Here is a 72,089-nt window from a genome sequence, read left to right on the forward strand (position 1 = left end):
TAACCCCTGGATAGACCAGGGGTCCCCACACTCTCAGACACTGAATTCCAGACCCTAACTTCTGGATTAATCCGGCCTATCCCACACTCTCAGGCGCTGTATTCCAAACTCTAACCTTTGGATTAATCTGACCTATCCCACTCTGTCAAGCACTGCGTTCCAGACCCTAACACCTGGAATATTCCGGTTTATCCCACGCTCAAAGAATGTGTTCCAGACCCGAACCCCTGGATTGAACCGCCCTCCACACACTCTCAGACACTGTGTTCCAGACCCTAATCCCGAGATTAATCCGGCCTCCCGCACACTCTCGTACACTGTGTTCCAGACCCTATCCCCTAGATTAATCCGGCCTACCCCACACTCTCAGACACTGTGTTCCAGACCCTACCCCCTGGATTTATCCGGCCTATCAAACACTCTCAGACACTGTGTTCTTGAACCTAACCCCTCGAGTAATCCAGCCTCACCCACACTCTCAGACACTGTGTTCCAGACACTAACCCCTGCATTAAACCGACCGCCACTATACTCCCGGGCACTGTGTACCAAACATAACCCCTGGATGAATCCGGCCTATCCTACACTCTCAGGCACTGTTTTCCAGACCCTAACCCCTGGTTTAATCCGGCCGCTCCCAGTCTTTCAGGCACCGTGTTCTAGACCCTGAACACTGGATTAATCCGGCCTAGCCCAAACTCTCAGACACTGTGTTCCAGACCCTAATCCCTGGATTAATCCGGCCTCCCGCACACTCTCGTACACTGTGTTACAGACCTAAACCCCTGGATTGACCGGGGCTATCCCACGCTCTCAGACACTGTGTTCCAGACCCAATCCCCTAGATTAGTCCGGCCTATCCCATACTCTCAGACACTGTGTTCCAGACCCCATCCCCTGGATTAGTCCGGCCTATCCCACACTCTCAGACACTGTGTTCTTGAACCTAACCCCTCGAGTAATCCGGCCTCACCCACACTCTCAGACACTCTGTTCCAGACCCAATCCCCTGGATTAATCCGGCCTATCCCACACTCTCACTCACTGTGTTCCCGACTCTAACCCCTGGATTAATCCGGCCTATCCCACGCTCTCAGGCACTGTGTTCCCGACCCTAACCCCTGGATTAATCCGGCCTATCCCACACTCTCAGGCACTGTGTTCCAGACCCTAACCTCTGGATTAATCCGGCCAAGCCCACATTCTCAGAAACTGTATTCAAGACCAAAACCCCTGGATTAATCCGCCCTATCCAACACTCTCAGACACTGTGTTCCAGACACAAACCCCTGGATTAATCTGCCCTATCCCACACTCTCAGACACTGTGTTCCAGAATGTAACCCCTGGATTAATCCGGCCTATCCCACACTCTCAGGCACTCTGTTCCAGACGCTAACCCCTGGATTATTCCGGCCTATCCCACTCTCTCAGACACTGTTTTCCAGACCCTAACCCCTGGATTAATCCAGCCTCCCCACACTGTCAGACACTGTGTTCCAGACACTAACCCCTGCATTAAACAGATCGCCACTATACTCCCGGGCACTGTGTTCCAAACATAACCCCTGGATGAATCCAGCCTATCCCACACTCTCAGGCACAGTTTTCCAGACCCTACCTCCTGGATTAATCCGGCCTATCCCACACTCTCAAACACTGTAGTCCAGACCCTATCCCCTGGATTATTCCGGCCTATCCCACACTCTCAGAGACAGTGTTCCAGACACTAACCAGTGGATTAATCCGGCCTATCCCACGCCCTCAGGCACTGTGTTCCTGACCCTAACCCCTGGATTAATCCGGCCTATCTGGACAGTGTTCCAGACACTAACCAGTGGATTGACCCAGCCTATTCCACACTCCCAGGTACTTTGTTCCAGACTCTTACCCCGGGATTGAATCGGCCTTCCTCACACTTTCCGGGACTTTGTACCAGACCCTAACCCCTGGATTAATCCCGCCTATCCTACTCCCGCAGACACTTTATTCCAGTCCCAAACCCCTGGATTAATCCGGCCTATCCTACACTCTCAGATACTGTGTTCCAGACCCTAACCCATGGGTTATTCCAGCCTATCCCACACTCTCAGACGCTGTGTTCCAGACCCTAACCCGTGGATTGACCCGGCCTATCCTACACTCTCAGATACTGTGTTCGAGACACTAACACCTGGATAAATCCGGCCTATCCCTCACGATCAGACACTGTATTCCAGACACTAACCCCTGGATTAATCCGACCTATCCCACTCTCTCAAGCACTGCGTTCCAGACCCTAACTCCTGGAATATTCCAGCCTATCCCACACTCACACACTGTGTTCCAGACCCTAACCCCTGGATTGACCCGGCCTCCCCAAACTCTCTGACACTGTGATCCAGACCCTAACCCCTGGATTAATCTGGCCTATCCCACACTCTCAGACATTGCGTTCCAGACCCTAACCTCTGGATTAATCCGGCCTAACCCACACTCTCAGACACTGCATTCCAGACTCTAACCTCTGGATTGACCCGGCCTCTATCACCCTCTCAGACACTGTGTTCCAGACCCTAACCCCTAGATTATTCAGGCCTCGCCCAGACTCTCAGGCACTGTGTTCGAGACCCTAAGGCCTGGTTTAATCCGGCCCATTTCACACTCTGAGGCACTGTGATGCAGACCCGAACCCCTGGATTAATCGGGCTTGTACCACAGTCTCAGGGACTGTGTTCCAAACACTAACCATTGGATTGCCCCGGCCTATCCCACACTCTCAGACACTGTGTTCCAGAACCTAACCCCTGGAATATTCCGGCCTATCCCACACTCTCAGATGCTGTGTTCCAGACCATACCCCTGGACTATTCCGGCCTACCCCACACTCTCAGACACTGTGTTCCAGATCCTAACCTATGGATTATTCTGGCCTACCCTACATTCGCAGACACTCTGTTCCAGACCCTAACCCCAGGATTAATCCGGTTTATCCCACACTCTCAGACACTGTGTTCTGGACCCTAACACCTGGAACATTCCGGCCTACCCCCAACCTCTCAGACACTGTGTCCTAGACCCTAACCCCTGGATTAATCCGGCCTACCCCACACGCTCAGACACTGAGTTCCTAATCTAAATCCCAGGTTCTTCCGGCTTCCCCACACTCTCATGCACTTTGTTCCAGACCCTAACCCCTGGATTAATCCGGCCTATCCCACACTCTCAGACACCCTTTGTTCCAGACCCTAATGCCTGCATTAATCCGGCATATCCCACACTCCCAGATACCTTATTCCAGACTCTAACCCTGGGATTGAATCGGCCTTCCCCATACTCTCCGGCACTTTGTTCCAGACCCTAACCCCTGGATTAATACGGACTATCCTACTCCCGCAGAAACTGCATTCCAGACCCACACTGCTGGATTAATCCGGTCTCTCCCACACTCTCAGACACTGTGTTCCGGACCCAAACCCCTGGATTGACCCGACCTATCCTGCACTTTCAGGCACAGTGTTCCAGACCATAACTCCTGCATTAATCCGGCCTATCCCACACTCTCAAATGCTGTGTCCCAGACCATAACACCTGGATTAATCCGACCGATTCCACACTCTCAGAAATTTTGTTCCAGATCCTAACCCCAGGATTGACCGGGACTATCCTACACTCTTAGACACTTTGTTCCAGACCCTAACCCCTGGATTAATCCGGACTATCACACACTCACTGACACTTTGTTCCACACTGTATCCCCTGGATTCATCCGGCCTATCCCAACTTCTCAGACACTGTGCTCTAGAACCTAACCCCTGGAGTATTCCGGCCTTTCCCATACACTTAGACACTGTGTTCCAGACCCTAATCCCTGGAGTATTCCGGCCTATCCCACACTCTCAGACACTGTCTTCCAGACCCTAACCCCTGAATTAATCCGGCCTATCCCACACTTTCAGACACTGTGTTCCAGACCCTAACCCCTGGAGTATTCCGGCCTATCCCACTCTCTCAGACACTGTGTTCCAAACACTAACCCCTGGATTAATCCGCTCTATCGCAGATTCTCAGGCACTGTGTTCGAGACCCTAAACACAGGATTAATCCAGCCTATTCCACACTCTGAGGCATTGTGACGCAGACCCTAACCCCTACTTTAATCCGGCCTATCCCACACTCTCCCGCACTTTGTGCCAGACCCTAACCCCTGGATGAATCGAGTCTATCCCACACACTCATACACTGCGTTCCAGACCCTAATGCCTGGATTAATCCGGCCTATCCCACATTTTCAGCTACTGTGTTCCAGACACTAACTCCTGCATTGACACGGCCTATTCCACACTCTCAGACACTGAGTTCCAGACCCTAAATCCTGGGTTATTCCGTTCTCCCCACACTCTCAGGCACTTTGTTCCAAACCCGAACCACTGGATTAATCCGGCCTATTCCACACTCACCGACACTTTGTGCCAGACCCTAACCCCTGGATTAATCCGGCCTACCCCACACGCTCAGACACTGTGTTCCAGACCCTATCCCCTGGATTATTCCAGCCTCCCCACACTCTCATGCACTTTGTTCCAGACCCTATTCCCTGGATTAATCTGGCCTATCCCACACTCTCAGACACCCTGTGTTCCAGACCCTAATGCCTGGATTAATCCGGCCTATCCCACACTCCCAGATACATTGTTCCAGACTCTAATCCCGGAATTGAATAGGCTTTCCCCACACTTTCCGGCACTTTGTACCAGACCCTAACCCCTGGATTAATCCGGCCTATCCTACTCCCGCAGACACTGCATTCTAGACCCACGCTGCTGGATTAATCCGGCCTATCCCACACTCTCAGACACTGTGTTCCAGACCCGAAACCCTGGATTGAACTGGCCTATCTTACACTCTCAGGCACTGTGTACCAGACCATAACTCCTGCATTAATCCAGCCTATCCCACACTCTCAAACGCTGTGTCTCAGACCTTAACACCTGGATTAATCCGGCCTATCCCTCACATTCAGATACTGTTATCCAGACCCTAATGCCTGGTTTAATCTGGCCTACCCCACACTTTCAGCCACTGTGTTCCAGACACGAACCATTGGATTGAACCGACATATTCCACACTCTCAGACAGTGAGTTCCAATTCCTAAATCCTGGGTTATTCCAGCCTCCCCACACTCTCAGGCACTTTGTTCCAGACCCTAACCCCTGGATTAATCCAGCCTATCGCACACTTACCAGCACTTTGGGCCAAACCCTAACCCCTGGAATAATCCGGTCTCCCCACACTCTCATGCACTTTGTTCCAGTCGCTAACCCCTGGATTAAGCCGGACAATCCCACACTCCCAGATACTTTATTCCAGTCTCTAACCCCGGGATTGAATCGGCTTTCCCCACACTTCCCGGCACTTTGTACCAGACCATAATGCCTGGATTAATCCGGGCTATCCTACTCCCGCAGTCACTGTATTCCAGACCGAAAACGCTGGATTAATCCGGCCTATCCCAAACTCTCAAAAACTGTGTCCCAGACTTTAAAACCTGGATTAATCCGGCCTATCCCTCACGCTAAGACACTGTGTTCCAGACCCTAACCCCTGGATCGACCAGGTGTCCCCACACTCTCAGACACTGAATTCCAGACCCTAACTTCTGGATTAATCCGGCCTATCCCACACTCTCAGGCGCTGTATTCCAAACTCTAACTTTTGGATTAATTTGACCTATCCCACTCTGTCAAGCACTGCGTTCCAGACCCTAACTCCTGGAATATTCCGGTTTATCCCACGCTCAAAGAATGTGTTCCAGACCCTAACCCCTGGATTGACCCGCCCTCCACACACTCTCAGACACTGTGTTCCAGACCCTAATCCCTGGATTAATCCGGCCTCCCGCACACTCTTGTACACTGTGTTACAGACCCGAACCCCTGGATTGACCGGGCCTATCCCACGCTCTCAGACACTGTGTTCCAGACCCTATCCCCTAGATTAATTCGGCCTGTCCCATACTCTCAGACACTGTGTTCCAGACCCTACCCCCTGGATTAATCCGGCCTATCCCTCACTCTCAGACATTGCGTTCCAGACCCTACCCCCTGGATTAATCCGGCCTATCCCACACTCTCACTCACTGTGTACCCGACTCTAATCCCAGGATGAATCCGGCCCATCCCACACTCTCAGGCACTGTGTTCCAGACCAAACCCCTGGATTAATCCGCCCTATCCCACACTCTCAGACAATGTGTTCAAGACCCTAACCCCAGGATTAATCCGCCCTATCCCACACTCTCAGACACTGTGTTCCAGACCCTAACCGCTGGATTAATCCAGCCTCCCCACACTGTCAGACACTGTGTTCCTGACACTAATCCCTGCATTAAACCGACCGCCACTATACTCTCCGGCACTGTGTTCCAAACATAACCCCTGGATGAATCCGGCCTATTCCACACTCTCAGGCACTGTATTCTAGACACTAACCCCTGGATTAATCCAGCCTATCCCACACATTCAGTTACTGTGTTCCAGACCCTAACCCCTGGATTAATCCAGCCTATCCCACACATTCAGGTACTGTGTTCCAGACCCTAACGCCTGGATTAATCCGAACTATTTCATGCTCTCAGGCTCTGTATTCCAGACCCTAACCCCTGGATTAATCCAGCCTATCCCACACCTTCAGGTACTGTGTTCCAGACCCTCACCCCTGGATTGTCCTAGCCTATCCCCAACTCTCAGACACTGTATTCTAGACCCTAACGCCTGGAATATTCCGGCCTATCCCACACTCTCAGACACTGTATTCCAAACCCTAAACCCTGGATTAATGTGGTCTCCCCCTACATTCTCAGATTTTGTATACCAGAACCTAACCCCTCGATTATTCCGGCCTATCCCACACTCTCAGGCACTGTGTTCCACACCCTAACCCCTGGATTAATCCGGCATATCCCACACTCTCACGCACCGTGTTCCAGACCGTAACACCTGGATTAATCCAGCCTATCCCACAGTCTCAACCACTGTGTTCCAGACTCGAAATCCTGGATTAATCCGGACATCTGACACTGCCAGATACTGTGTGCCAGACCCTAATCCCTGGATTAACCGGCCTCCCGCACACTCTCGTACACTGTGTTACAGACCCGAACCCCTGGATTGACCGGGCCTATCCCACGCTCTCAGACATTGTGTTCCAGACCCAATCACCTGGATTAGTCCGGCCTATCCCACACTCTCAGACACTGTGTTCTTGAACCTAACCCCTCGAGTAATCCGGCCTCACCCACGCTCTCAGACACTGTGTTCCAGACCCTATCCCCTGGATTAATCCGGCCTATCCCATACTCTCAGACAATGTGTTCCAGACCCCATCCCCTGGATTAATCCGGCCTATCCCTCACTCTCAGACATTCCGTTCCAGACCCTACCCCCTGGATTAATCCGGCCTATCCCACACTCTCACTCACTGTGTTCCCGACTCTAACCCCTGGATTAATCCGGCCTATCCCACACTCACAGACACTGTGTTCCAGACCCTGACCACTGGACTAATCCGGCCTTCCCCACACTCTCTGGCACTGTTTTCCAGACCCTAATCCCTGTATTAATCCTGCCTATCCCACACTCTCAGGCACTGTGTTCCAGACCCTACCCCCTGGATTAATCCACCCTATCCCACACTCTCAAATGTTGTGTTCCAGACCCTAACCCCTGCATTAATACAGCCTATCCCACACTCTCAGACACTGTGTTCCAGACGCTAACCCCTGGATTAATCCAGCCTATCCCACACATTCAGGTACTGTGTTCCAGATCCTAACCCCTGGATTAATCCGAACTATTTCATGCTCTCAGGCTCTGTATTCCAGACCCTAACCCCTGGATTAATCCAGCCTATCCCACACCTTCAGGTACTGTGTTCCAGACCCTCACCCCTGGATTGTCCTAGCCTATCCCCAACTCTCAGACACTGTATTCTAGACCCTAACGCCTGGAATGTTCCGGCCTATCCCACACTCTCAGACACTGTATTCCAAACCCTAAACCCTGGATTAATCTGGCCTCCCCCCACATTCTCAGATTTTGTATACCAGAACCTAACCCCTCGATTAATCCGGCCTATCCCACACTCTCAGGCACTGTGTTCCAGACCCTAACCCCTGGATTAATCCGGCATATCCCACACTCTCACCCACCGTATTCCAGACCGTAACACCTGGATTAATCCAGCCTATCCCACAATCTCAGGGACAGTGTTCCAGACTCTAAAGCCTGGATTAATCCGGCCTCCCCCACATTCTTAGACACTGTGTTCCTGACCCTAACCCCTGGATTAATCCGCTTTATCCCACACTCTCAACCACTGTGTTCCAGACTCGAAATCCTGGATTAATCCGGCCTATCTGACACTGCCAGATACTGTGTGCCAGACCCTAATCCCTGGATTAACCGCCCTCCCGCACAATTTCGTACACTGTTTTACAGACCCGAACCCCTGGATTGACCGGGCCTATCCCACGCTCTCAGACATTGTGTTCCAGACCCAATCCCCTGGATTAGTCCGGCCAATTCCACACTCTCAGACACTGTGTTCTTGAACCTAACCCCTCGAGTAATCCGGCCTCACCCACACTCTCAGACACTGTGTTCCAGACGCTATCCCCTGGATTAATCCGGCCTATCCCATACTCTCAGACACTGTGTTCCAGACCCAATCCCCTGGATTAATCCGGCCTATCCCTCACTCTCAGACATTCCGTTCCAGACCCTACCCCCTGGATTAATCCGGCCTATCCCACACTCTCACTCACTGTGTTCCCGACTCTAACCCCTGGATTAATCCGGCCTATACCACACTCACAGACACTGTGTTCCAGACCCTGACCACTGGACTAATCCGGCCTTCCCCACACTCTCTGGCACTGTTTTCCAGACCCTAATCCCTGTATTAATCCTGCCTATCCCACACTCTCAGGCACTGTGTTCCAGACCCTACCCCCTGGATTAATCCACCCTATCCCACACTCTCAAATGTTGTGTTCCAGACCCTAACCCCTGCATTAATACAGCCTATCCCTCATGCTCAAACATTCTGTTCCAGACCCTAACCCCTGAATTGACCCAGTGACCCCACACCCTCAGACACTGTATTCCAGACACTAACCCCTGGATTAATCCGACCTATCCCACATTCTCAAGCACTGCGTTTCAAATCCTAACTCCTGGAATATTCCAGGCTATCCCACACTCACACTCTGTGGTCCAGACCCGAACCCCTGAATTGAATCGGCCTTCTACACACTCTCGGGCACTTTGTTCCAGTCTCTAACACCTGGATTATTCTGGCCTATCCCACGTTATCAGGCACTGTGTTCCAGACCATAACACATGGATTAATCCGGCCTACCTCACGCTATCAGACACTGTACTCCAAACCCTAAACCCTGGATAAATCTGGCCTCCCCCATACTTTCAGATATCGTATACCAGAGCCTAACCCCTGGATTAATCTGGCCAACCCCTCTCTCTCAGGCACTGTGTTCGAGACTCTAATCCCTGTATTAATCTGGCCTATCCGACACTGTCAGGCACTGTGTTCCAGACCCTAACCCCTGGATTAATCCAGCCTATCCCACACTCTCAGACACTGTGTTCCAGACCCTAACCCCTGGAATATTCCAGCCTATCCCACACTCTCACGCACTGTGTTCCAGACACTAACCCCTGGATTAATCTGGTCTATCCCATAACCTCAGACAACGTATTCCAGACCCTAACCCCTGGATTGACCCAGCCACCCCAAACTCTCTGACACTGTGTTCCAGACTCTAACCCATGGATTAATCCGGCCAATACACACTCTCAGGCACTTTGTTCCAGACCATAACGTCTGGATTAATCTCGCCTATCCCACACTCTCAGACACTGCATTCCAGAACCTACGTCCTGGATTAATCTGGCCTATCACACACTCTTAGACACTATGTTCCAGACCCTAACCCCTGGATTAATCCGGCCTATCCCACACTCTCAGACACTGTGTTCCAGACCCTAACCAGTGGATTGACCCGGCCACCCCAAACTCTCTGACACTGTGTTCGAGACCCTAACCCATGGATTAATCCGGCCAATACACGCTCTCAGGCACTTTGTTCCAGACCATAACGTCTGGATTAATCTCGCCTATCCCACACTCTCAGACACTGCATTCCAGAACCTACGTCCTGGATTAATCTGGCCTATCCCACACTCTTAGACACTATGTTCCAGACGCTAAGCCCTGGATTAATCCAGCCTATCCCACACTATCAGGCACTGTGTTGCAGACCCTAACCCCTGGATTAATCTAGTCTATCCCACAATCTCCTGCACTTTGTTCCAGACCCTAACCCATGGATTAATCCGGCCAATACACATTCTCAGGCACTGTGTTCCAGACCATAACGTCTGGAGTAATCCGGCCTATCCCACACTCCCAGACACTGTGTTCCAGACCCTAACCCCTGGATTAATCCGGACGACGCCACACTCTCAGACACTGTGTTCCAGACCCTAACCACTAGATAGACCCGGCCTATCCCACAGTCTCAAATGCTCTGTTCCAGACTTTAACACCTGGATTAATCCAGCCTATCCCACACGTTCAGACATTCTGTTCCAGACCCTAACCCATGGATTGACCCAGCCTATTCCACACTCTCAGACACTGTGTTCCAGACCATAACTCCTGGAATATTCTGGCCTATCCCACACTCACACACTGTATTCCAGACCCTAACCCCTGGATTGACCCGGCCACCCCTAACTCTCTGACATTTTGTTCCAGACCCTAACCCATGGATTAATCCGGTCAAGACACACTCTCGGACACTGTATTCCAGACACTAACTCCTGGATCAATCCATCCTATCCCACATTCTCAGACACTGTGTTCTAGAACCTAACCCCTGGATTAATCCAGCCTATCCTATACTCCCAGACACTTTGTTCCAGACTCTAACCCTGGGATTGAATCGGCCTTTCCCACATTTTCCGGCACTTTATACCAGACTCTAACCCCTAGATTAATCCGGTTTATCCGACTTCCGCACACACTGTATTCCAGAGCCTAACGTCTGGATTAATCCGGCCTATCCCACACTCTCAGGCTCTGTGTTCCGGATCCTAACCCCTGGATTAATCCGGTCTATCCCATAAACTCAGATAATGTATTCCAGACACTAACCCCTGGATTGACCCGGCCACCCCAAACTCTCTGACACTGTGTTCCAGACCCTAACCCCTGGATTAATCTGGCCTACTCCACACTCTCAGACACTGTGTTCCAGACCCTAACCCCTGGATTAATCTGGCCTACTCCACACTCTCAGACACTGTGTTCCAGACTCTAACCCCTGGATTGAATCGCCATTCCCCACACTTTCCGGCACTTTGTACCAGACCCTAACTCCTGGATTAATCCAGCCTATCCTACTCCCGCAGACATTGTATTCCAGACCCAAATCGCTGTATTAATCCAGCCTATCCCACACTCTCAAATGCTGTGTTCCAGACCTTAACACCTGGATTAATCCGGCCTATCCCTCACGCTCAGACATTGTGTTCCAGACCCTAATCCCTGGATTGACCCGGTGTCCCCACACTCTCAAAAAATGTATTCCAGACCCTAACCCATGGATTAATCCGGCCTATCCCATATTCTCAGGCACTGTATTCCAGACACTTACCACTAGGTCAATCCGACCTATCCTACTCTCTACGCCACTGCATTCCAGACCCTCACTCATGGAATATTCCGGCCTATCCCACACTCACACACTGTGTTCCAGACACTAACCCCTGGATTAATCCGGTCTATCCAACAAACTCAGACAATGTAATTCCAGACCCTAACCCCTGGATTGAACTAGCAACCCCAAACTCTCTGACACTGTTCCAGACCCTAACCCCTGGATTAATCCGGCCTATCCCACAGTCTCAGGGACTGTGTTCCAGACACTAACCATTGGATTAACCCGGCCTATCCCACACTCTCAGACACTGTGTTCCAGACACTAAATCCTGGATTATTCCGGCCACCCCACACTCTCAGGCACATTGTTCCAGGCCCTAACCCCTGGATTAATCCGGCCTATCCCACACTCTCAGACACTGTGTTCCAGACCCTAACCACTGGACTCATCCGACCTCTCACACAGTCTCAGACACGCCGTTCCAGACTCTAACCCCTGGATTCACCCGGCCTCTATCACCCTCTCAGACACTGTGTTTCATATCCTAACCCCTGGATTATTCTGGCCTCCCCCAGACTCTAAGGCACTGTGTTCGAGACCCTAAACCCAGGATTAATTCGTTTCATTACACACTCTGAGGCACTGTGATGCAGACCCTAACCACTGGATTAATCCAGACTCCCCCACACACTCTGGCCCTGTGTTCCAGACCCTAACCCCTGGATTAATCGGGACTACTCCACACACTCTGGCCCTGTGTTCCAGACCCTAACCACTGGATTAATCCAGCTGATCCCACATTCTCAGGCACTTTGTGCCAGTCTCTAACCCCTGGATTAATCCGGCCTATCCCTCACTCTCAGACACTGTGTTCCAGACCCCAACCCCTGGATTTTTCCAGCCTATCCCACACTCTTAGACACTGTGTTCGAGACCCTAAATCCAGGATTAATCCGGCCCATTCCACACTCTGAGGCACTGTGATCCAGACCCTAACCCCTGGATTAATCCGGCCTATCCCACACTCTTAGACACTGTGTTCCAGACCCTAACGCCTGCATTATTCCGGCCTGTCCTATACTCCCAGACACTTTGTTCCAGACTCTAATCCCGGGATTGAATCTGCCTTCCCCATATTTTCCAGCACTTTGTAACAGACCCTAACCCCTCGATTAATCCAGCCTCTCCTATTCCCGCAGACACTGTATTCCAGACCCTAACCACTGCATTGACCCGGCCTATCCCACACTCTTAGGCACTTTGTTCCAGATCCGAACCCTTGGATTAATCTGGCCAATACACACTCCCAGGCTCTGTGTTCCAGACCCTAATTCCTGGAGTAATCTGGCCTAAACCACTCTCTCAGGCTCTGTGTTCCAGTCCCTAACCCCTGGATTAATCTGGCCTACTCAACACTCTCAGACACTGTGTTCCCGACATTAACCCCTGGACTAATCCGACCTATCACACAGTCTCAGACACTGCGTTCAAGACTCTAACCCCTGGATTGACCCGGCCTCCATCACACTCTCAGACACTGTGTTTCAGACCCTAACCCCTGGATTATTCCGGCCTCCCCCAGTCTCTAAGGCACTGTGTTTGAGACCCTAAACCCAGGATTAATTCGACACATTACACACTCTGAGGCACTGTGATGCAGACCCTAACCACTGGATTAACCCAGACTCCCCCACACACTCTGGCCCTGTGTTCCAGACCCTAACCCCTGGATTAATCGGGACTACTCCACACACTCTGGCCCTGTGTTCCAGACCCTAACCCCTGGATTAATCCGGCCTTTCCCACAGTCTCAGGGACTGTGTTCCAGACTCTAACTCCTGGATTAATCCGACCTATCCCACTCTCTCAAGCACTGCGTTCCAGACCCTAACTCCTGGAATATTCCGGCCTACCCCAAACTCTCAGGCACTGCGTTCCAGATACTAACCATTGGCAGGGCCTGGCCTATCCCACACTCTCAGACACTGTGTTCCAGACCCTAGCCCCTGGATTAATCCAGCCTATCCCACACTCTCAGACACTGTGTTCCAGACCCGAACCACTGGATTAATCCTGCCAATCCCACACTCCCAGACACTTTGTTCCAGACTCTAACCCTGGGATTGAATCGGCCTTCCCTACACTTTCTGGCACTTTGTACCAGACCCTAACCCCTGGATTAATCCGGCCGATCCTACTCCCGCAGACACTGTATTCCGGACACAAACCACTGGATTAATCTGGCCTATCCCACACTCAGGCATTTTGTTCCAGACCCTAACCACTGGATTGACCCGGCCTATCTCACATTCTCAGGCACTGTGTTCCAGACCCTAACCCCTGGATTTTTATGGCCTATCCCTCACTCTCAGACACTATGTTCCAGACCCTAACCCCTGGATCTTTCCAGCCTATCCCACACTCTTCGACACTGTATTCGAGACCCTAACCCATGGATAGAACTGGCCTATCCACACTCTCAGGCTCTGTGTTCCAGACCCTAATTCCTGGAGTAATCCGGCCTATCCCACACTCTCAGGCACTTTGTTCCAGACCCGAACCCCTGGATTAATCTGGGCCATCCCACACTCTCAGACATTGCGTTCCTGACCCTAACCCCTGGATTAATCAGACCTTTCCCACACTCTCAGACACTGTGTACCTGACCCTAACCCCTGGATTATTCCGGCCTCCCCCAGACTCTCAGGCACTGTGTTCGAGACTCTAAATCTAGGTTTAATCCGGCTCATTCCACACTCTGAGGCACTGCATTCCAGACCCTAACCACTGGATTAATCCTGCCTGTCCCACATTCCCAGATACTTTGTTCCAGTCTCTAACCCTGGAATTTAATCGGCCTTCCCCACACTTTCTGGCACTTAGTACCAGTCCCTAACGCCTGGATTAATCCGGCCTATCCTACTCCCGCAGATACTGTATTCCGGACCCAACCGCTGGATTAATCCAGCCTATCCCACACTTTCAAACACTGTGTTCCACTCCCTAACCCCTGGATTGACCCAGCCTATCCCACTCTCTCAGACATTGTGTTCCAGACCCTAACCACTGGATTAATCCAGCGTATCCCACTCTCTCTGACACTGTATTCCTGACCCTAAACCCTGGATTTTTCCAGACTATCCCACACTGTCAGACACAGCGTTCCAGAGATTAACCATTGGATGGACCTGGTCTATACAACACTCTCAGGCACTGTCTTCCAGACCCTAACCCCTGGATTAATCCTGCCTATTCCACTCTCCCAGACACTTTATTCCAGACTCTAACCCTGGGATTGAATCGGCCTTCCCTACACTTTCTGGCACTTTGTACCAGTCCCTAACGCCTGGATTAATCCGGCCGATCCTACTCCCGCAGACACTGTATTCCGGACCCAAACCGCTGGATTAATTCAGCCTTTCCCACACTCTCAGACATTGTTTTTCATACCCTGACCCCTGGATTAATCCGGCCACCCCACACTTTCTGACACTGTGTTCCAGACCCTAACCCCTGGTTTAATCCGCCCTCCCCCACACACTCTGTCCCTGTGTTCCAGACACTAACCACTGGATTAATCCAGCCTATCCCACACTCTCAGACACTGTATTCCTGACACTAAACCCTGGACTTTTCCAGACTATCCCACACCGTCAGACACTGTTCCAGACCCTAACCCCTGGATGAATCTGGCCTACCCCACACTCTCAGGAACTTTGTTCCAGATCCTAACCCCTGGATTAATCCGGCCTATCTCACATCCTCAGGCAGTGTGTGCCAGACCCTAATCCCTGGATTTGTATGGTCTATCCCTCACTCTCAGACACTATGTTCCAGACCCTAACCCCTGGATTTTTCCAGCCTATCTCACACTCTTTGACACTGCATTCCAGACCCTAACCATTGAATTGAACCGGACTACCCCACACTCCCAGACACTTTGTTCCAGACCCTAAAACCTGGATTAATCTGACCTATCCCACTCTCTCAAGCACTGCATTCCAGACCCTATCTCCTGGAATATTCCGGCCTATCCCACACTCACATACTGTTCCAGACCCTAACCCCTAGATTAATCTGGTCTATCCCATAAACCCAGACAATGTATTCCAGATCCTAACCCCTGGATTGACCCGGCCACCCCAAACTCTCTGACACTGTGTTCCAGACCCTAATCCCTGGATTGACCCGGCCACCCCAAACTCTCTGACACTGTGTTCCAGACCCTAATCCCTGGATTGACCCGGCCACCCCAAACTCTCTGACACTGTGTTCCAGACCCTAACCCATGGATTAATCCGGCCAATACACACTCTCAGGTTCTGTGTTCCAGACCATAATTCCTGGAGTAATCCGGCCTATCCCACCCTCTCAGACACTGTGTTTCAGACCCTAACCCCTGTATTATTCCGGCCTCCCCCAGACTCTCAGGCACTGTGTTCGAGACCCTAAACCCAGGATTAATCCGGCCCATTCCACACTCTGAGGCACTGTGATGCAGACCCTAACCCCTGGATTAATCCGACCTATCCCACAGTCTCAGGGACTGTGTTCCAGACACTAACCATTGGATTGATCTGGCCTATCGCACGCTCTCAGGCACTTTGTTCCAGAGACTAAATCCGGCATTATTCTGGCCAACCCACACTCTCAGGCACTGGATTGACCCGGCCATCCCAAACACTCTGACACTGTGTTCCGGTCCCTAACCCATGGATAAAACTGGCCTATCCCACAGTCTCAGGCTCTGTGTTCCAGACCCTAATTCCTGGAGTAATCCGGCCTATCCCACACTCTCAGGCACTTTGTTCCAGACCCGAACCGCTGGATTAATCTGGGCCATCCCACACTCTCAGACATTGCGTTCCAGACCCTAACCCCTGGATTATTCCGGCCTCCCCCAGACTCTCAGGCACTGTGCTGGAGACCCTAAACCCAGCATTAATCTGACCCATTCCACACTCTGAGGCACTGTGATGCAGACCCTAACCCCTGGATTAATCCGACCTATCCCAGTCTCAGGAACTGTGTTCCAGACACTAACTATTGGATTGACCTGGCCTATCCCACAGTCTCAGGGACTGTGTTCCAGACACTAACCCCTGGATTAATCTGACCTATCCCACTCTCTCAAGCACTGCGTTCCAGACCCTAACTCCTGGAATATTCCGGCCTATTCCACACTCACACACTGCGTTCCAGACACTAACCATTGGATGGACACTGTATTCTGGACCCAAACCGCTGGATTAATCCGGCCGATCCCACACTCTCAGACATTGTGTTTCAGACCCTAACCCCTGGATTAATCCGGCCTTCCCCAGACTTTCTGAAACTGTGTTCCAGACCCTAACCCCTGGATTGACCGGTTTATCCCACACTCTCAGACATTGTGCTCCAGACCCTAACCCCTGGATTAATCGGGACTACCCCACACACTCTGGCCTTGTGTTCCAGACCCTAACCCCTGGTTTAATCCGGCCTCCCACACACTCTCAGGCAATTTGTACCAGACCTTATCCCCTGGATTAATCCGGCCACCATCACACTCTCAGACACTGTGTTTCAGACCATAACCACTGGATTGACCCAGCCTACCCCACGCTCTCAGGCACTTTGTTCCAGATCCTAACCCCTGAATTAATCCGGCCTACCCCACACTCTCAGACACAGTGTTCCAGACCCTAAGCACAGTATTAATCCGGCCTCCCCCACACTCTCAAGCCCTGTGTTCCAGAGCCTAAACCCTGGATTAATCCAGCCTTTCCCACATGCTCAGACACTGTGTTCCAGGCCCTAAATGCTAGATTATTCCAATTTCCCCAGATTCTCAGGCACTTTGTTCCAGAATCTAACCCCTGAATTAATCCAGCCTATCCCACACTCACAGGCACTGTGTTCCAGACACGAACCCCTGGATTAATTCGGCCTATCCCACATTCTCAGACATTGCGTTCTAGACCCTAACCCCTGGATTAATCCGGCCTGTCCCACACTCTTAAACACTGTGTTCCAGACCCGAACCATTGAATTGACCCGGACTACCCCACACTCTCAGACACTTTGTTCCAGATCCTAACCTCTGGATTAATCCGGCCTATCCCACACTCTCAAGCACTGCATTCCAGACCCTAACTCCTGGAATATTCCGGCCTATTCCACACTCACACACTGCGTTCCAGACACTAACCATTGGATGGACCTGGCCTATCCCACACTCTCAGACACTGTGTTCCTGACCCTAACCACTGGATTAATCCGGCCTAACCCACACTCTCAGACACTGTGTTTCAGACCCTAAACCCTGCATTATTCTAGCCTTTTCCAGACTCTCAGGCACCGTGTTCGAGACCCTAAACCCAGGATTAATTGGGCGCCCATTCCACACTCTGAGGCACTGTAATGCAGACCCTAACCCCTGGATTATTACGGCCTGTACCACAGTCTCATGGACTTTGTTTCAGACACTAACCATTGGATTGACCAGGCCTATCCCACACTCTCAGGCACTTTGTTCCAGACACTAACCCTTGGATTGATCCGCCCTATCCCACTCTCTCAAGCACTGCGTTCTAGACCCTAACTCCTGGAATATCCGGGCTATCCCACACTCTCAGGCACTGTCTTCTAGACCCTAAACCCTGGATTAATCCTGCCTATCCCACACTCCCAGACACTTTGTTCCAGACTCTAACCCTGGGATTGAATCAGCCTTCCCTACTCTTTCTGGCACTTCGTACCAGTCCCTAACGCCTGGATTAATCCGGCCTATCCTACTCCCGCAGACAATGTATTCCGGACCAAACTGCTGGATTAATCCGGCCTATCCCACGCTATCAGACATTGTGTTCCAGACCCTAACCACTGGATTAATCCGGTCTCCCCCCCCACTTTCTGACACTGTGTTCCTGACCCTAAACCCTGGATTTTTCCAGACTATCCCACACCGTCAGACACTGTATTCCAGACCCTAACCACTGAATTAAACCGGCCTATCCCACACTCTCAGGCACTCTCTTCCAGACGCTAATGCCTGGATTAATCCTGCCTATCCCACACTCCGAGACATTTTGTTCCAGACTCTAATCCCGTGATTGAATCGGCTTTACCTACACTTCTGGCACTTTGTACCAGTCCCTAATTCCTGGATTAATCGGCCTATCCTACTCCCGCAGACACTGTATTCTGGACCCAAACCGCTGGATTAATCCGGCCGATCCCACACTCTCAGACATTGTGTTTCAGACCCTAACCCCTGGATTAATCCGGCCTTCCCCAGACTTTCTGAAACTGTGTTCCAGACCCTAACCCCTGGATTGACCGGTTTATCCCACACTCTCAGACATTGTGCTCCAGACCCTAACCCCTGGATTAATCGGGACTACCCCACACACTCTGGCCTTGTGTTCCAGACCCTAACCCCTGGTTTAATCCGGCCTCCCACACACTCTCAGGCAATTTGTACCAGACCTTATCCCCTGGATTAATCCGGCCACCATCACACTCTCAGACACTGTGTTTCAGATCATAACCACTGGATTGACCCAGCCTACCCCACGCTCTCAGGCACTTTGTTCCAGATCCTAACCCCTGAATTAATCCGGCCTACCCCACACTCTCAGACACAGTGTTCCAGACCCTAAGCACAGGATTAATCCGGCCTCCCCCACACTCTCAGGCCCTGTGTTCCAGAGCCTAAACCCTGGATTAATCCAGCCTTTCCCACATGCTCAGACACTGTGTTCCAGGCCCTAAATGCTAGATTATTCCAATTTCCCCAGATTCTCAGGCACTTTGTTCCAGAATCTAACCCCTGAATTAATCCAGCCTATCCCACACTCACAGGCACTGTGTTCCAGACACGAACCCCTGGATGAATCCGGCCTATCCCACATTCTCAGACATTGCGTTCTAGACCCTAACCCCTGGATTAATCCGGCCTGTCCCACACTCTTAAACACTGTGTTCCAGACCCGAACCATTGAATTGACCCGGACTACCCCACACTCTCAGACACTTTGTTCCAGATCCTAACCCCTGGATTAATCCGGCCTGTCCCACACTCTTAAACACTGTGTTCCAGACCCGAACCATTGAATTGACCCGGACTACCCCACACTCTCAGACACTTTGTTCCAGATCCTAACCTCTGGATTAATCCGGCCTATCCCACACTCTCAAGCACTGCATTCCAGACCCTAACTCCTGGAATATTCCGGCCTATTCCACACTCACACACTGCGTTCCAGACACTAACCATTGGATGGACCTGGCCTATCCCACACTCTCAGACACTGTGTTCCTGACCCTAACCACTGGATTAATCCGGCCTAACCCACACTCTCAGACACTGTGTTTCAGACCCTAAACCCTGCATTATTCTAGCCTTTTCCAGACTCTCAGGCACCGTGTTCGAGACCCTAAACCCAGGATTAATTGGGCGCCCATTCCACACTCTGAGGCACTGTGATGCAGACCCTAACCCCTGGATTATTACGGCCTGTACCACAGTCTCATGGACTTTGTTTCAGACACTAACCATTGGATTGACCAGGCCTATCCCACACTCTCAGGCACTTTGTTCCAGACACTAACCCTTGGATTGATCCGCCCTATCCCACTCTCTCAAGCACTGCGTTCTAGACCCTAACTCCTGGAATATCCGGGCTATCCCACACTCTCAGGCACTGTCTTCTAGACCCTAAACCCTGGATTAATCCTGCCTATCCCACACTCCCAGACACTTTGTTCCAGACTCTAACCCTGGGATTGAATCAGCCTTCCCTACTCTTTCTGGCACTTCGTACCAGTCCCTAACGCCTGGATTAATCCGGCCTATCCTACTCCCGCAGACAATGTATTCCGGACCAAACTGCTGGATTAATCCGGCCTATCCCACGCTATCAGACATTGTGTTCCAGACCCTAACCACTGGATTAATCCGGTCTCCCCCCCCACTTTCTGACACTGTGTTCCTGACCCTAAACCCTGGATTTTTCCAGACTATCCCACACCGTCAGACACTGTGTTCCAGACAATAACCCCTGGATTAATACGGCCTAACCCACAATTTCAGACACTGTTCCAGACCCTAACCACTTGATTGACCTGGCCTCCCTCACACTCTCAGGCACTTTCTCCCAGATCCCAACCCCTGGATTAATCTGGCCTATCTCAAATTCTCAGGCACTGTGTTCCAGACCGTAATCCCTGGATTTTTCCAGCCTATCCCACACTCTTAGACACTGTATTCCAGACCCTAACCACTGAATTAAACCGGCCTATCCCACACTCTCAGGCACTCTCTTCCAGACGCTAATGCCTGGATTAATCCTGCCTATCCCACACTCCGAGACATTTTGTTCCAGACTCTAATCCCGTGATTGAATCGGCTTTACCTACACTTCTGGCACTTTGTACCAGTCCCTAATTCCTGGATTAATCGGCCTATCCTACTCCCGCAGACACTGTATTCTGGACCCAAACCGCTGGATTAATCCGGCCGATCCCACACTCTCAGACATTGTGTTTCAGACCCTAACCCCTGGATTAATCCGGCCTTCCCCAGACTTTCTGAAACTGTGTTCCAGACCCTAACCCCTGGATTGACAGGTTTATCCCACTCTCAGACATTGTGCTCCAGACCCTAACCCCTGGATTAATCGGGACTACCCCACACACTCTGGCCTTGTGTTCCAGACCCTAACCCCTGGTTTAATCCGGCCTCCCACACACTCTCAGGCAATTTGTACCAGACCTTATCCCCTGGATTAATCCGGCCACCATCACACTCTCAGACACTGTGTTTCAGACCATAACCACTGGATTGACCCAGCCTACCCCACGCTCTCAGGCACTTTGTTCCAGATCCTAACCCCTGAATTAATCCGGCCTACCCCACACTCTCAGACACAGTGTTCCAGACCCTAAGCACAGGATTAATCCGGCCTCCCCCACACTCTCAGGCCCTGTGTTCCAGAGCCTAAACCCTGGATTAATCCAGCCTTTCCCACATGCTCAGACACTGTGTTCCAGGCCCTAAATGCTAGATTATTCCAATTTCCCCAGATTCTCAGGCACTTTGTTCCAGAATCTAACTCCTGGAATATTCCGGCCTATCCCACACTCACACATTGCGTTCCAGACGCTCACCCCTGGATTAATCTGGCCTATCCCACACTCTCAGACACTGTATTCCAGACCCTAAACCCAGGATTAATCCGGCCTCTCCCACACTCTCAGGCACAATGTTCCAGACTCGAATGCCTGAATCAATCCGGCCTATTCCACACTCTAACGCACTGTGTTCCAGACCCAAACTCCTGGATTGACCCGGCCACCCTAAACTCTCTGACACTTTGTTCCAATCCCTAACCCATGGATTAATCCGGCCAATACACACTCTCAGGCTCTGTGTTCCAGACACTAACCATTGGATTGATCCGGCCTATTCCACACACTCAGACAGTTTATTCCAGACCCTAACCCCTGGATTATACCGGCCTCCTCACACTCTCATGCACTTTGTTCAAGACCTTAACCCCTGTATTAATCCGGCCTCTCTCAAACTCTCAGACACTGTGTTCCAGACCCTAATGCCTGGATTAATCCGGCCTATCACACAATCCCAGACACTTCGTTCCAGACTTTAGCCCCGGGATTGAATCGGCCTTCCCCACACTTTCCGGCACTGTGTTCCAGACCCTAACCCCTGGATTAATCCAACCTCTCCCACGCTCTCAAGCACTGCGTTCCAGACCCAACTCCTGGAATATTCTGGCCGATCCCACACTCTCAGGCTCTGTATTCCAGACCCTAAATCCTGGAGTAATCTGGCCTATCCCACACTCTCAGACACTTTGTACCAGACCCGAACACCTGGATAAATCTGGCCTATCCTACTCCCGCAGACATTGTATTCCAGACCCAAACTGCTGGAATAATCCGGCCTATCCCACTCTCTCAGACACTGTGTTCCAGCACGTAACCCCTGGATTAATCTGGCCTTCCCCACACTCTCAAACACTGTGTTCCAGACCTTCACACTGGATTAATCCGGCCTATGTCACTCTCTCAGGCACTGTGTTCCAGACCCTAAACCCTGGATTAATCCAGCCTATCCCACACTCTCAACCACTGTGTTCCAAACACTAACCCTTGGATTGACCCGGCCTATTCCACATACTCAGACACTGAGTTCCAGACCCTAAAACTTGGATTATTCCGGCCTCCCACACACTCTTAGACACTGTGTTCCAGATCCTAACCACTGGATTAATCTGGCCTAACCCACTCTCTCAGACACTGTGTTCCAGACCCTAACCCATGGATTATTCCGGCCTACCCCACAATCTCAGACACTGAGTTCCAGACCCTAAAACCTGGATTAATCCGGCCTAACCCAGTCTCTCAGACATTGTGTTCCAGACCCTAACCCCTGGATTAATCCGGCCTAACCCATTCTCTCAGACACTGTGTTCCAGACCCTAACCCATGGATTATTCCGGCCTAACCCACTCTCTCAGACACTGTGTTCCAGACCCAAACCCCTGGATTGACCCGGCCACCCTAAACTCTCTGACACTGTGTTCCAATCCCTAACCCATGGATCAATCCGGCCAATACACACTCCCAGGCTCTGTGTTCCAGATCCTAATTCCTGGAGTAATTCGGTTTATCCCACACTCTGTAACACTGGATTGACCCGGCCACCCCAAACTCTCTGACACTGTGTTCCAGTCTAACCATGGATTAATCCGGCCAATACACACTCTCAGACATTGTGTTCCAGACCGTAACCCCTGGATTAATCTGGCCTTCTACTCACTCTCAAACACTGCATTCCAGACACTAATCCCGGGATTAATCCGACCTATCACACACTCTCAGACACTGCGTTCCAGACACTAACCCCTGGAATGACCCGGCCTCCATCACACTCTCAGAGACTGTGTTTCAGACCCTAACCTCTAGATTATTCCGGCCTCCCCCAGACTCTCAGGCACTGTGTTCGAGACCCTAACCCCAGGATTATTCTGGTCTAGTCTACTCCCGCAGACACTATATTCCAGACCCAAACCGATGTATTACATGGCCTATCCCACACTCTCAGACACTGTGTTCCAGACCTTATCACCTGCACTAATCCAGCCTATCGCACATTCTCAAATGCTGTGTTCCAGTTCTTAACACGTGGATTAATCCGGCCTGTCCCTCACGCTCAGACATTGTGTTCCAGACCCTAACCCCTGGATTATTCCGGCCTATCCCACACTATCAGGCACTGTGTTCCAGACCCTAACCCCTGGATTAATCCAGCCTACCCCACACTCTCAGCCACTGTGTTCCAGACACTAACCCTTGGATTGACTCGGCCTATTCCACACTCTCAGACACTGAGTTCCAGACCCTAAATCCAGGATTATTCCGGGCTCCCTCACACTCTAAGACACTGTGTTCCAGACCCTAACCCCTGGATTAATCTGGCCTTTCCCACACTCTCAGACATTGCGTTCCAGACCCTAACCCCTGGATTAATCCGTCCTAACCCACTCTCTCAGATACTGTGTTCCAGACCGTAACCCCTGGATTAATCTGGCCTACTCTACACTCTCTGGCAGTTTGTGCCAGACCCTAACCCCTGGATTAATGCGATTTATCACACACTCTCAGACACTGCGTTCCAGACCTTAGAGTCTGAATATTCTGGCCTACCCCACACTCTCAGACACTGTGTTCCAGACCCTAACCCCTGCATTACTCCGGCCTCCTCATACTCTCATGCACTTTGTTCTAGACCTTAACCCCTGGATTAATCCGTCCTATCCCACACTCTCAGGCACTGTGTTCTAGACCCTAACCCCTGGATTGACCCGGCCTACCGCACACTCTCACCCACTGTGTTCCAGACACTAACCATTGGATTGACCCGGCCTATTCCACACACCCAGACACTGAGTTCCAGACACTAAATCCTGGATTATTCTGGCCTCCCAAACACTCGAAGACACTGTGTTCCAGACCCTAACCACTGGATTAATCCGGCCTATCCCACTCTCTCAGGCACTGTGTTCCAGACCCTAACCCCTGGATTATTCCAGCCTACCCCACACTCTCAGACACTGTGTTCCAGACCGTAACCCCTCGATTATTCCAGCCTACCCCACACTCTCAGCCACTGAGTTCCAGACCCTAACACCTGGATTAATCCGGCCTATCACACACTCTCAGACACTGCGTTCCAGACCTTAACTTCTGGAATGTTCAGGCCTACCCCACACTCTGAGAAACTGTGTTCCAGACCATACCCCTGGATTATTCCGGCCTAACCCACTCTCTCAGACACTGTGTTCCAGACCCTAACCCCTGGATTAATCTGGCCTACCCCATACTGTCAGACACTGAGTTCCAGACCCTAACACCTGGATTATTCCGGCCTCCGCACACTCTCAGGCACTTTGTTCCAGACCCTAACCCCTGGCCGATCCCTCACGCTCAGACATTGTGTTCCAGACCCTAACCCTGGGATTGACCCGGTGTCCCTACACTCTCAGACATTGTATTCTAGACACTTACTCCTGGATTATTCCGGCCTATCCCACACTCACACACTGTGTTCCAGACCCTAATTCCTGGATTGACCCGGCCACCCCAAATTCTCAGACACTGTGTTCCAGACCCTAACCCCCGGATTAATCCGGCCTATCCCACAGTCTCAGACACTGTGTTCCAGACCCTAACCCCTGGATTAGTCCGACCTATCACACACTGTCCGACACTGCGTTCCAGACCCTAACAACTGGATTGACCCGGCCTCAATCACACTCTCAGACACTGTGTTCCAGACCCTAACCCTTGGATTAATCCGGCCTATCCCACACTCTCAGGCACTGTGTTCCAGACCCTAACCCCTGGATTAGTCCGACCTATCACACACTGTCCGACACTGCGTTCCAGACCCTAACAACTGGATTGACCCGGCCTCAATCACACTCTCAGACACCGTATTCCAGACCCTAACCCCTGGATTAATCCGGCCTATCCCACACTCTGAGGCACTGTGATGCAGACCCTAATTCCCGGATTAATCCAGCCTATCCCAGAGTCTCAGGGACTGTGTTCCAGACACTAACAATTAGATTGACATGGCCTATCCCACACTCTCATGCACTTTGTTCCAGACCCGAACCCCTGGTTTAATCCGGCCTATCCCACACTCTCAGGCACTGTATTCCAGATACTTACCCTGGGATTTTTCCAACCTATCCCACTCTCTCAAGCACTGCATTCCAGACCCTAACTCCTGGAATATTTCAGCCTATCCCACACTCACACACTGTATTCCAGACCCTAACCCATGGATTAATCTGGTCTATCCCATAAACTCAGACAATGTATTCCAGACCCTAATCCCTGGATTGACCCGGCCACCCCAAACTCTCTGACACTGTGTTCCAGACCCTAATCCCTGGATTGACCCGGCCACCCCAAACTCTCTGACACTGTGTTCCAGACCCTAACCCCTCGATTGACCCGGCCACCCCAAACTCTCTGACACTGTGTTCCAGACCCTAACCCATGGATTAATCCGGCCAATACACACTCTCAGGTTCTGTATTTCAGACCCGAATTCCTGGATTAATCCGGCCTATCCCACACTTTCAGACATTGCGTTCCAGACCCTAACCCCTGGATTAATCCGGCCTATCCCACAGTCTCAGGGACTGTGTTCCAGACACTAACCATTGGATTAACCCGGCCTATCCCACACTCTCAGACACTGAGTTACAGACACTAAATCCTGGATTATTCCGGCCTCCCCACACTCTCAGGCACTTTGTACCAGACCCTAACCCCTGGATTAATCCAGTCTATCCCACGCTCTCAGACACTCTGTTCCAGATACTTACCCCGGGATTAATCCAACCTATCCCACTCTCTCAAGCAATGCATTCCAGACCCTAACCCCTGGATTAATCAGGTCTATACCATAAACTCAGACAATGTATTACAAACCTTAACCCCTGGATTGACCCGGCCTCCCCACACTCTCACACACTGTATTCCAGATCCTAACCCCTGGATTAATCCGGCCTATCCCACACTCTCAGGCACTGTATTCCAGACACTTACCTCTAGATTAATCCGACATATCCCACTCTCTCAAGCACTGTGTTCCAGACCCTAACAACTGAAATATTCCAGCCTATCCCAAAATCTCACACACTGTGTTCCAGAACCTAACCCGGGATTAATCCGGTGTATCCCATAAACCCAGACATTGTATTCCAGACCATAACACCTGGATTGGCCCGGACACCAGGACATCTGTTGGGTCATCTGCTCTTGCCTGTGTGAGTTAGTTTGTCACAGTACTATCAGTCTGCTCTTGTTTGGTTGGGTTACATTGACAGAGTGAAGGTCAGTCTACTCCTCCCTGGGTGTATTGCATTCCCAGAGAGGGGTCAGTCCACACTTCCAAGGTTGAGTTACATTGACAGAGTGGGGTCAGTCTGCTCTTCACTGGGTGTGTTACATTGACAGAGTGGGGTCAGTCTGCTCTTCCCTGGGTGTGTTACAGAGACAGAGTGGGGTCAGTCTGCACTTCCCTGGGTGTGTTACAATGACAGAGTGGGGTCGGTCTGCTCTGGCCTGTGTATGTTTGTTTGACAGAGTGGGGTCAGTCTGCTCTTCCCTGGGTGTGTTACATTGACAGAGTGGGGTCAGTCTGCTCTTCCCTGGGTGTGTTACATTGACAGAGTGAGGTCAGTCTGCTCATCCCTGGGTGTGTTACATTGACAAAGTGTGGTAATTCTGCCCTTCCCTGGGGGAGCTACATTGACGGAGTGTGGTCAGTCTGCTCTTCCCTGGGAGTGTTACATTGACAGAGTGTGGTCAGTCTGCTCTTCCCTGGGTGAGCTAAATTGACAGAGTGGGGTCCATCCGCTCTTCCCTGGGTGGGTTACATTGACAGAGTGAGGTCAGTCTGCTCTTCCCTGGGTGTGTTATATTGACAGAGTGGGGTCAGTCTGATCTTCCCTGGGTGTGTTACGTTGACAGAGTGGGGTCAGTCTGATCTTCCTGGTTGTGTTACATTGACAGAGTGGGGTCAGTTTGATCTTCCCTGAGTGTGTTACATTGACAGAGTGGGGTCAGTCTGATCTTCCCTGAGTGTGTTACATTGACAGAGTGGGGTCCGTCTGATCTTCCCTGGGTGTGTTACATTGACAGAGTGGGGTCAGTCTGATCTTCCCTGGGTGTGTTACTTTGACAGAGTGGGGTCAGTCTGATCTTCCCTGGGTGTGTTACTTTGACAGAGCGGGGTCAGTCTGATCTTCCCTGGGTGTGTTACATTGACAGAGTGGGGTCAGTCGGATCTTCCCTGGGTGTGTTACATTGACAGAGTGAGGTCAGTCTGCTCTTCCCTGGGTTGGTTACATTGACAGAGTGGGGTCAGTCTGCTCTTCACTGGGTGTGTTACGTTGACAGAGTGAGGTCAGTCTGCTCTTCCCTGGGTAGGTTACATTGAAACAGTGAGGTCAGTCTGCTCTTCCCTGGGTGTGTTACATTGACAGAGTGAGGTCAGTCTGATCTTCCCTGGGTGTGTTACATTGACAGAGTGAGGTCAGTCTGCTCTTCCCTGGGTGGGTTACATTGACAGAGTGGGGTCAGTCCGCTCTTCCCTGGGTGTGTTACATTGACAGAGTGAGGTCAGTCTGCTCTTCCCTGGGTGGGTTACATTGAAAGAGTGAGGTCAGTCTGCTCTTCCCTGGGTGTGTTACATTGACAGAGTGAGGTCAGTCTACTCTTTCCTGGTTCTGACACATTGACAGAGTGGGTTAAGCCTTCTCTTCCCTGGTTGTGTTACATTGACAGAGTGGATTCAGTCTGCTCTTCCCTGGGTGTGTAACATAGACAGAGTGGGGTCAGTCTGCTCTTCCCTGGGTGGGATACATTGACAGAGTGGTGTCAGTCTGCTCTTCCCTGTGTGTGTGACATTGACAGGGTGGAGTAAGTCTGCTCTTCCCTGGGTGTGTTACATTGACAGAGTGGGGTCAGTCTGCTCTTCCCTGGGCTTGTGACATTGACAGAGTGAGGTCAGCCTGATCTTCCCTGGATGTGTTGCATTGACAGAGTGGGGACAGTCTGCTCTTCCTTGTGTGTGTAACATTGACAGAGTGGGGTCAGTCTGATCTTTCCTGGGTGAGTTACATTGACAGAGTGGGGGCAGTCTGATCTTCCCTGGGTGTGTAACATTGACAGAGTGGGGGCAGTCTGCTCTTCCCTGAGTGTGCTACATGCACAGAGTGGGGTCAGTTTGCTCTTCCCAGGGTTTGTTACATTGACAGAGTGGAGTCAGTGTTATCTTCCAAGGCTGTGTTACATTGACAGAGTGGGGTCAGTCGGCGCTTCCCTGGGTGTGTTGCATTGACAGAGTGAGGACCGTCTGATCTTCCCTGGGTGTGTGACATTGACACAGTGGGGGCAGACTGATGTTCCCTGGGTGAGTTACATTGACAAAGTGAGGTCAGTCTGCTCTTCCCTGGGTGTGTTACATTGACAGGGTGGGGTCAGTCTGCTCTTCCCTGGGTGCGTTGCATTGGCAGAGTGGGGTCAGTCTGCTCTTCCCTGGGTGTGTTACATTGATACAGTGGGGGCAGACTGATGTTCCCTGGTTGAGTTACATTGACAAAGTGAGGTCAGTCTGCTCTTCCCTGGGTGTGTTACATTGACAGAGTGGGGTCAGTCTGCTCTTCCCTGGGTGCGTTGCATTGGCTGAGTGGGTTCAGTCTGCTCTTCCCTGGGGATGTTACATTGACAGGGTGGGGTCAGCCTGCTCTTCCCTGGGTGCGTTATATTTACAGAGTGGGGTAAGTCTGCTCTTCCCTGGGTGTGTTACATTAACAGAGTGGGGTCAGTCTGCTCTTCAATGGTTGTGTTACATTGACAGAGTGGATTCAGTCGGCTCTTCCCTGGGTGTGTTACATTGACAGAGTGGTGTCAGTCTGCTCTTCACTGGGTGTGTTACATTAACAGAGTGGGGTCAGTCTGCTCTTCAATGGTTGTGTTACATTGACAGAGTGGATTCAGTCGGCTCTTCCCTGGGTGTGTTACATTGACAGAGTGGTGTCAGTCTGCTCTTCACTGGGTGTGTTACATTGACAGAGTGGGGTCAGTCTGCTCTTCGCTGTGTGTGTGACATTGACAGGGTGGAGTAAGTCTGCTCTTCCCTGGGTGAGTTACATTAACAGAGTGGGGTCAGTCTGTTCTTCCCTGGGTGTGTTACATTGACAGAGTGGGGTCAGTCTGCTCTTCCCTGGGCTTGTGACATTGACAGAGTGGGGGCAGTCTGATCTTCCCTGGGTGTGTTACATTGACAGAGTGGGGGCAGTCTGCTCTTCCCTGAGTGTGCTACATAGACAGAGTGAGGTCAGTTTGCTCTTCCCAGGGTTTGTTACATTGACAGAGTGGAGTCAGTGTTATCTTCCAAGGCTGTGTTACATTGACAGAGTGGGGTCAGTCTGCGCTTCCCTGGGTGTGTTGCATTGACAGAGTGAGGACCGTCTGATCTTCCCTGGGTGTGTGACATTGACCCAGTGGGGGCAGACTGATGTTCCCTGGGTGAGTTACATTGACAAAGTGAGGTCAGTCTGCTCTTCCCTGGGTGTTTTACATTGACAGGGTGGGGTCAGTCTGCTCTTCCCTGGGTGCGTTGCATTGGCTGAGTGGGGTCAGTCTGCTCTTCCCTGGGTGTGTTACATTGACACAGTGGGGGCAGACTGATGTTCCCTGGTTGAGTTACATTGACAAAGTGAGGTCAGTCTGCTCTTCCCTGGGTGTGTTACATTGACAGAGTGGGGTCAGTCTGCTCTTCCCTGGGTGCGTTGCATTGGCTGAGTGGGTTCAGTCTGCTCTTCCCTGGGGATGTTACATTGACAGGGTGGGATCAGCCTGCTCTTCCCTGGGTGCGTTACATTTACAGAGTGGGGTAAGTCTGCTCTTCCCTGGGTGTGTTACATTAACAGAGTGGGGTCAGTCTGCTCTTCAATGGTTGGGTTACATTGACAGAGTGGGGTCAGTCTGCTCTTCCCTGGGTGTGTTACATTGACAGAGTGAGGTCAGTCTGCTCTTCCCTGGGAGTGTAACATTGAAAGAGTGGGGTCAGTCTGCTCTTCCCTGGGTGTGTTACATTGACAGAGAGGGGTCAGTCTGCTCTTCCCTGGGTGTGCTACATTGACAGAGTGGGGTGACTTTGCTCTTCCCAGGGTTTGTTACATTGACAGAGTGGAGTCAGTGTTATCTTCCACGGCTGTGTTACTTTGACAGAGTGGGGTCAGTTTGCTCTTCCCAGGTTGTGTTACATTGACAGAGTGGGGACTGTCTGATCTTCCCGAGGTGTGTTAAATTGACAGAGTGGGGTCAGTCTGCTCTTCCCTGGGTGTGTTACATTGACACAGTTGGGACAGACTGATGTTCCCTGGGTGAGTTACATTGACAAAGTGAGGTCAGTCAGCTCTTCCCTGGGTGTGTTACATTAACAGAGTGGGGTCAGTCTGCTCTTCCCTGGGTGTGTTACATTGACAGAGTGGGGACTGTCTGATCTTCCCTAGGTGTGTTACATTGACGGAGTGAGGACAGTCTGCTCTTCCCTGGGTGTGTTACATTGACAGAGTGAGGTCAGTCTGCTCTTCCCTGGGTGTGTTACATTGACAGAGTGAGGTCAGTCTGCTCTTCCCTGGGTGTGTTACATTGACAGACTGAGGTCAGTCTGCTCTTACCTGGGTGTGTTACATTGACAGAGTGAGGTCAGTCTGCTCTTCCCTGGGTGGGTTACATTGACAAAGTGGGGTCAATTTGCTCTTCCCAGGGTTTGTTACATTGAGAGAGTGGAGTCAGTGTTATCTTCCACGGCTGTGTTACATTGACAGTGTGGGGTCTGTCTGCGCTTCCCTGGGTGTGTTGCATTGACAGAGTGGGGACCGTCTGATCTTCCCTGGGTGTGTTACATTGACAGAGTGGGGTCAGTCTGATCTTCCCTGGGTGTGTTATGTTGACAGAGTGGGTTCAGTCTGATCTTCCTGTTTGTGTTACATTGACAGAGTGGGGTCAGTCTGATCTTCCTGTTTGTGTAACATTGACAGAGTGGGGTCAGTCTGATCTTCCCTGGGTGTTTTACATTGACAGAGTGGGGTCAGTCTGTTCTTCCCTGGGTGTGTTACATTGACAGAGTGAGGTCAGTCTGCTCTTCCCTGGGTGGGTTACATTGACAGAGTGGGGTCAGTCTGCTCTTCCCTGGGTGTGTTACATTGACAGAGTGAGATCAGTCTGCTCTTCCCTGGGTGGGTTACATTGAAAGAGTGAGGTCAGTCTGCTCTTCCCTGGGTGTGTTACATTGACAGAGTGAGGTCAGTCTGCTCTTCCCTGGGTGTGTTACATTGACAGAGTGAGGTCAGTCTGCTCTTCCCTGGGTGGGTTACATTGACAGAGTGGGGTCTGTCTGCTCTTCCCTGGGTGTGTTACATTGACAGAGTGGGGTCAGTCTGATCTTCCCTGGGTGTGTTATGTTGACAGAGTGGGGTCAGTCTGATCTTCCTGTTTGTGTTTCATTGACAGAGTGGGGTCAGTCTGATGTTCCCTGAGTGTGTTACATTGACAGAGTGGGGTCAGTCTGATCTTCCCTGAGTGTGTTACATTGACAGAGTGGGGTCAGTCTGATCTTCCCTGGGTGTTTTACATTGACAGAGTGGGGTCAGTCTGCTCTTCCCTGGGAGTGTAACATTGAAAGAGTGGGGTCAGTCTGCTCTTCCCTGGGTGTGTTACATTGACAGAGAGGGGTCAGTCTGCTCTTCCCTGGGTGTGCTACATAGACAGAGTGGGGTGACTTTGCTCTTCCCAGGGTTTGTTACATTGACAGAGTGGAGTCAGTGTTATCTTCCACGGCTGTGTTACATTGACAGAGTGGGGTCAGTTTGCTCTTCCCAGGTTGTGTTACATTGACAGAGTGGGGACTGTCTGATCTTCCCGAAGTGTGTTAAATTGACAGAGTGGGGTCAGTCTGCTCTTCCCTGGGTGTGTTACATTGACACAGTTGGGACAGACTGATGTTCCCTGGGTGAGTTACATTGACAAAGTGAGGTCAGTCTGCTCTTCCCTGGGTGTGTTACATTGACAGAGTGGGGTCAGTCTGCTCTTCCCTGGGTGTGTTACATTGACAGAGTGGGGTCAGTCTGATCTTCCCTGGGTGTGTTATGTTGACAGAGTGGGTTCAGTCTGATCTTCCTGTTTGTGTTACATTGACAGAGTGGGGTCAGTCTGATCTTCCTGTTTGTGTAACATTGACAGAGTGGGGTCAGTCTGATCTTCCCTGGGTGTTTTACATTGACAGAGTGGGGTCAGTCTGTTCTTCGATGGGTGTGTTACATTGACAGAGTGAGGTCAGTCTGCTCTTCACTGGGTGGGTTACATTGACAGAGTGGGGTCAGTCTGCTCTTCCCTGGGTGTGTTACATTGACAGAGTGAGATCAGTCTGCTCTTCCCTGGGTGGGTTACATTGAAAGAGTGAGGTCAGTCTGCTCTTCCCTGGGTGTGTTACATTGACAGAGTGAGGTCAGTCTGCTCTTCCCTGGGTGTGTTACATTGACAGAGTGAGGTCAGTCTGCTCTTCCCTGGGTGGGTTACATTGACAGAGTGGGGTCAGTCTGCTCTTCCCTGGGCGTGTTACATTGACAGAGTGGGGTCAGTCTGATCTTCCCTGGGTGTGTTATGTTGACAGAGTGGGGTCAGTCTGATCTTCCTGTTTGTGTTTCATTGACAGAGTGGGGTCAGTCTGATGTTCCCTGAGTGTGTTACATTGACAGAGTGGGGTCAGTCTGATCTTCCCTGAGTGTGTTACATTGACAGAGTGGGGTCAGTCTGATCTTCCCTGGGTGTTTTACATTGACAGAGTGGGGTCAGTCTGATCTTCCCTGGGTGTGTTACATTGACAGAGTGGGGTCAGTCTGATCTTCCCTGGGTGTGTTACTTTGACAGAGCGGGGTCAGTCTGATCTTCCCTGGGTGTGTTACATTGACAGAGTGGGGTCAGTCTGATCATCCCTGGGTGTGTTACATTGACAGAGTGAGGTCAGTCTGCTCTTCCCTGGGTGGGTTACATTGACCGAGTGGGGTCAGTCTGCTCTTCCCTTGGTGTGTTACATTGACAGAGTGAGGTCAGTCTGCTCTTCCCTGGGTGGGTTACATTGAAAGAGTGAGGTTAGTCTGCTCTTCCCTGGGTGTGTTACATTGACAGAGTGAGGTCAGTCTGCTCTTCCCTGGGTGTGTTACATTGACAGAGTGAGGTCAGTCTGCTCTTCCCTGGGTGGGTTACATTGACAGAGTGGGATCAGTCTGCTCTTCCCTGGGTGTGTTACATTGACAGAGTGAGGTCAATCTGCTCTTCCCTGGTTGGGTTACATTGACAGAGTGGGGTCAGTCTGCTCTTCCCTGGGTGTGTTACATTGACAGAGTGAGGTCAGTCTACTTTTTCCTGGTTCTGATACATTGACAGAGTGGGTTAAGCCTTCTCTTCCCTGGTTGTGTTACATTGACAGGGTGGATTCAGTCGGCTCTTCCCTGGGTGTGTTACATTCACAGAGTGGGGTCAGTCTGCTCTTCACTGGGTGTGTTACATTGACAGAGTGGGATTAGTCTGCTCTTCCCTGGGTGTGTTATGTTGACCGAGTGGGGTCAGTCTGATCTTCCTGTTTGTGTTTCATTGACAGAGTGGGGACAGTCTGATGTTCCCTGAGTGTGTTACATTGACAGAGTGGGGTCAGTCTTATCTTCCCTGAGTGTGTTACATTGACAGAGTGGGGTCAGTCTGATCTTCCCTGGGTGTTTTACATTGACAGAGTGGGGTCAGTCAGATCTTCCCTGGGTGTGTTACATTGACAGAGTGGGGTCAGTCTGATCTTCCCTGGGTGTGTTACTTTGACAGAGCGGGGTCAGTCAGATCTTCCCTGGGTGTGTTACATTGACAGAGTGGGGTCAGTCTGATCTTCCCTGGGTGTGTTACATTGACCGAGTGGGGTCAGTCTGCTCTTCCCTGGGTGTGTTACATTGACAGAGTGAGGTCAGTCTGCTCTTCCCTGGGTGGGTTACATTGAAAGAGTGAGGTTAGTCTGCTCTTCCCTGGGTGTGTTACATTGACAGAGTGAGGTCAGTCTGCTCTTCCCTGGGTGTGTTACATTGACAGAGTGAGGTCAGTCTGCTCTTCCCTGGGTGTGTTACATTGACAGAGTGAGGTCAGTCTACTTTTTCCTGGTTCTGATACATTGACAGAGTGGGTTAAGCCTTCTCTTCCCTGGTTGTGTTACATTGACAGAGTGGATTCAGTCGGCTCTTCCCTGGGTGTGTTACATTCACAGAGTGGGGTCAGTCTGCTCTTCACTGGGTGTGTTACATTGACAGAGTGGGATCAGTCTGCTCTTCCCTGGGTGTGTAACATAGACAGAGTGGGGTCAGTCTGCTCTTCCCTGGGTGGGTTACATTGACAGGGTGGAGTAAGTCTGCTCTTCCCTGGGTGTGTTTCATTGACAGAGTGGGGTCAGTCTGCTCTTCCCTGGGCTTGTGACATTGACAGAGTGAGGTCAGTCTGATCTTCCCTGGGTGTGTTGCATTGACAAAGTGGGGACAGTCTGCTCTTCCTTGGCTGTGTTACATTGACAGAGTGGGGTCAGTCTGATCTTTCCTGGGTGAGTTACATTGATAGATTGGGGTCTGTCTGCTATTCCCTGGGTGCGTTACATTGACAGAGTGGTGTCAGTCTGATCTTCCCTGGGTGTGTTACATTGACAGAGTGGGGGCAGTCTGCTCTTCCCTGAGTGTGCTACATAGACAGAGTGGGGTCAGTTCGCTCTTCCCAGGGATTGTTACATTGACAGAGTGGAGTCAGTGTTATCTTCCACGGCTGTGTTACATTGACAGAGTGGGGTCAGTCTGCGCTTCCCTGGCTGTGTTGCATTGACAGAGTGGGGACCGTCTGATCTTCCCTGGGTGTGTTACATTGAGAGAGTGGGGTCAGTCTGCTCTTCCCTGGGTGTGTTACATTGACACAGTGGGGGCAGACTGATGTTCCGTGGGTGAGTTACATTGACAAAGTGAGGTCAGTCTGCTCTTCCCTGGGTGTGTTACATTGACAGAGTGGGGTCAGTCTGCTCTTCCCTGGGTGCGTTGCATTGGCTGAGTGGGGTCAGTCTGCTCTTCCCTGGGTGTGTTGCACTGACAGAGTGGTGTCTGTCTGCTCTACCCTGGGTGTGTTACATTCACAGTGTGGGGTAAGTCTACAGTTTACGGTTTGAGTAATTTTGCAAAGAGAGGGCAGTCTGCTTTTCCCTGAGGATGTTACATTGACAGGGTGGGGTCAGCTTGCTCTTCCCTGGGTGCGTTACATTTACAGAGTGGGGTCAGTCTGCTCTTCCCTGGGTGTGTTACATTAACAGAGTGGGGTCAGTCTGCTCTTCAATGGTTGGGTTACATTGACAGAGTGGGGTCAGTCTGCTCTTCCCTGGGTGTGTTACATTGACAGAGTGAGGTCAGTCTGCTCTTCCCTGGGAGTGTAACATTGAAAGAGTGGGGTCAGTCTGCTCTTCCCTGGGTGTGTTACATTGACAGAGTGGGGTCAGTCTGCTCTTCCCTGGGTGTGCTACATAGACAGAGTGGGGTGACTTTGCTCTTCCCAGGGTTTGTTACATTGACAGAGTGGAGTCAGTGTTATCTTCCACGGCTGTGTTACATTGATAGAGTGGGGTCAGTTTGCTCTTCCCAGGTTGTGTTACATTGACAGAGTGGGGACTGTCTGATCTTCCCTAGGTGTGTTAAATTGACAGAGTGGGGTCAGTCTGCTCTTCCCTGGGTGTGTTACATTGACACAGTGGGAACAGACTGATGTTCCGTGGGTGAGTTACATTGACAAAGTGAGGTCAGTCTGCTCTTCCCTGGGTGTGTTACATTGACAGAGTGGGGTCAGTCTGCTCTTCCCTGGGTGTGTTACATTGACAGAGTGAGGTCAGTCTGCTCTTCCCTGGGTGTGTTACATTGACAGACTGAGGTCAGTCTGCTCTTACCTGGGTGTGTTACATTGACAGAGTGAGGTCAGTCTGCTCTTCCCTGGGTGTGTTACATTGACAGACTGAGGTCAGTCTGCTCTTACCTGGGTGTGTTACATTGACAGAGTGAGGTCAGTCTGCTCTTCCCTGGGTGTGTTACATTGACAGAGTGGGGGCAGCCTGCTCTTCCCTGAGTGTGCTACATAGACAGAATGGGGTCAATTTGCTCTTCCCAGGATTTGTTACATTGACAGAGTGGAGTCAGTGTTATCTTCCACGGCTGTGTTACATTGACAGTGTGGGGTCAGTCTGCGATTCCCTGGGTGTGTTGCATTGACAGAGTGGGGACCGTCTGATCTTCCCCAGGTGTGTTAAATTGACAGAGTGAGGTCAGTCTGCTCTTCCCTGGGTGTGTTACATTGACAGAGTGAGGTCAGTCTGCTATTCCCTGGGTGTGTTACATTTACACAGTGGGGACAGACTGATGTTCCCTGGGTGAGTTACATTGACAAAGTGAGGTCACTCTGCTCTTCCCTTGGTGTGTTACATTGACAGAGTGGGGTCAGTCTGCTCTTCCCTGGGTGTGTTACATTGACAGAGTGGGGACTGTCTGATCTTCCCTAGGTGTGTTACATTGACAGAGTGAGGTCAGTCTGCTCTTCCCTGGGTGTGTTACATTGACAGAGTGGGGTCTGTCTGCTATTCCCTGGGTGCGTTACATTGACAGAGTGGTGTCAGTCTGATCTTCCCTGGGTGTGTTACATTGACAGAGTGGGGGCAGTCTGCTCTTCCCTGAGTGTGCTACATAGACAGAATGGGGTCAATTTGCTCTTCCCAGGATTTGGTGCATTGACAGAGTGGAGTCAGTGTTATCTTCCACGGCTGTGTTACATTGACAGTGTGGGGTCAGTCTGCGCTTCCCTGGGTGTGTTGCATTGACAGAGTGGGGACCGTCTGCTCTTCCCTGGGTGTGTTACATTAACAGAGTGGGGTCAGTCTGCTCTTCAATGGTTGGGTTACATTGACAGAGTGGGGTCAGTCTGCTCTTCCCTGGGTGTGTTACATTGACAGAGTGAGGTCAGTCTGCTCTTCCCTGGGAGTGTAACATTGACAGAGTGGGGTCAGTCTGCTCTTCCCTTGGTGTGTTACATTGACAGAGTGGGGTCAGTCTGCTCTTCCCTGGGTGTGCTACATAGACAGAGTGGGGTGACTTTGCTCTTCCCAGGGTTTGTTACATTAACAGAGTGGCGTCATGGTTATCTTCCACGGCTGTGTTACATTGACAGTGTGGGGTCAGTCTGCGCTTCCCTGGGTGTGTGGCATTGACAGAGTGGGGACCGTCTGATCTTCCCTGGGTGTGTTACATTGACAGAGTGGGGTCAGTCTGCTCTTCCCTGGGTGTGTTACATTGACACAGTGGGGGCAGACTGATGTTCCCTGGGTGAGTTACATTGACAGAGTGGGGTCAGTCTGCTCTTTCCTGGGTGCGGTGCATTGGCTGAGTGGGGTCAGTCTGCTCTTCCTTGGTTGTGTTGCACTGACAGAGTGGGGTCTGTCTGCTCTACCCTGGGTGTGTTACATTCACAGTGTGGGGTAAGTCTGCAGTTTACGGTTTGAGTAATTTTGCAGAGAGAGGGCAGTCTGCTCTTCCCTGGGGATGTTACATTGACAGGGTGGGGTCAGCCTGCTCTTCCCGGGGTGCGTTACATTTACAGAGTGGGGTCAGTCTGCTCTTCCCTGGGTGTGTTACATTAACAGAGTGGGGTCAGTCTGCTCTTCAATGGTTGGGTTACATTGACAGAGTGGGGTCAGTCTGCTCTTCCCTGGGTGTGTTACATTGACAGAGTGAGGTCAGTCTGCTCTTCCCTGGGAGTGTAACATTGAAAGAGTGGGGTCAGTCTGCTCTTCCCTGGGTGTGTTACATTGACAGAGTGGGGTCAGTCTGCTCTTCCCTGGGTGTGCTAAATAGACAGAGTGGGGTGACTTTGCTCTTCCCAGGGTTTGTTACATTGACAGAGTGGAGTCAGTGTTATCTTCCACGGCTGTGTTACATTGACAGAGTGGGGTCAGTTTGCTCTTCCCAGGTTGTGTTACATTGACAGAGTGGGGACTGTCTGATCTTCCCTAGGTGTGTTAAATTGACAGAGTGGGGTCAGTCTGCTCTTCCCTGGGTGTGTTACATTGACACAGTTGGGACAGACTGAGGTTCCCTGGGTGAGTTACATTGACAAAGTGAGGTCAGTCTGCTCTTCCCTGGGTGTGTTACATTGACAGAGTGGGGTCAGTCTGCTCTTCCCTGGGTGTGTTGCATTGGCTGAGTGGGGTCTGTCTGCTCTTCCCTGGGTGTGTTACATTGACAGAGTCAGTCTGCTCTTCCCTGGGTGTGTTACATTGACAGAGTGGGGTTAGTCTGCTCTTCCCTGGGTGTGTTCCACTGACAGAGTGGGTTCAGTCTGCTCTTCCCTGGGTGTGTTGCATTGGCTGAGTGGGGTCAGTCTGCTCTTCCCTGGGTGTGTTACATTGACAGAGTGGGGTCAGTCTGCTCTTCCCTGGGTGTGTTACATTGACACATGTGGTCAGTCTGCTCTTCCCTGGGTGTGTTACACTGACAGAGTGCGGTCTGTAAGCTCTTCCGTGGGTGTGTTACATTAACAGAGTGGGGTCAGTCTGCTCTTCCCTGCGTGTGTTACATTGACAGAGTGAGGTCAGTCTGCTCTTCCCTGGGAATGTATCATTGAAAGAGTGGAGTCAGCCTGTTCTTCCCTTGGAATGTTACATTGACAGAGTGGCGTCAGTCTGCTCTTCCCTGGGTGTGTTACATTGACAGAGTGGAGTCAGTGTTATCTTCCATGGCTGTGTTACATTGACAGAGTGGTGTCAGTCTGCTCTTCCCTGGGTGTTTTACATTGACAGAGTGGGGTCAGTCTGTTCTTCACTGTGTGTGTTACGTTGACAGAGTGGGGTCAGTCTGCTCTTCCCTGCGTGTGTTACATTGACAGGGCGAGGTCAGTCGACTCTTCCCTGGGTGTGTTAAATTGACAGATTGGGGTCAGTCTGATCTTCCCAGGGTTTGTTACATTGACAGAGTGGGGTCAGTCTGCTCTTGGCTAGATGTGTTACATTGACAGAGTGGGGTCAGTCTGCTTATCCCTGGGTGTGTTACGTTGACAGCGTGGTGTCAGCCTGTTCTTCCCTGGGACTGTTATATTGACAGAGTGGGGACAGTCTGATCTTCCCTGGATGTGTTACATTGACTGAGTGGTGTCAGTCTGCTTTTCCCTGGGCCTGTTACATTGACAGAGTGGGGTCAGTCAGCTCTTCCCAGGGTGTGTTACATTGACAGTGTGCGGTCAGTCTGCTCTTCCCTGGGTGTGTTACATTGACAGAGTCAGGTCAGTGTGCTCTTCTCTGGGAGTGTAACATTGAAAGATTGTAGTCATCCTGTTCTTCCCTGGGACTGTTACATTGACAGATTGGGGTCAGTATTCTCTTCCCTGGCTGTGTGACATTGACAGAGTGGGGTCAGTCTGCTCTTCCCTGGGTGGGTTACATTGACAGAGTGGGGTCAGTCTGATCTTCCCACGGTGTGTTACATTGACAGAGTGGGGTCCGTCTGCTCTTCCCTGGGTGCGTTACATTGACAAAGCGGGGTTAGTCTGCTGTTCCCTGGGTGTGTTACATTGACAGAGTGGGGTCAGTCTGCTTTTCCCTGGGTGAGCTAAATTGACAGAGTGGGATCCATCTGCTCTTCCCTGGGTGTTTTACATTGACAGAGTGGGGTCAGTCTGTTCTTCACTGTGTGTGTTACGTTGACAGAGTGGGGTCAGTCTGCTCTTCCCTGCGTGTGTTACATTGACAGGGCGAGGTCAGTCGACTCTTCCCTGGGTGTGTTAAATTGACAGATTGGGGTCAGTCTGATCTTCCCAGGGTTTGTTACATTGACAGAGTGGGGTCAGTCTGCTCTTGGCTAGATGTGTTACATTGACAGAGTGGGGTCAGTCTGCTTATCCCTGGGTGTGTTACGTTGACAGCGTGGTGTCAGCCTGTTCTTCCCTGGGACTGTTATATTGACAGAGTGGGGACAGTCTGATCTTCCCTGGATGTGTTACATTGACTGAGTGGTGTCAGTCTGCTTTTCCCTGGGCCTGTTACATTGACAGAGTGGGGTCAGTCAGCTCTTCCCAGGGTGTGTTACATTGACAGTGTGCGGTCAGTCTGCTCTTCCCTGGGTGTGTTACATTGACAGAGTCAGGTCAGTGTGCTCTTCTCTGGGAGTGTAACATTGAAAGATTGTAGTCATCCTGTTCTTCCCTGGGACTGTTACATTGACAGATTGGGGTCAGTATTCTCTTCCCTGGCTGTGTGACATTGACAGAGTGGGGTCAGTCTGCTCTTCCCTGGGTGTGTTACATTGACAGAGTGGGGTCAGTCTGATCTTCCCACGGTGTGTTACATTGACAGAGTGGGGTCCGTCTGCTCTTCCCTGGGTGCGTTACATTGACAAAGCGGGGTTAGTCTGCTGTTCCCTGGGTGTGTTACATTGACAGAGTGGGGTCAGTCTGCTTTTCCCTGGGTGAGCTAAATTGACAGAGTGGGATCCATCTGCTCTTCCCTGGGTGGGTTACATTGACAGAGTGGGGTCAGTCTGATCTTCCCACGGTGTGTTACATTGACAGAGTGAGGTCAGTCTGCTCTTCCCTGCGTGTGTTACATTGACAGAGCGAGGTCAGTCGACTCTTCCCTGGGTGTGTTACATTGACAGAGTGGGGTCTGTCTGATCTTCCCTGGGTGTGTTACATTGACTGAGTGGGGTCAGTCTGCTCTTCCCTGGGTGTGTTACATTGACAGAGTGAGGTCAGTCTGCTCTTCCCTGGGTGTGTTACATTGACAGAGTGAGCTCAGTCTACTTTTCCCTGGGTGTGTTACATTGACAGAGTGGGTTCAGTCGGCTCTTCCCTAGATATGTTACACTGATGGAGTGTGGTCAGTCTGCTCTTCCCTGGGTGTGTTATATTGACAGAGTAGGGTCAGTCTGCTCTTCCCTGGTTCTGATACATTGATTGAGTGGGTTCAGTCAGCTCTTCCCTGGATGTGTTACATTGATAGAGTGAGGTCAGTCTGCTCTTCACTGGGTGTGTTACATACACAGAGTGGGATCAGTCTGCTCTTCCCTGGGTGTGTTACATTGACAGAGTGGGATCAGTCTGATCTTTCTTGGGTGAGTTACATTGACAGATTGAGGTCAGTCTGCTCTTCCCTGGGTGTGTTACATTGACAGCGTGGGGTCAGTCTGTTCTTCCCGGGGTGTGTTACATTGACAGGATGGGGTCAGTCTGCTCTTCCCTGGGTGAGTTACATTGACAGAGTGGGGTCAGTCTGTTCTTCCCTGGCTGTGTTACATTGACAGAGTGGGGTCAGTCTGCTCTTCCCTGGGCTTGTGACATTGACAGAGTGAGGTCAGTCTGATCTTCCCTGGGTGTGTTGCATTGACAGAGTGGGGTCAGTCTGCTCTTCGTTGGGTGTGTTACATTGACAGAGTGGGGTCAGTCTGATCTTTCCTGGGTGAAGTACATTGACAGATTGGGGTCAGTCTGCTCTTCCCTGGGTGTGTTACATTGAGAGCGTGGGTTCAGTCTGCTCTTCCCTGCTTGCGTTACATTGACAGAGTGGGGTCAGTCTGCTCTAAGACAATAGACAATAGACAATAGATGCAGGAGTAGGCCATTCAACCCTTCGAGCCTGCACCGCCATTCAATATGATCATGGCTGATCATTCCCAATCAGTATCCTGTTCCAGCCTTATCTCCATAGCCCTTGATTCCACTACCCTTGAGAGCTCTATCCAACTCTTTCTTAAATGAATCCAGAGACTGGGCCTCCACTGTCCTCTGGGGCAGAGCATTCCACACAGCCACCATTCTCCGGGTGAAGAAATTTCTCCTCATCTCTGTCCTAAATGGTCTACCCCGTATTTTTAAGTTGTGTCCTCTGGTTCGGCACTCCCCCATCAGCGGAAACATGTTTCCTCCTGCCAGAGTGTCCAATCCTTTCATAATCCTATAGTTTTCAATCAGATCCCCTCTCAGTCTTCTAAACTCAAGGGTACACAAGCCCAGTCGCTTCAGTCTTTCAGTGTAAGGTAATCCCACCATTCCAGGGATTGACCTCGTGAACCTACGCTGCACTCCCTCAATAGCCAGAATGTCTTTCCTCAAATTTCGAGACCAGAACTGTACACAGTACTCCAGGTGTGGTCTCACCAGGGCCCTGTACAGCTGCAGAAGCACCTCTTTGCTTCTATTCCTCTTGTTATGAAGGCCAGCATGCTATGAGCCTTCTTCACGACCTGCTGTACCTGCATGCTTGCCTTCATTGACTGGTGGACAAGAATACCAAGATCTCTCTAAACAGCCCCTTTACCTAATTTGATACCATTGAGGTAGTAATCTGCCTTCCTGTTCTTGCCACCAAAGTGGATAACCAGACATTTATCCACATTAAACTGCATCTGCCATGCATCTGCCCACTCACCTAACTTGTCCAGGTCACCCTGTAATCTACTAACATCCTCATCACATTTCACCCTGCCACCCAGCTTTGTATCATCAGCAAATTTGCTAATGTTATTGCTGATACCATCTTCTATATCATTTACATATATTGTAAAAAGCTGCGGTCCCAGCACGGATCCCTGCAGTACCCCACTGGTCAATGCCTGCCATTCCGAAATGGAGCCGTTAATCACTACCCTTTGTTTCCTATTAGCCAACCAATTCTCTATCCAATCTAGTACCTTGCCCCCAATACCGTGCGCCCTAATTTTACTCACTAACCTCTTGTGTGGGACTTTATCAAAAGCTTTCTGAAAGTCCAGGTACACTGCAACCACTGGATCTCCCTCGTCCATCTTCCGAGTTACATCCTCAAAAAATTCAAGAAGATTAGTCAAGCATGATTTCCCCTTCATAAATCCATGCTGACTCTGTCCTATCCTGTTACTATTATCCAGATATGCCATAATTTCATCCTTTATAATAGACTCCAGCTTCTTTCCCACGACTGAGGTCAGACTAACTGGTCTATAATTTCCTGCTTTCTCCCGCCCACCCTTCTTAAAAAGTGGTACAACATTAGCCACCCTCCAATACTCAGGAACCGACCCCGATTCTATTGAACTCTGGAAAATAATCACCAGCGCGTCCACGATTTCCCGAGACACCTCCTTTAGTACCCTGAGATGCAGGCCATCAGGTCCCGGAGACTTATCAATCTTCAGACCTAACAGTCTCTCCAACACGAAATCCTGGGAAATATAAATTCCCTTAAGTTCAGGTCCTTCAGCCACTGTTACCTCAGGGAGATTCACTGGGTGTGTTATCTTGACAGAGTGGGGTCAGTGTTATCTTCCATGGGTGTGTTACATTGACAGAGTGGGGTCAGTCTGTTCTTCCCTGGGTGTGTTACATTGACAGAGTGGGGTCAGTCTGCTCTTCCCTGGGTGTGTTACAATGACAGAGCGGGGTCAGTCTACTCTTCCCTGAGTGTGTTACATTGACAGAGTGGGGTCAGTCTGCTATTCCCTGTGTGTGTGACATTGATAGAGTGGGGTCAGTCTGCTCATCCCTGCGTGTGTTACAATGACAGAGTGGGGTCAGTCTGCTCTTCCCTGAGTGTGCTGCATAGACAGAGTGGGGTCAGTTTGCTCTTCCAACGGTTTGTTACATTGACAGAGTTGAGTCAGTGTTGTCTTCCACGGCTGTGTTACATTGACAGTTTGGGGTCAGTCTGCGCTTCCCTGGGTGTGTTGCATTGACAGAGTGGGGACCGTCTGATCTTCCCTGGGTGTGTTACATTGAGAGAGTGGGGTCAGTCTGCTCTTCCCTGGGTGTGTTACATTGACACAGTGGGGGCAGACTGATGTTCCCTGGGTGAGTTACATTGACAAAGTGAGGTCAGTCTGCTCTTCCCTGGGTGTGTTACATTGACAGAGTGGGGTCAGTCTGCTCTTCCCTGGGTGTGTTGCATTGACACATTTGGGACAGTCTGATCTTCCCTGGGTGTGTTACATTGACTGAGTGGTGTCAGTCTGCTCTTCCCTGGTTGTGTTATATTAAAAGAGTGGGGTCAGTGTTATCTTCCACGGGTGTGTTACATTGATAGAGTGGGGTCAGTCTGCTATTCCCTCGGTCGGTTACATTGACAGAGTGGGGTCAGTCTGCTCTTGCCTGTGTGTGTAACATTGACAGAGTGGAGTCAGTCTGCTCTTCCCTGGGGTGTTACATTGACAGAGTGGGGTCGGTCTGCTCTTCCCTGGGAGTGTAACTTTGAAAGAGTGGGGTCAGCCTGTTCTTCCCCGTGTGTGTTGCATTGACAGATTTGGGACAGTCTGATCTTCCCTGGGTGTGTTACATTGACTGAGTGGTGTCAGTCTGTTCTTCCCTGGTTGTGTTATATTAAAAGAGTGGGGTCAGTGTTATCTTCCACGGGTGTGTTACATTGATAGAGTGGGGTCAGTCTGCTCTTCCCTCGGTCGGTTACATTGACAGAGTGGGGTCAGTCTGCTCTTGCCTGGGTGTGTAACATTGACAGAGTGGAGTCCTTCTGCTCTTCCCTGAGTGTGTTACATTGACAGAGTGGGGTCAGTCTGCTCTTCCCTGGGTGCGTTCCCTTGACAGAGTGGGGTCAGTCTGCTCTTCCCTGTGTGTGTTACATTGACACAGTGGGGTCAGTCTGCTCTTCCCTGGGTGTGTTACATTGATAGAGTGGGGTCAGTCTGCTCTTCCCTGGGTGGGTTACATTGACAGAGTGGGGTCAGTCTGCTCTTCCCGGGGTGTGTTACTTTGACAGAGTGGGGTCAGTCTGCTCTTCCATGGGCGTGTTCCACTGACAGAGTGGTGTCAGTCTGCTCTCCCAGTGTGTGTTACATTGACAGAGTGAGGTCAGTCTGCTCTTCACTGTGTGTGTTACATTGACAGAGTGGGGTCAGTCTGCTCTTCCCATGGGTGTGTAACATTGAAGAGTGGGGTCATTTTGCTCTCCACTGGGTGGGTTACATTGACAGAGTGATGTCCTTCTGCTCTTCCCTCGGTGTGTTACTTTGACAGAGTGGTGCCAATCTGCTCTTCCCTGGGTGTTTTACATTGACAGAGTGTGGTCCGTCTGCTCTTCGCTGGGTGTGTTGCAGTAACAGGGTGGGGTCCGTCTGCTTTTCACTGGGTGTGATACATTGACAGAGTGGGGTCAGTCTGCTCTTCCCCTGGTGTGTTTCATTGACAGAGTGATCTTAGACTGCTATTCTCTGTGTGTGTTACATTGACAGAGTGGTGTCAGTCTGCTCTTCCCTGTGTGTGTTACATTGACAGAGTTGGGTCAGTCTGCTCTTCCCTGAGTGGGATCCATTGACAGAGTGGGGTCAGTCTGCTCTTCCCTGGGTGTGTTACTTGACAGAGTGAGTTCAGCCTGTTCTTCACCGGGTGTGTTACATGAATAGAGTTGGGTCAGTCTGCTCTTCCCTGGGTGTGTCACATTGACAAATTGGGGTCAGTCTGCTCTTCCCTGGGTGTGTTACGTTGACAGAGTGGGGTGAGCCTGCTCTTCCCTGGGTGTGTAACATTGACAGAGTGGGGTCAGTCTGCTATTACCTGGGTATGTTAGATTGACAGAGTGATGTCAGTCTGCTCTTACCTTGTTGGGTTACATTGATAAAGTGGAGTCCTTCTGGTCTTCCCTGGGTGTGTTACATTGACAGAGCGGGGTCAGTCTGCTCTTCCCTGGGCGTGTAACCGTGACAGGGTGTGTCCAGCCTGTTCTTCCCTGGGACTGTTACATTGACAGAGTGGGGTCAGTCTGCTCTTCCTTGAGTGTGTCACATTGACAAGTGGGGTCAGTATGCTCTTCTCTGGGTGTGTTAATTGATCGAGTCGGGTGAGTCTGCTCTTCCCTGGGTGTGTAACATTGACGGAGTGGTGTCAGCCTGCTCTTACCTGTGTATGTTAGATTGACAGAGTCGGGTCAGTCTGCTCTTCCCTGGGTTTGTTACATTGACAGAGTGGGGACAGTCTGCTCTTCCCTGGGAGTGTTACATTGATAGAGTGTGGTTAGTCTGCTCTTCCCTCGATGTGTTACATTGACAGAGTGGGGTCAGTCGGATCTTCCCTGGGCCTGTTACATTGACAGAGTGGGGTCAGTCTGTTCTTCCCAGGGTGTGTTACATTGACAGACTGGTGTCAGTCTGCTCTTCCCTGGGTGTGTTACATTGACAGAGTGAGGTCAGTCTGCTCTTCCCTGGGTGTGTTACATTGACAGACTGGGGTCAATCTGCTCTTCCCTGGTTGGGTTACATTGACAGAGTGGAGTCCTTCTGCTCTTCCCTGGGTGTGTTACATTGACAGAGTGGGGTCAGTCTGCTCTTCCCTGGGTGTGTTACATTGACAGAGTGGGGTCAGTCTGCCCTTCCTTGGGTGCGTTACATTGACAGAGTTGGGTCAGTCTCCTCTTCCCTGGGTATGTTACATTGACAGAGTGGGGTCAGTCTGCTCTTCCCTGGGTCGGTTACATTGCCAGAGTGGGGTCAGTCTGCTCTTCCTTGGTGTGTTACATTGACAGAGTGGGGTCAGTCTGCTCTTCCCTTGGTGTGTTATATTGACAGAGTGGAGTCAGTGTTATCACCATGGATGTGTTAGATTGACAGATTGGGGTCAGTCTGCTCTTTCATGGGTGTGTTACATTGACAGAGTGAGGTCAGTCTGCTCTTCCCTGGGTGTTTTACATTGACAGAGTGGGGTCAGTCTGCTCTTCCCTGGGTGTGTTACATTGACAGAGTGGGTCAGTCGGCTCTTCCCTGGGCCTGTAACATTGACAGAGTGGGGTCACTCTGTTCTTCCCAGTGTGCGTTACATTGACAGAGTGGGGTAAGTCTGCTCTTCCCTGGGTGTGTTACATTGACAGAGTTGGGTCAGTCTGATTTTTCCTGGGTGTGTTACATTGACAGAGTGGGGTAAGTCTGGTCTTCCCTGGGTGTGTTACGTTGACAGAGTGAGGTCAGTCTGATCTACCCTGGGTGTGTTACATTGACAGAGTGAGGTCAGTCTGCTCTTCCCTGGGTGTGTTACATTGACAGAGTGAGGTCAGTCTGCTCTTCCCTGGGTGTGTTACATTGACAAAGTGGGGTCAGTCTGCGCCTCCCTGGGTGTGATACATTGACAGAGTGGGGTCTGTCTGCTATTCCCTGGGTGTGTTACATTGACAGAGTGGGGTCTGACTGCTATTCCCTAGGTGCGTTACATTGACAGAGTGGTGTCAGTCTGATCTTCCCTGGGTGTGTTACATTGACAGAGTGGGGGCAGTCTACTCTTCCCTGGGTGTGCTGCATAGACCAAGTGGGGTCAGTCTGCTTTTCCCTGGGTGTGTTACAATGACAGAGTGGGGTCAGTCTGCTCTTCCCTGAGTGTGCTACATAGACAGAGTGGGGTCAGTTTGCTCTTCCAACTTTTTTGTTACATTGACAGAGTGGAGTCAGTGTTGTCTTCCATGGCTGCGTTACATTGACAGTTTGGGGTCAGTCTGCGCTTCCCTGGGTGTGTTGCATTGACAGAGTGGGGACCGTCTGATCTTCCCTGGGTGTGTTACATTGACAGAGTGGGGTCAGTCTGCTCTTCCCTGGGTGTGTTACATTGACACAGTGCGGGCAGACTGATGTTCCCTGGGTAAGTTACATTGACAAAGTGAGGTCAGTCTGCTCTTCCCTGGGTGTGTTACATTGACAGATTTGGGACAGTATGATCTTCCCTGGATGTGTTACATTGACTGAGTGGTGTCAGTCTGCTCTTCCCTGGTTGTGTTATATTAAAAGAGTGGGGTCAGTGTTATCTTCCACGGGTGTGTTACATTGATAGAGTGGGGTCAGTCTGCTCTTCCCTCGGTCGGTTACATTGACAGAGTGGGGTCAGTCTGCTCTTGCCTGGGTGTGTAACATTGACAGAGTGGAGTCCTTCTGCTCTTCCCTGAGTGTGTTACATTGACAGAGTGGGGTCAGTCTGCTCTTCCCTGGGTGCGTTCCCTTGACAGAGTGGGGTCAGTCTGCTCTTCCCTGTGTGTGTTACATTGACACAGTGGGGTCTGACTGCTATTCCCTAGGTGCGTTACATTGACAGAGTGGTGTCAGTCTGATCTTCCCTGAGTGTGTTACATTGACAGAGTGGGGTCAGTCTGCTCTTCCCTGGGTGCGTTCCCTTGACAGAGTGGGGTCAGTCTGCTCTTCCCTGTGTGTGTTACATTGACACAGTGGGGTCAGTCTGCTCTTCCCTGGGTGTGTTACATTGACAGAGTGGGGTCAGTCTGCTCTTCCCTGGGTGGGTTACATTGACAGAGTGGGCTCAGTCTGCTCTTCCCGGGGTGTGTTACTTTGACAGAGTGGGGTCAGTCTGCTCTTCCATGGGCGTGTTCCACTGACAGTGTGGTGTCAGTCTGCTCTCCCAGTGTGTGTTACATTGACAGAGTGAGGTCAGTCTGCTCTTCACTGTGTGTGTTACATTGACAGAGTGAGGTCAGTCTGCTCTTCCCATGGGTGTGTAACATTGAAGAGTGGGGTCATTTTGCTCTCCACTGGGTGGGTTACATTGACAGAGTGATGTCCTTCTGCTCTTCCCTCGGTGTGTTACTTTGACAGAGTGTTGCCAATCTGCTCTTCCCTGGGTGTTTTACATTGACAGAGTGTGGTCCGTCTGCTCTTCGCTGGGTGTGTTCCAGTAACAGGGTGGGGTCCGTCTGCTTTTCACTGGGTGTGATACATTGACAGAGTGGGGTCAGTCTGCTCTTCCCCTGGTGTGTTTCATTGACAGAGTGATCTTAGACTGCTATTCTCTGTGTGTGTTACATTGACAGAGTGGTGTCAGTCTGCTCTTCCCTGTGTGTGTTACATTGACAGAGTTGGGTCAGTCTGCTCTTCCCTGAGTGGGATCCATTGACAGAGTGGGGTCAGTCTGCTCTTCCCTGGGTGTGTTACTTGACAGAGTGAGTTCAGCCTGTTCTTCACCGGGTGTGTTACATGAACAGAGTTGGGTCAGTCTGCTCTTCCCTGGGTGTGTCACATTGACAAATTGGGGTCAGTCTGCTCTTCCCTGGGTGTGTTACGTTGACAGAGTGGGGTGAGCCTGCTCTTCCCTGGGTGTGTAACATTGACAGAGTGGGGTCAGTCTGCTATTACCTGGGTATGTTAGATTGACAGAGTGATGTCAGTCTGCTCTTCCCTTGTTGGGTTACATTGATAAAGTGGAGTCCTTCTGGTCTTCCCTGGGTGTGTTACATTGACAGAGCGATGTCAGTCTGCTCTTCCCTGGGCGTGTAACCGTGACAGGGTGTGTCCAGCCTGTTCTTCCCTGGGACTGTTACATTGACAGAGTGGGGTCAGTCTGCTCTTCCTTGGGTGTGTCACATTGACAAGTGGGGTGAGTCTGCTCTTCCCTGGGTGCGTTAATTGATCGAGTCGGGTGAGTCTGCTCTTCCCTGGGTGTGTAACATTGACAGAGTGGGGTCAGCCTGCTCTTACCTGTGTATGTTAGATTGACAGAGTCGGGTCAGTTTGCTCTTCACTGGGTTTGTTACATTGACAGAGTGGGGACAGTCTGCTCTTCCCTGGGAGTGTTACATTGATAGATTGTGGTTAGTCTGCTCTTCCCTCGGTGTGTTACATTGACAGAGTGGGGTCAGTCGGATCTTCCCTGGGCCTGTTACATTGACAGAGTGGGGTCAGTCTGTTCTTCCCAGGGTGTGTTACATTGACAGACTGGTGTCAGTCTGCTCTTCCCTGGGTGTGTTACATTGACAGAGTGAGGTCAGTCTGCTCTTCCCTGGGTGTGTTACATTGACAGACTGGGGTCAATCTGCTCTTCCCTGGTTGGGTTACATTGACAGAGTGGAGTCCTTCTGCTCTTCCCTGGGTGTGTTACATTGACAGAGTGGGGTCAGTCTGCCCTTCCTTGGGTGCGTTACATTGACAGAATTGGGTCAGTCTGCTCTTCCCTGGGTATGTTACATTGACAGAGTGGGGTCAGTCTGCTCTTCCCTGGGTGTGTTACATTGACAGAGTGAGGTCAGTCTGCTCTTCCCTGGGTGTGTTACATTGACAGAGTGAGGTCAGTCTGCTCTTCCCTGGGTGTGTTACATTGACAGAGTGGGGTCTGTCTGCTATTCCCTGGGTGTGTTACATTGACAGAGTGGGGTCTGACTGCTATTCCCTAGGTGCGTTACATTGACAGAGTGGTGTCAGTCTGATCTTCCCTGGGTGTGTTACATTGACAGAGTGGGGTCAGTCTGCTCTTCCCTGGGTGTGCTACAATGACAGAGTGGGGTCAGTCTGCTCTTCCCTGAGTGTGCTACAGAGACAGAGTGGGGTCAGTTTGCTCTTCCAACTTTTTTGTTACATTGACAGAGTGGAGTCAGTGTTGTCTTCCACGGCTGTGTTACATTGACAGTTTGGGGTCAGTCTGCACTTCCCTGGGTGTGTTGCATTGACAGAGTGGGGACCGTCTGATCTTCCCTGGGTGTGTTACATTGACAGAGTGGGGTCAGTCTGCTCTTCCCTGGGTGTGTTACATTGACACAGTGGGGGCAGACTGATGTTCCCTGGGTGAGTTACATTGACAAAGTGAGGTCAGTCTGCTCTTCCCTGGGTGTGTTACATTGACAGATTTGGGACAGTCTGATCTTCCCTGGATGTGTTCCATTGACTGAGTGGGGTCAGTCTGCTCTTCCCTGGTTGTGTTATATTAAAAGAGTGGGGTCAGTGTTATGTTGCACGGGTGTGTTACATTGATAGAGTGGGGTCAGTCTGCTCTTCCCTCGGTCGGTTACATTGACAGAGTGGGGTCAGTCTGCTCTTGCCTGGGTGTGTAACATTGACAGAGTGGAGTCAGCCTGCCCTTCCCTAGGGTATTACATTGACAGAGTGGGGTCGGTCTGCTCTTCCCTGGGAGTGTAAATTTGAAAGAGTGGGGTCAGCCAGTTCTTCCCCGTGTGTGTTACATTGACAGAGTGGGGTCAGTCTGCTTTTCACTGGCTGCGTTACATTGACACAGTGGGGTCAGTCTGCTCTTCCCTGGGTGTGTTACATTGACAGAGTGGGTCAGTCGGCTCTTCCCTGGGCCTGTAACATTGACAGAGTGGGGTCACTCTGTTATTCCCTGTGTGTGTTACATTGACAGAGTGGGGTAAGTCTGCTCTTCCCTGGGTGTGTTACATTGACAGAGTTGGTTCAGTCTGATCTTCCCTCGGTGTGTTACATTGACAGAGTGGGGTCAGTCTGCTCTTCCCTGGGTGTGTTACATTGACAGAGTGGGGTAAGTCTGCTCTTCCCTGGGTGTGTTACATTGACAGAGTGAGGTCAGTCTGCTCTTCCCTTGGGTGTGTTACATTGACAGAGTGAGGTCAGTCTGCTCTTCCCTGGGTGTGTTACATTGACAAAGTGGGGTCAGTCTGCTCCTCCCTGGGTGTGATACATTGACAGAGTGGGGTCTGTCTGCTATTTCCTGGGTGCGTTACATTGACAGAGTGGGGTCTGTCTGCTATTCCCTAGGTGCGTTACATTGACAGAGTGGTGTCAGTCTGATCTTCCCTGGGTGTGTTACATTGACAGAGTGGGGGCAGTCTGCTCTTCCCTGGGTGTGCTGCATAGACAGAGTGGGGTCAGTCTGCTTTTCCCTGGGTGTGTTACAATGACAGAGTAGGGTCAGTCTGCTCTTCCCTGAGTGTGCTACATAGACAGAGTGGGATCAGTTTGCTCTTCCAACGGTTTGTTACATTGACAGAGAGGAGTCAGTGTTGTCTTCCACGGCTGTGTTACATTGACAGTTTGGGGTCAGTCTGCGCTTCCCTGGGTGTGTTGCATTGACAGAGTGGGGACCGTCTGATCTTACCTGGGTGTGTTACATTGACAGAGTGGGGTCAGTCTGCTCTTCCCTGGGTGTGTAACATTGACACAGTGGGGGCAGACTGATGTTCCCTGGGTGAGTTACATTGACAAAGTGAGGTCAGTCTGCTCTTCCCTGGGTGTGTTACATTGACAGAGTGGGGTCAGTCTGCTCTTCCCTGGGTGTGTTGCATTGACAGCTTTGGGACAGTCTGATCTTCCCTGGATGTGTTACATTGACTGAGTGGGGTCAGTCTGCTTTCCCTGGGGTTGTTCCATTTACAGAGAGGGGTAAATCTGCTCTTCACTGTGTGTGTTACATTGACAGTGTGACCTCAGTCTACTCTTCCCTTGGTGTGTTACATTGACTGAGTGGTGTAAGTCTGCTCTTCCCTGGTTGTGTTATATTAAAAGTGTGGGGTCAGTGTTATCTTCCACGGGTGTGTCACATTGATAGAGTGGGGTCAGTCTGCTCTTCCCTCGGTCGGTTACATTGACAGAGTGGGGTCAGTCTGCTCTTGCCTGGGTGTGTAACATTGACAGAGTGGCGTCAGCCTGCTCTTCCCTGGGAGTGTAACTTTGAAATAGTGGGGTCAGCCTGTTCTTCCCCGTGTGTGTTACATTGACAGAGTGGGGTCAGTCTACTCTTCCCTGGGTGCGTTACATTGACACAGTGGGGTCAGTCTGCTCTTTCCTGGTTGGGTTACATTGACAGAGTGGGGTCAGTCTGCTCTTCCCGCGTGTGTTACTTTGACAGAGTGGGGTCAGTCTGCTCTTCCATGGGCGTGTTCCACTGACAGAGTGGTGTCAGTCTGCTCTCCCAGGGTGTGTTACATTGACAGAGTGAGGTCAGTCTGCTCTTCACTGTGTGTGTTATATTGACAGAGTGGGGTCAGTCTGCTCTTCCCATGGGTGTGTAACATTGACAGAGTGGGGTCATTTTGCTCTCCACTGGGTGGGTTACATAGACAGAGTGATGTCCTTCTGCTCTTCCCTGGGTGTGATACATTGACAGAGTGGGGTCAGTCTGCTCTTCCCCTGGTGTGTTTCATTGACAGAGTGATCTTAGACTGCTATTCTCTGTGTGTGTTACATTGACAGAGTGGTGTCAGTCTGCTCTTCCCTGTGTGTGTTACATTGACAGAGTTGGGTCAGTCTGCTCTTCCCTGAGTGGGATCCATTGACAGAGTGGGGTCAGTCTGCTCTTCCCTGGGTGTGTTACTTGACAGAGTGAGTTCAGCCTGTTCTTCACCGGGTGTGTTACATGAATAGAGTTGGGTCAGTCTGCTCTTCCCTGGGTGTGTCACATTGACAAATTGGGGTCAGTCTGCTCTTCCCTGGGTGTGTTACGTTGACAGAGTGGGGTGAGCCTGCTCTTCCCTGGGTGTGTAACATTGACAGAGTGGGGTCAGTCTGCTATTACCTGGGTATGTTAGATTGACAGAGTGATGTCAGTCTGCTCTTACCTTGTTGGGTTACATTGATAAAGTGGAGTCCTTCTGGTCTTCCCTGGGTGTGTTACATTGACAGAGCGGGGTCAGTCTGCTCTTCCCTGGGCGTGTAACCGTGACAGGGTGTGTCCAGCCTGTTCTTCCCTGGGACTGTTACATTGACAGAGTGGGGTCAGTCTGCTCTTCCTTGAGTGTGTCACATTGACAAGTGGGGTCAGTATGCTCTTCTCTGGGTGTGTTAATTGATCGAGTCGGGTGAGTCTGCTCTTCCCTGGGTGTGTAACATTGACGGAGTGGTGTCAGCCTGCTCTTACCTGTGTATGTTAGATTGACAGAGTCGGGTCAGTCTGCTCTTCCCTGGGTTTGTTACATTGACAGAGTGGGGACAGTCTGCTCTTCCCTGGGAGTGTTACATTGATAGAGTGTGGTTAGTCTGCTCTTCCCTCGATGTGTTACATTGACAGAGTGGGGTCAGTCGGATCTTCCCTGGGCCTGTTACATTGACAGAGTGGGGTCAGTCTGTTCTTCCCAGGGTGTGTTACATTGACAGACTGGTGTCAGTCTGCTCTTCCCTGGGTGTGTTACATTGACAGAGTGAGGTCAGTCTGCTCTTCCCTGGGTGTGTTACATTGACAGACTGGGGTCAATCTGCTCTTCCCTGGTTGGGTTACATTGACAGAGTGGAGTCCTTCTGCTCTTCCCTGGGTGTGTTACATTGACAGAGTGGGGTCAGTCTGCTCTTCCCTGGGTGTGTTACATTGACAGAGTGGGGTCAGTCTGCCCTTCCTTGGGTGCGTTACATTGACAGAGTTGGGTCAGTCTCCTCTTCCCTGGGTATGTTACATTGACAGAGTGGGGTCAGTCTGCTCTTCCCTGGGTCGGTTACATTGCCAGAGTGGGGTCAGTCTGCTCTTCCTTGGTGTGTTACATTGACAGAGTGGGGTCAGTCTGCTCTTCCCTTGGTGTGTTATATTGACAGAGTGGAGTCAGTGTTATCACCATGGATGTGTTAGATTGACAGATTGGGGTCAGTCTGCTCTTTCATGGGTGTGTTACATTGACAGAGTGAGGTCAGTCTGCTCTTCCCTGGGTGTTTTACATTGACAGAGTGGGGTCAGTCTGCTCTTCCCTGGGTGTGTTACATTGACAGAGTGGGTCAGTCGGCTCTTCCCTGGGCCTGTAACATTGACAGAGTGGGGTCACTCTGTTCTTCCCAGTGTGCGTTACATTGACAGAGTGGGGTAAGTCTGCTCTTCCCTGGGTGTGTTACATTGACAGAGTTGGGTCAGTCTGATTTTTCCTGGGTGTGTTACATTGACAGAGTGGGGTAAGTCTGGTCTTCCCTGGGTGTGTTACGTTGACAGAGTGAGGTCAGTCTGATCTACCCTGGGTGTGTTACATTGACAGAGTGAGGTCAGTCTGCTCTTCCCTGGGTGTGTTACATTGACAGAGTGAGGTCAGTCTGCTCTTCCCTGGGTGTGTTACATTGACAAAGTGGGGTCAGTCTGCGCCTCCCTGGGTGTGATACATTGACAGAGTGGGGTCTGTCTGCTATTCCCTGGGTGTGTTACATTGACAGAGTGGGGTCTGACTGCTATTCCCTAGGTGCGTTACATTGACAGAGTGGTGTCAGTCTGATCTTCCCTGGGTGTGTTACATTGACAGAGTGGGGGCAGTCTACTCTTCCCTGGGTGTGCTGCATAGACCAAGTGGGGTCAGTCTGCTTTTCCCTGGGTGTGTTACAATGACAGAGTGGGGTCAGTCTGCTCTTCCCTGAGTGTGCTACATAGACAGAGTGGGGTCAGTTTGCTCTTCCAACGTTTTTGTTACATTGACAGAGTGGAGTCAGTGTTGTCTTCCATGGCTGCGTTACATTGACAGTTTGGGGTCAGTCTGCGCTTCCCTGGGTGTGTTGCATTGACAGAGTGGGGACCGTCTGATCTTCCCTGGGTGTGTTACATTGACAGAGTGGGGTCAGTCTGCTCTTCCCTGGGTGTGTTACATTGACACAGTGCGGGCAGACTGATGTTCCCTGGGTAAGTTACATTGACAAAGTGAGGTCAGTCTGCTCTTCCCTGGGTGTGTTACATTGACAGATTTGGGACAGTATGATCTTCCCTGGATGTGTTACATTGACTGAGTGGTGTCAGTCTGCTCTTCCCTGGTTGTGTTATATTAAAAGAGTGGGGTCAGTGTTATCTTCCACGGGTGTGTTACATTGATAGAGTGGGGTCAGTCTGCTCTTCCCTCGGTCGGTTACATTGACAGAGTGGGGTCAGTCTGCTCTTGCCTGGGTGTGTAACATTGACAGAGTGGAGTCCTTCTGCTCTTCCCTGAGTGTGTTACATTGACAGAGTGGGGTCAGTCTGCTCTTCCCTGGGTGCGTTCCCTTGACAGAGTGGGGTCAGTCTGCTCTTCCCTGTGTGTGTTACATTGACACAGTGGGGTCTGACTGCTATTCCCTAGGTGCGTTACATTGACAGAGTGGTGTCAGTCTGATCTTCCCTGAGTGTGTTACATTGACAGAGTGGGGTCAGTCTGCTCTTCCCTGGGTGCGTTCCCTTGACAGAGTGGGGTCAGTCTGCTCTTCCCTGTGTGTGTTACATTGACACAGTGGGGTCAGTCTGCTCTTCCCTGGGTGTGTTACATTGACAGAGTGGGGTCAGTCTGCTCTTCCCTGGGTGGGTTACATTGACAGAGTGGGCTCAGTCTGCTCTTCCCGGGGTGTGTTACTTTGACAGAGTGGGGTCAGTCTGCTCTTCCATGGGCGTGTTCCACTGACAGTGTGGTGTCAGTCTGCTCTCCCAGTGTGTGTTACATTGACAGAGTGAGGTCAGTCTGCTCTTCACTGTGTGTGTTACATTGACAGAGTGAGGTCAGTCTGCTCTTCCCATGGGTGTGTAACATTGAAGAGTGGGGTCATTTTGCTCTCCACTGGGTGGGTTACATTGACAGAGTGATGTCCTTCTGCTCTTCCCTCGGTGTGTTACTTTGACAGAGTGGTGCCAATCTGCTCTTCCCTGGGTGTTTTACATTGACAGAGTGTGGTCCGTCTGCTCTTCGCTGGGTGTGTTCCAGTAACAGGGTGGGGTCCGTCTGCTTTTCACTGGGTGTGATACATTGACAGAGTGGGGTCAGTCTGCTCTTCCCCTGGTGTGTTTCATTGACAGAGTGATCTTAGACTGCTATTCTCTGTGTGTGTTACATTGACAGAGTGGTGTCAGTCTGCTCTTCCCTGTGTGTGTTACATTGACAGAGTTGGGTCAGTCTGCTCTTCCCTGAGTGGGATCCATTGACAGAGTGGGGTCAGTCTGCTCTTCCCTGGGTGTGTTACTTGACAGAGTGAGTTCAGCCTGTTCTTCACCGGGTGTGTTACATGAACAGAGTTGGGTCAGTCTGCTCTTCCCTGGGTGTGTCACATTGACAAATTGGGGTCAGTCTGCTCTTCCCTGGGTGTGTTACGTTGACAGAGTGGGGTGAGCCTGCTCTTCCCTGGGTGTGTAACATTGACAGAGTGGGGTCAGTCTGCTATTACCTGGGTATGTTAGATTGACAGAGTGATGTCAGTCTGCTCTTCCCTTGTTGGGTTACATTGATAAAGTGGAGTCCTTCTGGTCTTCCCTGGGTGTGTTACATTGACAGAGCGATGTCAGTCTGCTCTTCCCTGGGCGTGTAACCGTGACAGGGTGTGTCCAGCCTGTTCTTCCCTGGGACTGTTACATTGACAGAGTGGGGTCAGTCTGCTCTTCCTTGGGTGTGTCACATTGACAAGTGGGGTGAGTCTGCTCTTCCCTGGGTGCGTTAATTGATCGAGTCGGGTGAGTCTGCTCTTCCCTGGGTGTGTAACATTGACAGAGTGGGGTCAGCCTGCTCTTACCTGTGTATGTTAGATTGACAGAGTCGGGTCAGTTTGCTCTTCACTGGGTTTGTTACATTGACAGAGTGGGGACAGTCTGCTCTTCCCTGGGAGTGTTACATTGATAGATTGTGGTTAGTCTGCTCTTCCCTCGGTGTGTTACATTGACAGAGTGGGGTCAGTCGGATCTTCCCTGGGCCTGTTACATTGACAGAGTGGGGTCAGTCTGTTCTTCCCAGGGTGTGTTACATTGACAGACTGGTGTCAGTCTGCTCTTCCCTGGGTGTGTTACATTGACAGAGTGAGGTCAGTCTGCTCTTCCCTGGGTGTGTTACATTGACAGACTGGGGTCAATCTGCTCTTCCCTGGTTGGGTTACATTGACAGAGTGGAGTCCTTCTGCTCTTCCCTGGGTGTGTTACATTGACAGAGTGGGGTCAGTCTGCCCTTCCTTGGGTGCGTTACATTGACAGAATTGGGTCAGTCTGCTCTTCCCTGGGTATGTTACATTGACAGAGTGGGGTCAGTCTGCTCTTCCCTGGGTGTGTTACATTGACAGAGTGAGGTCAGTCTGCTCTTCCCTGGGTGTGTTACATTGACAGAGTGAGGTCAGTCTGCTCTTCCCTGGGTGTGTTACATTGACAGAGTGGGGTCTGTCTGCTATTCCCTGGGTGTGTTACATTGACAGAGTGGGGTCTGACTGCTATTCCCTAGGTGCGTTACATTGACAGAGTGGTGTCAGTCTGATCTTCCCTGGGTGTGTTACATTGACAGAGTGGGGTCAGTCTGCTCTTCCCTGGGTGTGCTACAATGACAGAGTGGGGTCAGTCTGCTCTTCCCTGAGTGTGCTACAGAGACAGAGTGGGGTCAGTTTGCTCTTCCAACTTTTTTGTTACATTGACAGAGTGGAGTCAGTGTTGTCTTCCACGGCTGTGTTACATTGACAGTTTGGGGTCAGTCTGCACTTCCCTGGGTGTGTTGCATTGACAGAGTGGGGACCGTCTGATCTTCCCTGGGTGTGTTACATTGACAGAGTGGGGTCAGTCTGCTCTTCCCTGGGTGTGTTACATTGACACAGTGGGGGCAGACTGATGTTCCCTGGGTGAGTTACATTGACAAAGTGAGGTCAGTCTGCTCTTCCCTGGGTGTGTTACATTGACAGATTTGGGACAGTCTGATCTTCCCTGGATGTGTTCCATTGACTGAGTGGGGTCAGTCTGCTCTTCCCTGGTTGTGTTATATTAAAAGAGTGGGGTCAGTGTTATGTTGCACGGGTGTGTTACATTGATAGAGTGGGGTCAGTCTGCTCTTCCCTCGGTCGGTTACATTGACAGAGTGGGGTCAGTCTGCTCTTGCCTGGGTGTGTAACATTGACAGAGTGGAGTCAGCCTGCCCTTCCCTAGGGTATTACATTGACAGAGTGGGGTCGGTCTGCTCTTCCCTGGGAGTGTAAATTTGAAAGAGTGGGGTCAGCCAGTTCTTCCCCGTGTGTGTTACATTGACAGAGTGGGGTCAGTCTGCTTTTCACTGGCTGCGTTACATTGACACAGTGGGGTCAGTCTGCTCTTCCCTGGGTGTGTTACATTGACAGAGTGGGTCAGTCGGCTCTTCCCTGGGCCTGTAACATTGACAGAGTGGGGTCACTCTGTTATTCCCTGTGTGTGTTACATTGACAGAGTGGGGTAAGTCTGCTCTTCCCTGGGTGTGTTACATTGACAGAGTTGGTTCAGTCTGATCTTCCCTCGGTGTGTTACATTGACAGAGTGGGGTCAGTCTGCTCTTCCCTGGGTGTGTTACATTGACAGAGTGGGGTAAGTCTGCTCTTCCCTGGGTGTGTTACATTGACAGAGTGAGGTCAGTCTGCTCTTCCCTTGGGTGTGTTACATTGACAGAGTGAGGTCAGTCTGCTCTTCCCTGGGTGTGTTACATTGACAAAGTGGGGTCAGTCTGCTCCTCCCTGGGTGTGATACATTGACAGAGTGGGGTCTGTCTGCTATTTCCTGGGTGCGTTACATTGACAGAGTGGGGTCTGTCTGCTATTCCCTAGGTGCGTTACATTGACAGAGTGGTGTCAGTCTGATCTTCCCTGGGTGTGTTACATTGACAGAGTGGGGGCAGTCTGCTCTTCCCTGGGTGTGCTGCATAGACAGAGTGGGGTCAGTCTGCTTTTCCCTGGGTGTGTTACAATGACAGAGTAGGGTCAGTCTGCTCTTCCCTGAGTGTGCTACATAGACAGAGTGGGATCAGTTTGCTCTTCCAACGGTTTGTTACATTGACAGAGAGGAGTCAGTGTTGTCTTCCACGGCTGTGTTACATTGACAGTTTGGGGTCAGTCTGCGCTTCCCTGGGTGTGTTGCATTGACAGAGTGGGGACCGTCTGATCTTACCTGGGTGTGTTACATTGACAGAGTGGGGTCAGTCTGCTCTTCCCTGGGTGTGTAACATTGACACAGTGGGGGCAGACTGATGTTCCCTGGGTGAGTTACATTGACAAAGTGAGGTCAGTCTGCTCTTCCCTGGGTGTGTTACATTGACAGAGTGGGGTCAGTCTGCTCTTCCCTGGGTGTGTTGCATTGACAGCTTTGGGACAGTCTGATCTTCCCTGGATGTGTTACATTGACTGAGTGGGGTCAGTCTGCTTTCCCTGGGGTTGTTCCATTTACAGAGAGGGGTAAATCTGCTCTTCACTGTGTGTGTTACATTGACAGTGTGACCTCAGTCTACTCTTCCCTTGGTGTGTTACATTGACTGAGTGGTGTAAGTCTGCTCTTCCCTGGTTGTGTTATATTAAAAGTGTGGGGTCAGTGTTATCTTCCACGGGTGTGTTACATTGATAGAGTGGGGTCAGTCTGCTCTTCCCTCGGTCGGTTACATTGACAGAGTGGGGTCAGTCTGCTCTTGCCTGGGTGTGTAACATTGACAGAGTGGCGTCAGCCTGCTCTTCCCTGGGAGTGTAACTTTGAAATAGTGGGGTCAGCCTGTTCTTCCCCGTGTGTGTTACATTGACAGAGTGGGGTCAGTCTACTCTTCCCTGGGTGCGTTACATTGACACAGTGGGGTCAGTCTGCTCTTTCCTGGTTGGGTTACATTGACAGAGTGGGGTCAGTCTGCTCTTCCCGGGGTGTGTTACTTTGACAGAGTGGGGTCAGTCTGCTCTTCCATGGGCGTGTTCCACTGACAGAGTGGTGTCAGTCTGCTCTCCCAGGGTGTGTTACATTGACAGAGTGAGGTCAGTCTGCTCTTCACTGTGTGTGTTATATTGACAGAGTGGGGTCAGTCTGCTCTTCCCATGGGTGTGTAACATTGACAGAGTGGGGTCATTTTGCTCTCCACTGGGTGGGTTACATAGACAGAGTGATGTCCTTCTGCTCTTCCCTGGGTGTGTTACATTGACAGAGTGTGGTCCGTCTGCTCTTCGCTGGGTGTGTTCCAGTGACAGGGTGGGGTCCGTCTGCTTTTCACTGGGTGTGATACTTTGACAGAGTGGGGTCAGTCTGCTCTTCCCCTGGTGTGTTTCATTGACAGAGTGAGCTTAGACTGCTATTCTCTGTGTGTGTTACATTGTCAGAATGGTGTCAGTCTGCTCTTCACTGTGTGTGTTACATTGACAGAGTTGGGTCAGTCTGCTCTTCCCTGGGTGGTATCCATTGACAGAGTGGGGTCAGTCTGCTCTTCCCTGGGTGTGTTACTTGACAGAGTGAGTTCAGCCTGTTCTTCCCCGGGTGTGTTACATTAACAGAGTTGGGTCAGTCTGCTCTTCCCTGGATGTGTTACATTGACAGAGTGGTGTCAATCTGCTCTTCCCTGAGTGTTTTACATTGACAGAGTGTGGTCCGTCTGCTCTTCGCTGGGTGTGTTCCAGTGACAGGGTGGGGTCCGTCTGCTTTTCACTGGGTGTGATACTTTGACAGAGTGGGGTCAGTCTGCTCTTCCCCTGGTGTGTTTCATTGACAGAGTGAGCTTAGACTGCTATTCTCTGTGTGTGTTACATTGTCAGAGTGGTGTCAGTCTGCTCTTCCCTGTGTGTGTTACATTGACAGAGTTGGGTCAGTCTGCTCTTCCCTGGGTGGTATCCATTGACAGAGTGGGGTCAGTCTGCTCTTCCCTGGGTGTGTTACTTGACAGAGTGAGTTCAGCCTGTTCTTCCCCGGGTGTGTTATATTAACAGAGTTGGGTCAGTCTGCTCTTCCCTGGGTGTGTCACATTGACAAAGTGGGGTCAGTCTGCTCTTCCCTGGGTGTGTTACGTTGACAGAGTGGGGTGAGCCTGCTCTTCCCTGGGAGTTTAACATTGACAGAGTGGGGTCAGTCTGCTCTTACCTGGGTATGTTAGATTGACAGAGTCGGGTCAGTCTACTCTTCGCTGGGTTTGTTACATTGACAGAGTGGGGTCAGTCTGCTCTTCCCTGGCAGTGTAACATTGACAAAGTGTGGTTAGTCTGCTCTTCGCTCGGTGTGTTGCATTGACAGAGTGGGGTAAGTCGGCTCTTCCCTGGGTGTGTTCCATTGGCAGAGGGGAGTCCTTCTGCTCTTCCTGGGTGTGTTACATTGACAGAGTGGGGTCAGTCTGCTCTTCCCTGGGTGTGTTACATTGACAGAGTGATGTCAGTCTGCTCTTCCCTTGTTGGGTAACATTGATAAAGTGGAGTCCTTCTGGTCTTCCCTGGGTGTGTTACATTGACAGAGTGGAGTCAGTGTTATCACCATGGATGTGTTGCACTGACAGATTGGGGTCAGTCTGCTCTTCCCTGGGTGTGTTACATTGACAGAGTGAGGTCAGTCTGCTCTTCCCTGGGTGTGTTACATTGACAGAGCGGGGTCAGTCTGCTCTTCCCTGGGTGTGTAACCGTGACAGGGTGTGTTCAGCCTGTTCTTCCCTGGGACTGTTACATTGACAGAGTGGGGTCAGTCTGCTCTTCCCTGGGTGTGTCACATTGACAGAGTCGGGTCAGTCTGCTCTTCCCTGGGTTTGTTACATTGACAGAGTGGGGACAGTCTGCTCTTCCCTGTGAGTGTTACATTGACAGAGTGTGGTTAGTCTGCTCTTCCCTCGGTGTGTTACATTGACAGAGTGTGGTCAGTCGGATCTTCCCTGGGCCTGTTACATTGACAGAGTGGGGTCAGTCTGTTCTTCCTTGGTGTGTTACATTGACAGAGTGGGGACCATCTGCTCTTCCCTTGGTGTGTTATATTGACAGAGTGGAGTCAGTGTTATCACCATGGATGTGTCAGACTGACAGATTGGGGTCAGTCTACTCTTTCATGGGTGTGTTACATTGACAGAGTGAGGTCAGTCTGCTCTTCCCTGGGTGTGTTACATTGACAGAGTGGTGTCAGTCTGCTCTTCCCTGGGTGTGTTACATTGACAGAGTGAGGTCAGTCTGCTCTTCCCTGGGTGTGTTACATTGACAGACTGGGGTCAATCTGCTCTTCCCTGGTTGGGTTACATTGACAGAGTGGAATCCTTCTGCTCTTCCCTGGGTGTGTTACTTTGACAGAGTGGGGTCAGTCTGCTCTTCCCTGGGTGCGTTACATTGACAGAGTGGGGTCAGTCTGCCCTTCCTTGGGTGCGTTACATTGACAGAGTTGGGTCAGTCTGCTCTTCGCTAGGTCGGTTACATTGCCAGAGTGGGGTCAGTGTGCTCTTCCTTGGTGTGTTACATTGACAGAGTGGGGTCAGTCTGCTCTTCCCTTGGTGTGTTATATTGACAGAGTGGAGTCAATGTTATCACCATGGATGTGTTAGACTGACAGATTGGGGTCAGTCTGCTCTTTCATGGGTGTGTTACATTGACAGAGTGAGGTCAGTCTGCTCTTCCCTGGGTGTGTTACATTGACAGAGTGGGGTCAGTCTGCTCTTCCCTGGGTGTGTTACATTGACAGAGTGGGTCAGTCGGCTCTTCCCTGGGCCTGTAACATTGACAGAGTGGGGTCACTCTGTTTTTCCCAGTGTGTGTTACATTGACAGAGTGGGGTAAGTCTGCTCTTCCCTGGGTGTGTTACATTGACAGAGTTGGGTCAGTCTGATTTTTCCTGGGTGTGTTACATTGACAGATTGGGGTAAGTCTCCTCTTCACTGGGTGTGTTACGTTGACAGAGTGAGGTCTGTCTGATCTTCCCTGGGTGTGTTACATTGACAGAGTGGGGTCAGTCTGCTCTTCCCTGCGTGTTTTACATTGACAGAGTGGGGTCAGTCTGCTCTTCCCTGGGTGTGTTACATTGACAGAGTGGGGTAAGTCTGCTCATCCCTGGGTGAGTTACATTGACAGAGTGAGGTCAGTCTGCTCTTCCCTGTGTGTGTTACATTGACAGAGCGAGGTCAGTCTGCTCTTCGCTGGGTGTGTTACATTGACAAAGTGGGGTCAGTCTGCTCTTCCCTGGGTGTGTTACTTGACAGAGTGAGTTCAGCCTGTTCTTGCCCCGGGTGTGTTACATTAACAGAGTTGGGTCAGTCTGCTCTTCCCTGGGTGTGTCACATTGACAAAGTGGGATCAGTCTGCTCTTACCTGGGTATGTTAGATTGACAGAGTCGGGTCAGTCTACTCTTCGCTGGGATTGTTACATTGACAGAGTGGGGTCAGTCTGCTCTTCCCTGGGTGTGTTACATTGACAGATTGAGGTCAGTCTGCTCTTCCCTGGGTGTTTTACATTGACAGACTGGGGTCAGTCTGCTATTCCCTGGTTGGGTTACATTGACAGAGTGGAGTCCTTCTGCTCTTCCCTGGGTGTGTTACATTGACAGAGTGGGGTCAGTCTGCTCTTCCCTGGGTGTGTTACATTGACAGAGTGGGGTCAGTCTGCCGTTCCTTGGGTGCGTTACATTGACAGAGTTGGGTCAGTCTGCTCTTCCCTGGGTATGTTACATTGACAGAGTGTGGTCAGTCTGCTCTTCCCTGGGTCGGTTACATTGCCAGAGTGGGGTCAGTCTGCTCTTCCTTGGTGTGTTACATTGACAGAGTGGGGACCGTCTGCTCTTCCCTTGGTGTGTTATATTGACAGAGTGGAGTCAGTGTTATCACCATGGATGTGTGAGACTGACAGATTGGGGTCAGTCTGCTCTTTCATGGGTGTGTTACATTGACAGCGTGAGGTCAGTCTGCTGTTCCCTGGGTGTGTTACATTGACAGAGTGGTGTCAGTCTGCTCTTCCCTGGGTGTGTTACATTGACAGAGTGAGGTCAGTCTGCTCTTCCCTGGGTGTGTTACATTGACAGACTGGGGTCAATCTGCTCTTCCCTGGTTGGGTTACATTGACAGAGTGGAGTCCTTCTGCTCTTCCCTGGGTGTGTTACATTGACAGAGTGGGGTCAGTCTGCGCTTCCCTGGGTATGTTACATTGACAGAGTGGGGTCAGTCTGCTCTTCCCTGGGTCGGTTACATTGCCAGAGTGGGGTCAGTGTGCTCTTCCTTGGTGTGTTACATTGACAGAGTGGGGTCAGTCTGCTCATCCCTTGGTGTGTTATATTGACAGAGTGGAGTCAGTGTTATCACCATGGATGTGTTAGACTGACAGATTGGGGTCAGTCTGCTCTTTCATGGGTGTGTTACATTGACAGAGTGAGGTCAGTCTGCTCTTCCCTGGGTGTGTTACATTGACAGAGTTGGGTCAGTCTGCTCTTCCCTGGGTGTGTTACATTGACAGAGTGGGTCAGTCGGCTCTTCCCTGGGCCTGTAACATTGACAGAGTGGGGTCACTCGGTTCTTCCCAGTGTGTGTTACATTGACAGAGTGGGGTAAGTCTGCTCTTCCTTGGGTGTGTTACATTGACAGAGTTGGGTCAGTCTGATTTTTCCTGGGTGTGTTACATTGACAGAGTGGGGTAAGTCTGCTCTTCCCTGGGTGTGTTACGTTGACAGAGTGAGGTCTGTCTGATCTTCCCTGGGTGTGTTACATTGACAGAGTGGGGTCAGTCTGCTCTTCCCTGCGATTGTTACATTGACAGAGTGGGGTCAGTCTGCTCTTCCCTGGGTGTGTTACATTGACAGAGTGGGGTAAGTCTGCTCTTCCCTGGGTGTGTTACATTAACAGAGTTGGGTCAGTCTGCTCTTCCCTGGGTGTGTCACATTGACAAAGTGGGGTCAGTCTGCTCTTCCCTGGGTGTGTTACGTTGACAGAGTTGGGTGAGCCTGCTCTTCCCTGGGTGTGTAACATTGACAGAGTGGGATCAGTCTGCTCTTACCTGGGTATGTTAGATTGACAGAGTCGGGTCAGTCTACTCTTCGCTGGGTTTGTTACATTGACAGAGTGGGGTCAGTCTGCTCTTCCCTGGGATTGTAACATTGACAAAGTGTGGTTAGTCTGCTCTTCGCTCGGTGTGTTGCATTGACAGAGTGGGGTAAGTCGGCTCTTCCCTGGGTGTGTTCCATTGGCAGAGTGGAGTCCTTCTGCTCTTCCCTGGGTGTGTTACATTGACAGAGTGGGGTCAGTCTGCTCTTCCCTGGGTGTGTTACATTGACAGAGTGATGTCAGTCTGCTCTTCCCTTGTTGGGTAACATTGATAAAGTGGAGTCCTTCTGGTCTTCCCTGGGTGTGTTACATTGACAGAGTGGCGTCAGACTGCTCTTCCCTGGGTTGTTACATTGACAGAGTGGGGTCAGTCTGCTCTTACCTGGGTGTGTTATATTGACAGGGTGGGGTCAGTGTTATCACCATGGATGTGTTACACTGACAGATTGGGGTCAGTCTGCTCTTCCCTGGGTGTGTTACATTGACAGAGTGGTGTCAGTCTGCTCTTCCCTGGGTGTGTTACATTGACAGAGTGAGGTCAGTCTGCTCTTCCCTGGGTGTGTTGCATTGACAGACTGGGGTCAATCTGCTCTTCCCTGGTTGGGTTACATTGACAGAGTGGAGTCCTTCTGCTCTTCCCTGGGTGTGTTACATTGACAGAGTGGGGTCAGTCTGCGCTTCCCTGGGTATGTTACATTGACAGAGTGGGGTCAGTCTGCTCTTCGCTGTGTCGGTTACATTGCCAGAGTGGGGTCAGCCTGCTCTTCCTTGGTGTGTTACATTGACAGATTGGGGTCAGTCTGCTCTTCCCTTGGTGTGTTATATTGACAGAGTGGAGTCAGTGTTATCACCATGGATGTGTTAGACTGACAGATTGGGGTCAGTCTGCTCTTTCATGGGTGTGTTACATTGACAGAGTGAGGTCAGTCTGCTCTTCCCTGGGTGTGTTACATTGACAGAGTGGGGTCAGTCTGCTCTTCCCTGGGTGTGTTACATTGACAGAGTGGGTCAGTCGGCTCTTCCCTGGGCCTGTAACATTGACAGAGTGGGGTCACTCTGTTCTTCCCAGTGTGTGTTACATTGACAGAGTGGGGTAAGTCTGATCTTCCCTGGGTGTGTTACATTGACAGAGTTGGGTCAGTCTGATTTTTCCTGTTTGTGTTACATTGACAGAGTGGGGTAAGTCTGCTCTTCCCTTGGTGTGTTACGTTGACAGAGTGAGGTCTGTCTGATCTTCCCTGGGTGTGTTACATTGACAGAGTGGGGTCAGTCTGCTCTTCCCTGCGATTGTTACATTGACAGAGTGGGGTCAGTCTGCTCTTCCCTGGGTGTGTTACATTGACAGAGTGGGGTAAGTCTGCTCTTCCCTGGGTGTGTTTCATTGACAGAGTGAGGTCAGTCTGCTCTTCCCTGGGTGTGTTACATTGACAGAGTGAGGTCAGTCTGCTCTTCGCTGGGTGTGTTACATTGACAAAGTGGGGTCTGTCTGCTCCTCCCTGGGTGTGTTACATTGACAGAGTGGGGTCTGTCTGCTATTCCCTGGGTGCGTTACATTGACAGAGTGGGGTCTGTCTGCTATTCCCTTGGTGTGTTATATTGACAGAGTGGAGTTAGTGTTATCACCATGGATGTGTTAGACTGACAGATTGGTGTCAGCCTGCTCTTTCATGTGTGTGTTACATTGACAGATTGGGGTCAGTCTGCTCTTCCCTGGTTGTGTTATATTAAAAGAGTGGGGTCAGTGTTATCTTCCACGGTTGTGTTACATTGATAGAGTGGGGTCAGTCTGCTCTTCCCTGGGTCGGTTACATATACAGAGTGGTGTCAGTCTGCTCTTGCCTGGGTGTGTAACATTGACAGAGTGGAGTCAGCCTGCTCTTCCCTGGGGTGTTACATTGACAAAGTGGGGTCAGCCTGCTCCTCCCTGGGTGTGATACATTGACAGAGTGGGGTCTGTCTGCTATTCCCTGGGTGCGTCCATTGACAGAGTGGGGTCAGTCTGCTCTTCCCTGTGTGCGTTACATTGACAGAGTGGCGTCAGTCTGCTCTTCCCTGGGTGTGTTACATTGACAGAGTGGGGGCAGTCTGCTCTTCCCTGGGTGCGCTGCATAGACAGAGTGGGGTCAGTCTGCTCTTCCCTGGGTGTGTTACAATGACAGAGTGGGGTCAGTCTGCTCTTCCCTGAGTGTGCTACATAGACAGAGTGGGGTCAGTTTGCTCTTCCAACGGTTTGCTACATTGACAGAACTGAGTCAGTGTTGTCTTCCACGGCTGTGTTACATTGACAGTTTGGGGTCAGTCTGCGCTTCCCTGGGTGTGTTGCATTGACAGAGTGGGGACCGTCTGATCTTCCCTGGGTGTGTTACATTGAGAGAGTGGGGTCAGTCTGCTCTTCCCTGGGTGTGTTACATTGACACAGTGGGGGCAGACTGATGTTCCCTGGGTGAGTTACATTGACAAAGTGAGGTCAGTCTGCTCTTCCCTGGGTGTGTTACATTGACAGAGTGGGGTCAGTCTGCTCTTCCCTGGGTGTGTTGCATTGACAGATTTGGCACAGTCTGATCTTCCCTGGATGTGTTACATTGACTGAGTGGGGTCAGTCTGCTTTCCTTGGTTTGTTCCATTGACAGAGAGGGGTAAATCTGCTCTTCACTGTTTGTGTTACATTGACAGTGTGACCTCAGTCTACTCTTCCCTGGGTGTGTTACATTGACTGAGTTGTGTCAGTCTGCTCTTCCCTGGTTGTGTTATATTAAAAGAGTGTGGTCAGGGTTATCTTCCCTGGGTGGGTTACATTGACAGAGTGGGGTCAGTCTGCTCTTCCCGGGGTGTGTTACTTTGACAGAGTGTGGTCAGTCTGCTCTTCCATGGGCGTGTTCCACTGACAGAGTGGTGTCAGTCTGCTCTCCCAGGGTGTGTTACATTGACAGAGTGAGGTCAGTCTGCTCTTCCCATGGGTGTGTTACATTGACAGAGTGAACTTAGACTGCTATTCTCTGTGTGTGTTACATTGACAGAGTGGTGTAAGTCTGCTCTTCCCTGTGTGTGTTACATTGACAGAGTTGGGTCAGTCTGCTCTTCCCTGGGTGGGATCCATTGACAGAGTGGGGTCAATCTGCTCTTCCCTGGGTGTGTTACTTGACAGAGTGAGTTCAGCCTGTTCTTCCCCGGGTGTGTTACATTAACAGAGTTGGGTCAGTCTGCTCTTCCCTGGGTGTGTCACATTGACAAAGTGGGGTCAGTCTGCTCTTCCCTGGGTGTGTTACGTTGACAGAGTGGGGTGAGCCTGCTCTTCCCTGGGTGTGTAACATTGACAGAGTGGGGTCAGTCTGCTCTTACCTGGGTATGTTACATTGACAGAGTGGGGTCAGTCGGCTCTTCCCTGGGAGTGTAACATTGACAAAGTGTGGTTAGTCTGCTCTTCGCTCGGTGTGTTACATTGACAGAGTCGGGTAAGTCGGCTCTTCCCTGGGTGTGTTCCATTGGCAGAGTGGAGTCCTTCTGCTCTTCCCTGGGTGTGTTACATTGACAGAGTGGCGTCAGTCTGCTCTTCCCTTGTTGGGTGACATTGATAAAGTGGAGTCCTTCTGGTCTTCCCTGGGTGTGTTACATTGACAGAGTGGGGTCAGACTGCTCTTCCCTGGGTTGTTACATTGACAGAGTGGGGTAAGACTGCTCTTCCCTGGGTGTGTTACATTGACAGAGTGGGGTCAGTCTGCTCTTCCCTGGGTGTGTTACATTGACAGAGTGAGGTCAGTCTGCTCTTCATTGGGTGTGTTATATTGACAGAGCGGGGTCAGTTTGCTCTTCCCTGGGTGTGTATCCGTGACAGGGTGTGTTCAGCCTGTTCTTCCCTGGGACTGTTACATTGACAGAGTTGGGTCAGTCTGCTCTTCCTTGGGTGTGTCACATTGACAAGTGGGGTCAGTCTGCTCTTCCCTGCGTGCGTAAATTGATAGAGTCGGGTGAGTCTGCTCTTCCCTGGGTGGGATCCATTGACAGAGTGGGGTCAATCTGCTCTTCCCTGGGTGTGTTACTTGACAGAGTGAGTTCAGCCTGTTCTTCCCCGGGTGTGTTACATTAACAGAGTTGGGTCAGTCTGCTCTTCCCTGGGTGTGTCACATTGACAAAGTGGGGTCAGTCTGCTCTTCCCTGGATCGGTTACATTGCCAGAGAGGGGTCAGTCTGCTCTTCCTTGGTGTGTTACATTGACAGAGTGTGGACCGTCTGCTCTTCCCTTTGTGTGTTATATTGACAGAGTGGAGTCAGTGTTATCACCATGGATGTGTGAGACTGACAGATTGGGGTCAGTCTGCTCTTTCATGGGTGTGTTACATTTACAGAGTGAGGTCAGTCTGCTCTTCCCTGGGTGTGTTACATTGACAGAGTGGTGTCAGTCTGCTCTTCCCTGGGTGTGTTACATTGACAGAGTGAGGTCAGTCTGCTCTTCCCTGGGTGTGTTGCATTGACAGACTGGGGTCAATCTGCTCTTCCCTGGTTGGGTTACATTGACAGAGTGGAGTCCTTCTGCTCTTCCCTGGGTGTGTTACATTGACAGACTGGGGTCAGTCTGCGCTTCCCTGGGTATGTTACATTGACAGAGTGGGGTCAGTCTGCTCTTCGCTGTGTCGGTTACATTGCCAGAGTGGGGTCAGCCTGCTCTTCCTTGGTGTGTTACATTGACAGAGTGGGGTCAGTCTGCTCTTCCCTTGGTGTGTTATATTGACAGAGTGGAGTCAGTGTTATCACCATGGATGTGTTAGACTGACAGATTGGGGTCAGTCTGCTCTTTCATGGGTGTGTTACATTGACAGAGTGAGGTCAGTCTGCTCTTCCCTGGGTGTGTTACATTGACAGAGTGGGGTCAGTCTGCTCTTCCCTGGGTGTGTTACATTGACAGAGTGGGTCAGTCGGCTCTTCCCTGGGCCTGTAACATTGACAGAGTGGGGTCACTCGGTTCTTCCCAGTGTGTGTTACATTGACAGAGTGGGGTAAGTCTGCTCTTCCCTGGGTGTGTTACATTGACAGAGTTGGGTCAGTCTGATTTTTCCTGGGTGTGTTACATTGACAGAGTGGGGTAAGTCTGCTCTTCCCTTGGTGTGTTACGTTGACAGAGTGAGGTCTGTCTGATCTTCCCTGGGTGTGTTACATTGACAGAGTGGGGTCAGTCTGCTCTTCCCTGCGATTGTTACATTGACAGAGTGGGGTCAGTCTGCTCTTCCCTGGGTGTGTTACATTGACAGAGTGGGGTAAGTCTGCTCTTCCCTGGGTGTGTTTCATTGACAGAGTGAGGTCAGTCTGCTCTTCCCTGGGTGTGTTACATTGACAGAGTGAGGTCAGTCTGCTCTTCGCTGGGTGTGTTACATTGACAAAGTGGGGTCTGTCTGCTATTCCCTGGGTGCGTTACATTGACAGAGTGGGGTCTGTCTGCTATTCCCTGGGTGCGTTACATTGACAGAGTGGGGTCTGTCTGCTATTCCCTTGGTGTGTTATATTGACAGAGTGGAGTTAGTGTTTTCACCATGGATGTGTTAGACTGACAGATTGGTGTCAGTCTGCTCTTTCATGTGTGTGTTACATTGACAGAGTGAGGTCAGTCTGCTCTTCCCTGGGTGTGTTACATTGACAGAGTGGGTCAGTCGGCTCTTCCCTGGGCCTGTAACATTGACAGAGTGGGGTCACTCTGTTCTTCCCAGTGTGTGTTACATTGACAGAGTGGGCTAAGTCTGCTCTTCCCTGGGTGTGTTACATTGACAGAGTTGGGTCAGTCTGATTTTTCCTGGGTGTGTTACATTGACAGAGTGGGGTAAGTCTGCTCTTCCCTGGGTGTGTTACGTTGACAGAGT

Source organism: Chiloscyllium punctatum, chromosome 31 (assembly GCF_047496795.1).
Source record: "Chiloscyllium punctatum isolate Juve2018m chromosome 31, sChiPun1.3, whole genome shotgun sequence".
NCBI lineage: Eukaryota > Metazoa > Chordata > Chondrichthyes > Orectolobiformes > Hemiscylliidae > Chiloscyllium > Chiloscyllium punctatum.